This window comes from Spinacia oleracea, chromosome 2 (assembly GCF_020520425.1).
Source record: "Spinacia oleracea cultivar Varoflay chromosome 2, BTI_SOV_V1, whole genome shotgun sequence".
Classification (NCBI taxonomy): Eukaryota; Viridiplantae; Streptophyta; class Magnoliopsida; order Caryophyllales; family Amaranthaceae; genus Spinacia; species Spinacia oleracea.
In genome coordinates, this window is record NC_079488.1 from 75,508,646 (window position 1) to 75,571,462 (window position 62,817).

General features: G+C 38.0%; 3 protein-coding genes and 1 long non-coding RNA gene across 10 annotated transcripts; 1 reads left to right on the plus strand and 3 right to left on the minus strand.

The window, feature by feature from the left end:
* Nucleotides 1-17: 17 nt before the first annotated feature.
* On the minus strand, nucleotides 18-5,401 carry LOC130467006 (uncharacterized). 2 transcript variants are annotated; one of them, XR_008927165.1, is made up of 7 exons: nucleotides 4,656-5,391; nucleotides 1,733-1,794; nucleotides 1,535-1,609; nucleotides 1,147-1,248; nucleotides 971-1,073; nucleotides 763-893; nucleotides 18-278 (listed from the first exon to the last, which is right to left on the minus strand). It is a non-coding gene; the product is annotated as an uncharacterized lncRNA (long non-coding RNA). The 2 variants fall into 2 exon arrangements; XR_008927164.1 differs by having other exon boundaries at nucleotides 763-1,073; nucleotides 4,656-5,401.
* Nucleotides 5,402-25,352: 19,951 nt separating this feature from the next.
* Nucleotides 25,353-33,078, minus strand: LOC110794226 (uncharacterized). Of its 2 annotated transcripts, XM_056837047.1 has the most exons (10): nucleotides 32,687-33,078; nucleotides 32,487-32,561; nucleotides 32,217-32,365; nucleotides 31,116-31,250; nucleotides 30,640-30,699; nucleotides 29,566-29,679; nucleotides 26,344-26,449; nucleotides 26,129-26,218; nucleotides 25,830-25,936; nucleotides 25,353-25,587 (listed from the first exon to the last, which is right to left on the minus strand). In XM_056837047.1, the coding sequence occupies exons 4-9, from the start codon at nucleotides 31,166-31,168 to the stop codon at nucleotides 25,898-25,900; spliced, it is 462 nt and encodes a 153-aa protein (XP_056693025.1). In that variant the 5' UTR covers nucleotides 31,169-31,250; nucleotides 32,217-32,365; nucleotides 32,487-32,561; nucleotides 32,687-33,078; the 3' UTR covers nucleotides 25,353-25,587; nucleotides 25,830-25,897. The 2 variants fall into 2 exon arrangements, with proteins under 2 accessions (XP_056693025.1, XP_056693026.1); XM_056837048.1 differs by lacking the exon at nucleotides 30,640-30,699.
* A 58-nt stretch (nucleotides 33,079-33,136) lies between these two features.
* On the plus strand, nucleotides 33,137-40,504 carry LOC110780696 (uncharacterized). Of its 2 annotated transcripts, XR_008928012.1 has the most exons (3): nucleotides 33,172-33,743; nucleotides 39,945-40,405; nucleotides 40,490-40,504. XR_008928012.1 is itself a non-coding variant. In XM_056837049.1 (2 exons), the coding sequence occupies exon 1, from the start codon at nucleotides 33,262-33,264 to the stop codon at nucleotides 33,715-33,717; it is 456 nt and encodes a 151-aa protein (XP_056693027.1). In that variant the 5' UTR covers nucleotides 33,137-33,261; the 3' UTR covers nucleotides 33,718-33,743; nucleotides 39,945-40,272. The 2 variants fall into 2 exon arrangements, 1 of the variants encoding a protein (XP_056693027.1); XM_056837049.1 differs by lacking the exon at nucleotides 40,490-40,504 and having other exon boundaries at nucleotides 33,137-33,743; nucleotides 39,945-40,272.
* A 10,884-nt stretch (nucleotides 40,505-51,388) lies between these two features.
* LOC110794232 (ribonuclease J) lies at nucleotides 51,389-53,758 on the minus strand. Of its 4 annotated transcripts, none has more exons than XR_002534969.2 (5): nucleotides 53,654-53,758; nucleotides 52,529-53,065; nucleotides 51,892-51,958; nucleotides 51,694-51,796; nucleotides 51,389-51,589 (listed from the first exon to the last, which is right to left on the minus strand). XR_002534969.2 is itself a non-coding variant. In XM_056837050.1 (3 exons), the coding sequence occupies exons 1-3, from the start codon at nucleotides 52,724-52,726 to the stop codon at nucleotides 51,771-51,773; spliced, it is 291 nt and encodes a 96-aa protein (XP_056693028.1). In that variant the 5' UTR covers nucleotides 52,727-53,737; the 3' UTR covers nucleotides 51,389-51,770. The 4 variants fall into 4 exon arrangements, 1 of the variants encoding a protein (XP_056693028.1); XR_008928013.1 differs by having other exon boundaries at nucleotides 52,529-52,883; nucleotides 53,654-53,739; XR_002534968.2 differs by having other exon boundaries at nucleotides 52,529-53,739.
* Between the last annotated feature and the right edge of the window lie 9,059 nt (nucleotides 53,759-62,817).

Sequence of the window (62,817 nt, forward strand, 5' to 3'; positions counted from 1 at the left end):
CATATTTTGGCCTGGAAATTCAGCATTGAACATGCTTGATAATACTATAAATAATTAATACTATTACCGAAATAAAAGTATTTCTTACTTCACATCAACTGTGATCCAAATCCCCACAAAAAAAAATGTGATATCCAAAATACATAAAAACTTGTACACGTTAAGCTGATTCACTAAAAGTAATAATCGGAGTCGCACCATTTAGCTGGTTGTTGCTCCTACTGCCTTCTTCAGAGCAGGGCCACCAATTACACCTTTACCAGGTCCCATACTTGATTCTGAAGCAAAATATATATCATTAAACTGTCAGTAAAAGAAGAGAAACATATAGGGCAAACACATACTTTCATAGTATACTCAACGGATAAAACTAGAACTTTCTGTAACAAGAGTTAACAATAAAAGTAAGCAGCATTTAGAGTTTCATGTTCTATATTTTGACAAGAAGTGGGTTAGAAACCATGGATAATAACTAATCTACACAGTGCAAATTAAGGGACACAGAATACTTGACAACAGTAGCCAGAAAAGGCACAACATTATAGAGAGAAGTATGCATCAGACCATTAATTCAAGAATCTGACATCAATTCTCTTTTACAACAACTTCTAGAGATGAATGGTGCAGTAGGCAAAATATCAGGAAAATATCATATTCACATCAAAATAAGGGTAAAAACTTGTACTTATATAATATGTACTATGGAGTAATTCATCATTAACAAACAAATTCCATCACCATCATACTCCAAATAGAGCTAACCTGATAGCATCTTGACGCTAATACCAAGATCAAAAGCTCTCGCTATCGCGTCTGCACTTTCAGATGTGTGGAATGACACAAATTAATGTCCATGCATCCTCGTAGTTAACCTTCGTCCCATCTCTAACTTCCTAAATGAATTTCTTGGTAATCAACCCAACATGCAGTTGGATTAAGTCTTAATCAAGGAACGAGGCCAGAGTATTACCTGGAATGCTACAGCATGCAAATGCTAAACTCGTTTTGTGAACTTGTCAATGAGAACAAACTCTTATATGTATCTCATTCTTATTATGTGCCAGGTTTAGGATCTACGAACCAATTCAAAGCATTAAGAATATGGGGGAAAAAGGCATTTTAACGCTAGCATTGTGAAACCATTACCTGCTGAGGAACACTATTACAAACTTTGTATATGGGCTTATAAATCGGAGTCAAATCAGATGGCATATTAGTTACGAAGTACTTCCTAAATGCCAGCCAAGCCTGAAATGCAAAATAGATATAACATAAACTGATGTGACACAATATTCCCCAAAAAATAAGCAGAAAACTTTACACATGACATACTAAGGAAATATAGATCAGTCGATATGACAGAGTTGGTCGTCCATTTCGCAATCATATTTGCTACATTTTTCTATGGTATGTACAATAAACCAGCTACATTCATTTCATTCAAACCAAGTATACATGCACATAGAACGAGAGGAGGAAAAGCATGGAAAAAGGACTATAAAATATATTGCCATAACTGTTTAGATATACTTACACAGACAAGGAGCCTTTGTTATGCAAATTGTCTAACTACCTATCGGCCATGGAATCGAAGATAAACTCTTCCCCTCTTCATAAATGACAACCAACATCCAATTATTTATACTTCATAAACAAGGAAAACATTATTTTAAAGGGAAAAATGAGACTGATTCAAAGCATTAAGATAAATAAATAGTATAGATGTACTTACTCTTGACGGATTGGGGCAAGTATATATTTCTTCTTACTTTGCTCGGTAATTGAATGATTCACCTATTTTGTGTGCATGGTGGGACGAAGTTTAACCAGTGTTAGCTTATGAGGACAAAAAATCCAAATTCTTCTTGGACTTTGTTTTTCGTGATCTCGTTTTGCAAAAACCTTAACTAATTCAACAAGTATTAGTTACCTGTATTAATCATATCTAGCTTATGTTAAACAAAGTTTAGAGATCACATTTTTTTTACCTTATCCAGATATCCACACAAGATATATGTATGTATTCCATGTTCAATCATTTCTTAAGATCATCAACAAACACGTAAGCAGTAAAAGAAACATCAATTATTAGAATGGATATCACATACTGCATGATATATTTGGTCCAACTAATTATGTTGTTTACCCTGATGACTTCTCTAATTTCAGGTGATGAACAAAAAGAGTGAAGGTGAAGACAATGTTTCATTTTCAGAAGTTGAGTTGTGGAAAAATAACGAAGAACTTCCCTTGGATTGTCTGAACTAAGCAGTACGAAATTACGAATATCAGAAACTTCAAATTAGTACTTGTCAGAAAATTCAGATTCATCTAGCAATCTGAGTTTCAGATGTTACGGTCATCCTAACTCCTGAGTATCTGATATCCAATTAAATTTCCATGTTCTGCTACTGGAACTACCGCTAATTCTAAAATGGTGATCGCAACCAATTTAATTTCCTGATCCATTCATCTTTGCTAGGTACTTATCATTCTCCTAAAACAACCTCTAACCATTTTTTAACACGTACACACATGTCAAATGAAACTCCGAAAACACACTCATCGCCACAGCCTAATCAAATGGCTTAACCAAACACTCAATTCTTGAGCCGGTTGACCATCAACCTGATGTTTGACAATCTACAACCCACCTGAACACTTGGAGAACTACTTTTTGCTATGCTGAAAGAGTGACAAACCATTGGTGCAATATTGTCATTTTTTTTTATCATATTCCACCATATTTGAAAGCTTTAATCATTCCAACAGGTATCTTGTTTGAGCTAACAAACTACCTAAAAGCTTCTCAGAATTCTGGTTAATTGGGTTGTAAGCTTCTTAGAATTGAAGCTTTAATAGTTAATACAACACGAAAATTGTTGGTGACTGGGTGGAAGACATCTCTGAGATTTTGTAGGAAATGGTTAGAAATTTTTAGCAGTCTAACTTGAGGAGAAATACTCTTAGCCCCACCCCCTCTTTCCCATTGAAAAACAAAGGTCAAGAAATTGAATAGAATATAATAAGCAGCTATTTCATTTGCCTTTTCTGAACCCATCACCCTCCATAAGATTACCGTGAAGCTAAACTTTTTTCCTTACATTTTGTGCTATCTACAGGAAATATCAATACAAACTTATAAAACCGTACAACTTATTTTTTGACATGACTATCTACAGAAAATCTAAAATTACAGTTTAGTCCATGTTTGGTAACAAAACCTCAGGCCTGTTATTTGGTGGCATGAAACAATGATGTGAATTTCAGGACTCTTATTTTGGTGCTTCAACAAGGTGCTCCCAGTTTGGCAAAAGAGTGGCTATGTAAGTCATAGCAGGAGTGATATATTATATTGATTCTTGGAAAGTAAGAAACAATTCTCTATTGCACTTCAGAATCATGCAGATTGATAACATTGTACACCAAATTAAAAAAATCTGTAAAAAGTAGGATAACAATTACACAAAGTAAGAAAATTAGTCACCATGACGAAGCCTGAATTTATAGTTTGTAATGACATACAGTTGGTCTGTTTAAGACCTGGGTGGGCCTGTTTCTGGGTCTCTTAGTCCCTTCTACTGTAAGAGAGTCCTTCCTAGAAGGTTTATCCGAGGGAAAAGGACTTTTAGGTTGTATATCTTGGTTTTTTGATGGAACGAAAAGCTTACTTTCCCAAATTAAAATAAAATAAAAAGAACCAAAGACCCTTATAGTATCATTACCTTTAAGGTTAATGAAGAATGTGTATCCAGCATGTATAATTACGCAATTATGTTACAGAAGATGTCTAATTTTATCTTATTTATGTGGTTTAGACATTTAGTTACTGTATGCTAGATTGCTAGTGTTGCAGTTGTTGGAACCACCTTCAGTATTCTAAATGTTCAGTGATGTTGCATTATTTATGACACATAGGGAAGTGGCCTTCTCTACAGACAGGGAAATTTCTTCCCTTGTGGAAGATTCTTTTCGGCCATACACACAAATGTATACCCCTAGTCTCCTACTTGTACATCTATCCCTATTAAAAAATCAGAATTACAGGTTTTACTCTGTAAATTTCTCAAGCCTTTAATTCCTCAAAGATGATAATTTATTTCATCATTAGTAGAAAAAGATACAGCAGCACTCTAAACAAAATCCTCGAGCACAATAATATTTTCAGATAATGGTCTAGAGTCTTGACTGGTAACTTATCAAAAAACCTAGTAATATAACCCAACAGCAAAGAAAGAAATATAACAGCAACAAATCTCAAACAAAGGATAACATAATAATATTTGCAATGACCCACACCTCTTCTATAACATCTTTTATCAGAGTCTCAACCTTGTTCAAGCTTTCAAACAAGTGTCTCACTCATGCCAAGAAACTCTACAAAAACAGTATTCAACAAACCATGGAGAAACACTTTCACCATGAAACTGGAATTACATGAACATTTAAACACAAAATTGCATCAATTGAAATTTCATAAATTCAAGGGGGAAAAACCCAACTCCATGGTTGAAATTGAAGTTGAAAATTTCAGGAAAAAATCCTAACTTGTAGCATAAATTACAAATTGAATTCAAAAATCGAATAAACCACATGAAATTCAGAAATCCGAAACCAAAAATTAAAGAGAAGAAGAGAGAGATGGGAACAAAAACCTAAATTTGTAGTTCGCTAGAGATTGTGTTGAGGTCGCCGGTGGTAATGAAGTCGTCGACCGTAAAGTATTTCTTCGGTGGTAGATTCGCCGGTGGTGGTGAGTTTGTGATGATTTCGCGAATGATTTCCTTGCCCTACTCGCCTTTATGTCCAGGGAAGAAGAAGAAAAGGGAAAAGACAAAATAGCTAGGGTGAAATTGGGTTATGCGAAAGTTCAGCGCTAGGAAATGAATGAAAATAGAGAGACCTGTTATGTTAATGACAGGTCTTTTGTTATTTTTATATTTAATTTTATATTATTTTATAAAAGAATGGTGGGTCCCTTGATACATAAGAGACCCGTTAACTAACCTAAAGGGTCTGTTGTGTTTTTTTTTAATTTTGTGCCGCAATTAAATGATCTCATTTATGCACTAGAGTCCCGTTAAGTCAGATAACGGGTCTCTTATTTTTTTTCCTCTAATTTAAAGTGGGCCATTTGTCTCATAAGAGAGCCGTTATCTATAATAATAGATCTTTTATATTAAACAGACCTGTTTTGTCGATCAAGGGGTCTTTTCTAAAGGGTCTCTTTGCCCATTTTTGTAGTAGTGATTAAGGAATACTTAGCAGCGGAAACATCCTAATTCGGTCGGGACATTACTGCCGTAACTCCCTCTTGGGAATTACAAGGCAACCATCAATCATAAGCTATTAAACTCCAATATTAACATAATACTCATTTTTAATTCCTTAATAAAAGTACGTAACTTTAATCCAGAATCTTCACTTTACACTTAACATTTACTTAGGTGAACATGGTAATGGTGAAATCCTCGCCACTACTCGTTTCCGTGGTCCCCAGCAGTACCTAAAACGGAAAACAAAACGGTGAGCCGAAGACTCAGTAACGAGTTACCCTAGCATCGTAACATCATTTCAATTCATTTTACTTAATAACACAGGGAGAATAGAATATAGTAAAACATTTAATAAATCATCATTTCAAAAGCATCATTTCGAAACATCATTTCAGTAATATCATTTCAGAAACATCATTTCAGGAACATCATTCATTAGCCTTTTTCCTTTTAATATTATTATTCTGGTCGTCAGGACTTTACAGGAAAACATGGTAGGACGTCTCCTACAAACAGGGGAAGTCAGTGCTTCATAACAGGGGGAGTCAATGCTCCATAACAGGGGAAGTCAGTGCTTCATTTCAGGGGGAACCTTGGTTCCATATCAGGGGAAGCCAGTGCTTCTTATCAGGGGGAACCTTGGTTCCATATTAGGGGAAGCCAGTGCTTCTTATCAGGGGGAGCCTGGGCTCCATATCAGGGGAAGCCAGTGCTTCTTATCAGGGGGAACCTTGGTTCCATATCAGGGGAACTTGACCAGTTCTTAAACTTTCATTTATCATGTTTACATTTCTTTTAGCTGAACATTAGTCAGGAAAATCTCAATCATTCAGGGTGGTTCGATAAAACCATTAAATCTCGTTATTTCATAAAATCATTCTTTCAGGAATAATAATTCGTTAAATCAATACTTTGCATAAAGCTGCATTATCATAAAATAATTCAATCAAATCATGCTTGTAATCCCGCAAATCATAAAACATCATTATAAAACATCAATCATTCATAACATCATTCATAAATACATTTCGAAGGGATTGCGGGTACTAGCAATAACCGTTACCTCAAATGTGGTTTTACCCTTCCTGTTCGATGGATCGTTCTTCCTGAGCCCCGAGTCCAATTTCTTTCAAAATATTAAATTATCGAATTAGTATTAAATCGACATATAATTCTAAAATCAATATTTTATAAATCATAGTTTTATAAGTAACAAATTTATAAATAACGAATTTTAATAAAATATAATTTCGAAATTTAACGAAAATATTTTTATTAATCGGACTTTCAATCAAAACATACTTATTTATTCACAAAACTTTTTTCATGAATATTATTTAAAATTCCATTTTTTTGTAAACTAAAGCTAGTAATTTACTTTAGTAAAATCGATAATCAAACCTGAAAAGTAAAAATGATTTATTAGTGAATAATCATATCATAAAAAGATAATATTAAAACATCAATATGACTAAATTAAAAATCTGAAATCAACCATTAAATTTTAACTCACCCAAAAGCCCAACTAAATGGCCCAACTTTTTAGAATTGGGTTTGAGGAAAGAAAAATCAAGATTTCACTTTGAAATCTGATTTTTGGTTTCCTGAGAATGGAAACACGAAGCAGGGGGGGCGAAACAGAGAAGGGCACGGGGAGGAAGGAGAGGAGGGAGCAGGGCGGCCAAGGGCTCGGCGTCGCCGGGTTGCGCCGTCTAAGGCGACGGTGGTGGTGGTTTGCGGCGGAAGAGCACGAGGGGAGGAGGGAAAGACACGAACGGGGGAGAAAAACAGGGGAGGGGGTGCGAACCGAGGAGGAGATCGGGGAGGGGATCTTGAGGGAGGAAGTGAGGGGTTCTGGGCAGCGGCTCGCCTGGGTTTGGGGCGGATATTAATGAAGGTGGTTGGAGTGTGGTGGTGTGGCGTCGGTGGTGGTGTGCAGCGGAGCAAGAAAGATGGGGGCAGGGGATGTGCGTGGTGGTGGTGTTCTGAAACTGGAACGAAGGTGATGCTGAAGAACACTATGTTCATCAATGGTGAAATTTTGGAATTTGATTTTCCAGACTCTGAACAAAGGAGCTATTATAGAAATGAGATTGAATAATTTATGCAATTGATGTTTTAATTTGCAAGAAATATAGATGACAAATGTAAGAGAATAGGAAAAAGGGAGGTGATGACTAATGAAAGCTAGTAATTTAGGGAAGTGAATCAGCAAAGCTAGAGATCTTAGATATAATACATGGCAAGCACCATGGCTTCCATTTGCCCAAGTTACACGACAGAGAAGAGGAGAAAAGAAGGGTTGACTTGGTTTCAATGGGTCAAAAGGGAATTCGGTAAATATTTATATTGTTGCAAAATTTTCAGAATTTCTATTGCTATTTTTGGATGAAAATAGAATCATTAAAATTAATTTCCAGAATAATTCTTTTATAAAGTTCTAATAAAATAAATTTAGTTTTCGAATAAAATTAGTCGTTGATAAGAACGTTTTTGAAATTATTAAAATCTTTTATATATATTACGAAATATAATTTAAAATTTAAAAGGTAACTTAAGCTCGTAAATATGAAATTAAATTATAAAATCTGACAAATAATAAATCGTGTAACGATATTAAAACTTAATCGCAATAAAACTTCGTTAATTAAAATAAAGTTTGAAATTAGGATTTAAAACGGTTTTAAGCTAAATAAAAATAATTTAGTATAATTAATCAAGCTTTAAAAATTCGGGGTATTACATTCTTACCCCCTTAGAAAAAGTTTCGTCCTCGAAACTTGAAAATTTGATTTATAAAATGTTTGTTGAAAATTGTAGACGCTCGAATAAAAGTATGTTGTTTTATTTTAAAACCAAGATCTCACAATTTCAATTCTGACAATGTCTAGCCTTCATTCCGCCATCATCTTTTAGGAATCCGCTTCAACTCGAGACCTAGAATCGAAGAGTAAAGAATACAAAAGGGGCAAAATTATATATAAATCCTTAATCGTCATTAAGGTCAATTACATTCCGCCATCGTCTTTCGTATCTCTACTTTACTTCATAAAATAGGATCGAGGAGCAAAGACCATAAAAGGGCAAACTTGTTAGCTTAGACTAGGCTCTCATTTTACTTTGTGATATCTTGTTTGAAAATATTTTCTACCGAAAACAGTAACTTTTAATGCAATTTAAATTATAATTCTGAAAATATACGTATATGTAGTGAAAATAAATATTTATCAACCAATTTCAATACTCGAATAATTTGTAAAAGTCATTTATTATATCAATCTTGTACTCTGAGCTCAGGGGAACTTCCATCGGAGACGGCATCCATGTATAACAATTTGATCACCAGTACAATCATGTCATATCAGCATAAACATAACTCATATCATAGAGACATAATTTATGTGAAAATTTCAAATTCAACATGAGCATAACATTCATAATCATTTGATCTAACACACGAGCATGGTTGACCATAACATAATCATTCATAGAAAACATAGTAATTCATACATCATATCGTTTGTGGGAGAATAATTAGAGATATTTCGCTTTCATTCTCTATTGGTCTCTTGTTGCTGGAATCTTGTCGTTGAATTGACTCCCGTCATTCGATTCGTTTCGTTTTCGATTTCTGGTCTTTTCTTCTACGTCACACAACTTTGTTGACTACGTTCGTTGCGGGGGTTCGAGTCCATTCGCATGACAAGAACTACATCATTAGACGTACGACTTCGTTACTTATCCTTTAAGTCGACAAACCTCGGATTTTGCGGATAATGTTAAACCATCAAGCATGCCTTTATCATAAACAATCTAACTTCTTGAAACTTAGTTCAGACTACCTGGTTCTATAGGCTTGTCATTTCGTCGATTTTCTTTTCTTAACTCCATTGCATTCCTCAATCATTCATAATTCTTTTCGGATTTCATAACATTCATTGGTATCATCAACCTGATACACAAATTAATTCTCGATAACTTATTGTGGTAAGATCCTCAAAGCTTTATATGTAAACTCAAATTCATCTTTTCGATCATCATAACATTTTGCAAAACCTTAAATTCTCTCACTTAGCTTTCTTTATGGAGATTATCAAGCATCCTTTCAGATAAATACATAAAAACAATCCTTACAAATGATGCGGAAAAGTAAACTAGGAATCGATTTCAATCATAACTTCAATGCTTTAAACCTCGATTTACTTGTTTGACTCGCCACTTACAAAATAAAAACTCATGCTCTTTCGATACTCTATCATTCAATCCCTTTTTGATAACTAATTCTTGAGAACTCCTTTTTATAAAATCCTCAAGATCTTATTCTTGTTTCAACTCAAACGAGTCTTTTACCATAACTCACAGGGTCCATAACATTCATGTATAACTTCTTAGCTTCCTTAATAGCGGCATATCAATCATCTTTCAGATACTAGACTTTTGTACTTATAAACACCAAAACATCCATCGGAACGGTAACCCAAGAATCACTTTTATTCATAACTTTAACACTTTAAACTTAACTTAATTAGTGATCAACCACTCATGAAATACAACCTTATGCTCGCTTGGTGCTCTTACCATTTATACTATCCTTAAAGATTTCATAACCATAAAAATTCCTCAAAACGATTCATATCCACAAAATCTTGAGTTCGAGCTGTGCTTACCTTAACTTCTTCCAAGAAAACAGTAATGCTTAAACTTTGCCTTGTCTGGCTAGGGTAGAAAACTTATGACATGTGACGAAAAATATGAAATCAAGGGAAGTTCGGTTAAAATAATATAAGCTTTGTCGTCATCTTCGTCTTTCATCATGTAAGCTCTTGCATATGTCGTGATCGTGTCGGATTATGATTAACCCTAGAATTGTTGTTGTTTCGTTCATGATTGGTCAAGGTTGACGAAATGCTCTTTCCCTCCACGTGACATTAGTTTCTTATTCGTCAGGGCATTGCAAAGTCTCCAATAGTTGATCCATCTTGTTGGTCCATTCTTCAAATTCCATCGAATCGGCTTGCCGTCATAGATTGGTGGATTCCAGGGTGAAATTTTCTCAAATAGTGATGCATTTTCGTTCAATTTCGTTTTCGAGAATATTTGACCGATTAGTTGACATTGTACTTGCAGTTCCTAATCGTTTCATCATCTCCTCGTGGTCTTCTATAAATTGTTCGTCACAGGAATCATCATGGAAAACATCATTGTGGGCGACGTCATCGTGAATATTGCGCTTTGTTGTGAGCTTCGTTCGTGGCATCGTTAGTAACCTCGATAATCGATATTTCGCATAACATATTCAATCAGGAAAACATCATAAGAATAAATCCCTTTAATCCCGTTCCTACACTCACACTTATTCCATTTTAACTTGACTTGATTTTAACATATTCTTTTTAACTCATTCCTTAAAATTCTTTGCTTAAAGCCTATTGAATTCTACTACGCGCAAAACCCGTAAGGTTTAGCACTTATGGTCCAGAACCTTTGCTCTGAATACCAAACTGTAACACCCCGACCTCTAATTCACTTATTAAGGAATACTTAGCAGCGGAAACATCCTAATTCGGTCGGGACATTACTGCCGTAACTCCATCTTGGGAATTACAAGGCAACCATCAATCATAAGCTATTAAACTCCAATATTAACATAATATTCATTTTTAATTCCTTAATAAAAGTACGTAACTTTAATCCAGAATCTTCACTTTACACTTAACATTTACTTAGGTGAACATGGTAATGGTGAAATCCTCGCCACTACTCGTTTCCGTGGTACCCAGCAGTACCTAAAACGGAAAACAAAACGGTGAGCCGAAGACTCAGTAACGAGTTACCCTAGCATCGTAACATCATTTCAATTCATTTTATTTAATAACACAGGGAGAATAGAATATAGTAAAACATTTAATAAATCATCATTTCAAAAGCATCATTTCGAAACATCATTTCAGTAATATCATTTCAGAAACATCATTTCAGGAACATCATTCATTAGCCTTTTTCCTTTTAATATTATTATTCTGGTCGTCAGGACTTTACAGGAAAACATGGTAGGACGTCTCCTACAAACAGGGGAAGTCAGTGCTTCATAACAGGGGGAGTCAATGCTCCATAACAGGGGAAGTCAGTGCTTCATTTCAGGGGGAACCTTGGTTCCATATCAGGGGAAGCCAGTGCTTCTTATCAGGGGGAACCTTGGTTCCATATCAGGGGAAGCCAGTGCTTCTTATCAGGGGGAGCCTGGGCTCCATATCAGGGGAAGCCATTGCTTCTTATCAGGGGGAACCTTGGTTCCATATCAGGGGAACTTGACCAGTTCTTAAACTTTCATTTATCATGTTTACATTTCTTTTAGCTGAACATTAGTCAGGAAAATCTCAATCATTCAGGGTGGTTCGATAAAACCATTAAATCTCGTTATTTCATAAAATCATTCTTTCAGGAATAATAATTCGTTAAATCAATACTTTGCATAAAGCTGCATTATCATAAAATAATTCAATCAAATCATGCTTGTAATCCCGCAAATCATAAAACATCATTATAAAACATCAATCATTCATAACATCATTCATAAATACATTTCGAAGGGATTGCGGGTACTAGCAATAACCGTTACCTCAACTGTGGTTTTACCCTTCCTGTTCGATGGATCGTTCTTCCTGAGCCCCGAGTCCAATTTCTTTCAAAATATTAAATTATCGAATTAGTATTAAATCGACATATAATTCTAAAATCAATATTTTATAAATCATAGTTTTATAAGTAACAAATTTATAAATAACGAATTTTAATAAAATATAATTTCGAAATTTAACGAAAATATTTTTATTAATCGGACTTTCAATCAAAACATACTTATTTATTCACAAAACGTTTTTCATGAATATTATTTAAAATTCCATTTTTTTGTAAACTAAAGCTAGTAATTTACTTTAGTAAAATCGATAATCAAACCTGAAAAGTAAAAATGATTTATTAGTGAATAATCATATCATAAAAAGATAATATTAAAACATCAATATGACTAAATTAAAAATCTGAAATCAACCATTAAATTTTAACTCACCCAAAAGCCCAACTAAATGGCCCAACTTTTTAGAATTGGGTTTGAGGAAAGAAAAATCAAGATTTCACTTTGAAATCTGATTTTTGGTTTCCTGAGAATGGAAACACGAAGCAGGGGGGGGCGAAACAGAGAAGGGCACGGGGAGGAAGGAGATGAGGGAGCAGGGCGGCCAAGGGCTCGGCGTCGCCGGGTTGCGCCGTCTAAGGCGACGGTGGTGGTGGTTTACGGCGGAAGAGCACGAGGGGAGGAGGGAAAGACACGAACGGGGGAGAAAAACAGGGGAGGGGGTGCGAACCGAGGAGGAGATCGGGGAGGGGATCTTGAGGGAGGAAGTGAGGGGTTCTGGGCAGCGGCTCGCCTGGGTTTGGGGTAGATATTGATGAAGGTGGTTGGAGTGTGGTGGTGTGGCGTCGGTGGTGGTGTGCAGCGGAGCAAGAAAGATGGGGGCAGGGGATGTGCGTGGTGGTGGTGTTCTGAAACTGGAACGAAGGTGATGCTGAAGAACACTATGTTCATCAATGGTGAAATTTTGGAATTTGATTTTCCAGACTCTGAACAAAGGAGCTATTATAGAAATGAGATTGAATAATTTATGCAATTGATGTTTTGATTTGCAAGAAATATAGATGACAAATGTAAGAGAATAGGAAAAAGGGAGGTGATGACTAATGAAAGCTAGTAATTTAGGGAAGTGAATCAGCAAAGCTAGAGATCTTAGATATAATACATGGCAAGCACCATGGCTTCCATTTGCCCAAGTTACACGACAGAGAAGAGGAGAAAAGAAGGGTTGACTTGGTTTCAATGGGTCAAAAGGGAATTTGGTAAATATTTATATTGTTGCAAAATTTTCAGAATTTCTATTGCTATTTTTGGATGAAAATAGAATCATTAAAATTAATTTCCAGAATAATTCTTTTATAAAGTTCTAATAAAATAAATTTAGTTTTCGAATAAAATTAGTCGTTGATAAGAAAGTTTTTGAAATTATTAAAATCTTTTATATATATTACGAAATATAATTTAAAATTTAAAAGGTAACTTAAGCTCGTAAATATGAAATTAAATTATAAAATCTGACAAATAATAAATCGTGTAACGATATTAAAACTTAATCGCAATAAAACTTCGTTAATTAAAATAAAGTTTGAAATTAGGATTTAAAACGGTTTTAAGCTAAATAAAAATAATTTAGCATAATTAATCAAGCTTTAAAAATTCGGGGTATTACAGCTAGGCACTACTGGGGTCGTCTCTTTCTTTGGCGAGCATGTCTATAACGTTATTGATTGACGCAAGTCAATCAATAGGTATGATTGCCGCTAGACATGCTCGTCAAATGGACTGGACGGCCAAATATTCGTGCCGCCGCCCTTTTGTTTCAAAGTTGTTCATGCCGCTGAGCTTTTGAGCAAACAACCTATGTTTCAAAGTTGTTCATGCCGCTGAGCTTTTGAGCAAACAACCTATGTTTCAAAGTTGTTCATGCCGCTGAGCTTTTGAGCAAACAACCTATGTTTCAAAGTTGTTCATGCCGCTGAGCTTTTGAGCAAACAACCTATGATTTAAGGTTTATTTGTGCCGCTGGCACTTACTATGCCGTACTGGTCGGCCAGCGGCTTGCTATACTGGGAAGGGAGTTGGATAGGTGATCAGCCTACAACTTGGTGCTAATCTGGGCCACTTCTTAGGCTTCAAACAATTAGTCTTGCCGAGAGTTTTTGCTAATCTGGGCCACTTCTCAGGCCGTCATACAATTAGGCTTTGGTTATGCATTGGAGTGTATATTTTTATATTCATTGTTCGAGCAATAAATATTGTGAGACAAAATAGAGTAGTATTATTTATAACTTTGCAAGGTGAATTTAGCCGGTTACAAAAGTAATTACTACCCTACTATGACCATTAGAGGCCGCCCCTTGGGTAATGGATCGTGGTAAGTAAGACAAGGCTTAGCACATATCTAGAAGAAATACTTCTTGAGATTATCGGCATTCCAAGTGCGCAAAATAGGCCGGCCTTGCATGTCTTGAATGCGGAAGGTTCCATCTCTAACCTCATCATAGATCTCGTAAGGTCCCTCCCAAGTGGGCGTCAGCTTACCCTGTTCATTTGCTCGTCCTGTGGACTCCATTTTCCTGAGGACAAAATCTCCCACTTTGAGCAATCTATTAGAGACTCTCTTGTTGTATTCTCTTGCCATCCTTATCTTGTGCAGCTGTTGACTGAGCGCTGCATTTCCTCTAACCTCGGGCAAAAAGTCCAAGGCTGCTTTCATTGTCTCCCAGTTAGCATTTTCGTCGTACAGCATGACTCTCAACGTCGGTTCACACATTTCTATGGGCAGGACAGCCTCGGCGCCATAGGCTAGCAAGAAGGGTGTTTCACCGGTTGAATTCTTAGCCGTAGTGCGGATGGACCATAAGACATTTGGCAGCTCATCAGCCCACAGACCTTTGGCTTCGTCAAGCTTCTTTTTCATTCCTTCGGAGCTAATTTTGTTGAACGCCTCAACCTGACCATTGGCTTGGGGTCGTCCAACTGATGCAAAACAAGTGTGTATACCGTGATCTGCCAGCCACTCTTTCAGCTTAGGCGTCTCAAACTGGGGCCCATTATCAAAGACGATAGCCTGTGGAATCCCAAAGCGAGTCATGATGTTCTTCCAAATGAATGCTCTCACATCAGTAGTTTTTATGTTTTTGAGCGCTTCTGCCTCCACCCATTTGGTGAAGTAATCTACAGCAACGATGACATAACGCCTTCCTCCTGGTGCGGTCGTAAATGGGCCTAGAAGATCCATCCCCCATTTAGCGAATGGAATTGGGCTTGTAATGGGCGTCAGAACTCGTGCTGGTTGGTGTATTAGGTGAGAAAAGCGCTGGCATTTGTCACACTTCTTGACCAGTGAGATTGCGTCCTCCTTAAGAGTCGGCCAGTAATAGCCGGTTCGAAGTGCCTTTTCAGCCAAAGCCCTTCCACCAATATGCGAGCTGCACAACCCCTGATGAAGGTCTTCTAGAATTTCCTGCCCCTTCCCAGGTGTTACACATCTTAACAAAGGACGGGAGTAGGCCTTTTTATAGAGGGTGCCGTTCCACATTTCAAACCAAGAACATTTCTTTTGAAGTTTTGCCGCTTCCCTTGAGTCTTCGGGCAAGACTCCATTCATTTTGAAGTTCACTATTTCATCCATCCATGTGGACGTTCTGTCAAGAGTTTTCACCTCCATTTGCTCAACACTTTTGTGCTCTTTTACCTCCCAAAACACGTGCCGAGGGGTATCACAAGACGCTGAACTTGCCAACTTTGACAGGGCATCAGCTTGGTTATTTTCCGAGCGAGGGACTTGCCTTACTTCAAAACTTTTCAGTGGCTCTACTTCCTGATGGACGGCCTGCATGTATTTGACCATAGTCGGATCCCTAGCTTCGTAGGTCCCATTAACTTGGCTCACAATCAGTTGGGAGTCAGATAGTGCTACAATATCCTCGGCGCCTGCCGCCTTTTAATGCGCCTTTTAATTACACATTTTAATGCCACAAAGCAGAGCTTCATATTCGGCTTCATTATTTGACGCCTGGAAGTTAAATCGCATAGCATACTCAAAAGTATCTCCTTCTGGGGAGTGACAGATTATCCCTGCTCCACATCCATTCTGTGTGGATGAGCCGTCTACATGCACTGTCCACACCGTGTTTGTATTCTTGGCAAAGTCTGGCCTCGTCATTTCAACAATAAAGTCGGCACATGCCTGCCCCTTGACAGCTTTCCTCGGCTCATAGGTGATATCAAAGGCGTTCAGCTCTATTGCCCAATTTAGCATTCGTCCTGACGCCTCCAGCTTTGTGAAGGGCAATTTGAGCGGTTGATCTGTGTAGACCACTATTTTGTGAGCTAAGAAATAAGGACGGAGCTTTTTGCTGGCCATGAATAGAGCTAAGCCAAACTTTTCCACTGTAGGGTATCTAACTTCAGCATTTTGAAGAACATGACTGACAAAATATACCGGCATATGTATTCCCTCCCTTTCTGTCAGTAGAACGGCACTCAACGAGTGCTCGGACACAGCGAGATACATGTACAAAGTCTCTCCTAGCAAGGGGCTAACAAGACGAGGCAAGGTATGCAAGTGCTCCTTTAATCTGACCAATGCCGCCTCGGCCTCGTCCGACCATTCAAACTTGGCCTTCTTTTTGACAGACCTGGAAAAGTAGTGGCACTTGTCTCCAGCCCTGGAAAGGAATCTGCCCAGGGCGGCCAAGCAACCTGTGAGCCGCTGGACCTCCTTCACTGTCTTTGGTGAGCTCATATCAATTACTGCCTGGATTTTGTCTGGGTTGGCTTCAATTCCTCTTTCATCAATCAAGAAACCTAAGAATTTGCCTGCCGTCACCCCGAACACACACTTCTTAGGGTTCAACCTCATGTTGTAAGCTCGAATAGTCTCAAATGTCTCCCTGAGATCAGTTATGTGCGCCGCCCTCAGCTTACTTTTTACGATCATATCGTCAATGTAAGCTTCAATATTTCTGCCGAGCTGCTTGATGAACACAGTGTTAATAAGACGCTGAAAGGTGGCCGGTGCATTCTTTAAACCAAACGGCATCACCTTGTAGCAGTAAAGGCCTTGTTCAGTAACAAATGACGTTTTTTCCTGGTCGTCAGGCCACAACGGAATCTGGTGAAACCCTGAGTAGGCATCCATAAAGCTCATCATAGCATGCCCTGTTGTAGAGTCGACGAGCCGGTCAATCTTGGGCAGTGGGAAGCTGTCCTTTGGACATGCCTTATTGAGGTTGGTGTAGTCAACACACATTCTCCAGGTACCATTAGGTTTTTTGACGAGGACCACGTTAGCAACCCAATCGGGGTACTGACTAGGCCTGACGAACCCAGCCTCCATCAACTTTTGTATTTCCGCGGCTGCCGCCTGATTTCTATCTTCCCCATGGTTCCTTTTCTTCTGACGAACCGGTTTGAAGTTTGGGTCCACATTCAGCTTATGGACGGCTACAGCAGGGTCAATACCCGGCATTTCGTCCACTGTGAAAGCAAAGATATCTTCAAATTCTCTCAAAAGGTGCACCAACTCTGCCGCCAGCGGGTCGTCAGGAGAAATCCCGATGGGCACTACTCTGTCAGGTTTATCTGTGTTTAATACCACATTGAAATGGGCCCCAACAGGCTCTGGACGTCTCTCTTCCATGTGCCCTGCTGAGATAGTTAATGTTTCTTTGACGACCTTGGGTTGCGTGTCGCCACATTTTCGTTTGTTGCTCGATGTCCCTTTCTCTTCACCCGTCCCCCATGCTTCTGGACTCAAGGTGGTTAGGTAGCAATCTCTAGCTTGTTGCTGGTCACCATGTATAGTGCTGACGCTCCCATCGTCACAAATGAACTTAAGAAGCATCAGATGAGTCACAATGACAGCCTTTGCCCTGTTCAACGTGGGACGCCCCAAGATGATGTTATATGCCGTCAGATCTTTCACTATGAGAAAACGGACATCCATTTGCCGAGATTCCTTTTTATTTCCCATCCTCAGAGGAAGGGTAATTATGCCGACTGGGTGGATGACACTACCTCCGAAGCCTATAATGGGATAGTGGATTTTCTCAATCTTTGAGGGATCATGTTGCAGCCGATTCAAGCACTCTAGACTAATTATGTCCGACGAACTTCCTGTATCAACCAAAATACGCCTAACCCTTAGGTTAGCAACTTTTAACTCAATTACCAAAGGATCGTCATGCGGGGTGGAGATTTTCCCACGGTCGGCCTCGCCGATTTCAACTTTTGGAAACGGGTCAACTGTGGCCTTGCCGGACAGCATCACTTGCCCCAATCGCTTGGCATAATCCTTCTGGCCCCGCATGGTCGGCCCGCCGGCGGCCAATCCTCCTGAGATGACTGCCACGCACTCTGGGTTGGTACGATTCCCATCTTCCTCCGAGGGAGGGGATTTGTTTTTCTTGTAGAAGGGTTTGCCAGAACCTCCCGTGTTCCTGCTGATATAACTTTTTAAGAACCCCTTGGTGGCTAGGCCATCCAATGCCCTTTTCAAGCTCTTACATTCATTGGTGTCATGCCCAATGTCACTGTGAAAGTGACAGTACAGTTTAGGGTCCCTACTTTCTGGTGGCGACTTCATGGGAAATGGACGATCAATGTCATATTTGGACCCGACGTCCATCAGAATTGTGTACATGTCTGTGTTATACTCGAATCGCTCCCGATCATAAGTTCTGGGCCGTTTCTGACCTGCCGCTCCGGGGGCCCTGTCTGACTCTTTTGCAATAGCCCACGTCCAGTTAGGCCGGTTCTTCTTTTCGAATTTCTCCTTTTTTGCCGCTAGCTTGGCGGTATCACTTCCTCTGGGGTCTTTCGGGACGCTGCAAATCTCTGTTGCATGAATGAAGGCCTCGGCCTCATCCAGCACTTCTGCCATTGTTCGGACGCTTTTCTTTACCAGATCAAACTTGAAAGAGCCCTTTTTAAGCCCTCGAATGAAGTTATCGAATGCAACACCATCTGGCAAATCCGGAATTTGCCCTGCCTCTAGATTGAATCTCTTCACATAACTCCCCAGGGACTCGTCCTTCCCTTGCTGAATCCTACTCAGATGCATGCTCGTCTTCTTCTCTTCCTTGTGAGCTATGAACCGAGTAGAGAACAATAGCTCGAGCTCCGAAAAAGAGCGAATAGTTCCGGCTGGAAGTCTCTCGAACCACTAGAGGCTACTCCTTTGAGTGTGCCCGGAAAATACTTACACCAGGTTGAGTCAGTTGTTCCTTGGACATACATGTGATGCCGGTAAACCAAGAGGTGCATGTCCGGATCTGTGGTACCATCGTAAGCATCAATGTTGGGCGGCTTGACTTTGGGTTCCCTCGGGGCTCTCATGATGGAGTCTGCAAAAGGAGTGGTGTGCCCTAGGGCCATGTTGGACACCCCCTCCTGAATGTGATATACAGGGTCTTGACGCCTTGAGTAGGGTAGCCGCTGGGAGGACTCGCGTCCGCGAGTTTGACGGGTTGGACGGGTGGCCCCTGGACGCGCCTGGCTCAGATGCGTATAAGTTGGATGAGGGAGAGGTCTATCCGGCATGACGGGGGTTGACCCAGTGTCAGAAAGTTTAGACTCAGAGTCAGGCAACTGCTCTGCGCGTGGCTGCTCACGTCCTCGGGACGTTCTCCGATCAGCCGCCGTGGCATTCGGCGTGGTAGGTAAGACATTGCCTGATTGGGCTGACTTGTTGGCGGCTGTCTCCTTAGGTCCTCGCCTGTCAGCCTGGTCCAGACATTTGGGGGGCGCAAAGAAAGTGTTGGCCTATTGCTTGCCGGCCTCTCATGATTTGCAGCCACAACAGTGGTGTAGATCAGCATACTCTTCTGTACCTCAGCATTAACTGTCTTTCCCACATCAGCTTGGAACTCAGCCAAAATAGCCCGAAGAGCACCCACAGAGACAGGCATATCAGGGTTCTCCTCTATTACCGTATCCACCCGAGGATCCAGGTGTCCTCCAGGAGGGGTGCGATTGGCCTGGTCGTCCTCCTCGCTGAGCACCTCTACCTCGGCAGTGTGACGAGGGGTGTGCCCGGCCGCAAATATACGCGCGGCATCTTCGGTGATTCTTGTGGCCGGCGTATGATGTTCAGTCGGCATTTCTCTTTCGAGGGGTGGTCGCTCTACTCGCGTAGGCCGCCCAACATCGTTGTCCTGTCGTTGATCTTCCATGTTACCGTACCTCCCCACAGACGGCGCCAAATGTTGTGGGGTTTTTCCGGTGAGATACCTTGGAGGTTTCTTGGTAACTTTTAAAGATTAAACAAGATTGTATTTTTATAGAGAGAGAAAGTAGAGAGAAGGCAGAGCAGCAATTGCTCTAGAATGTATTGATTGTGACCCCTTTTTCTAGGGAAGTGGGAATATTTATAGTACTAGGTTTTTGTGGGAATGACCTAATATTCCCCTTACATGATTGGCTGGGGAATGGGAGGAGGACACGTGTCCTTTCTCCTTACAATTCTCTGGTCCCTTTTAGCAATAGTGGGCTATTTGGGCCTATTGTGCTTAGTCATTCACTTGGGATACATACTAATTAAGCCCTTTTCCAGGTATAGGTTTTATACGTACATTTATACACACTTAAATACATACATTGTAGATACCTAGATTAATACTCATGCCCCGGAGTAGACTTCGTATGATTTCTGTTTAGGGGGCGCAATACGTGTCAGGTGTCACATCCTCATTGGTACACGAAGGCACGGTAATTTTGCCCACAACAAATATTACCATGAAAAGTTAACTCTTGAAAAGACAACATACAAAGGCTAATAATCTAATCACGATTAGAACTACTTACTAAATACCCTTTTAAAAGCAAGTACACAAAATGACAAACCCAAAAATTCCTCCACCAAGGAAAATAGGACAATGCAAAAATATTTCACATTAGTCTTTAAAGGAATAAGCATACCTTTAAAAAAAAACTAAGGTCTACTCATGAAATTAAACATGCATGAAACCAAAGTAAACTAGAGAATACAATAACATGTTCATACATCATAAATAATTTAAGTCCTCTAATTTCTAGTAATAATTCCAATAAACATCATTTGAAAATATACAAATCAATTTTAATATTTTCAACTTCACAAAATATAATTTGTTGTAATGGCTATTAGAGTTGAACACGTTAGAATAATAACTTATTAAAATAAGTAGTTTAGAATGAACCTCCCTTGATAATCAAGGATGCGTATTATATGAAGTTCCAAAATCTTCAATCAATCCTCCATCACGATATCATGGCCACCATTCACCAATCATCTTCTCCAATACTTTACTTTTGAATTTTATTATCCAGAAAAATAAGGTTCGTTATTGAAGTTGTAACTAACGATCAATATCATCAATTGATAATCTGACCGTTGAAAATCAAGCCTAAGAGTTCCGGATATTGTGTCAACATTTCAGGATAATCGGACCACAAATGACCCTTGATCGGGATCAATCTTTGAGACTGCTCCCAGAAAAACGTGAATGAAAAACATATTTGGAAACCCTATAGCATTACAAGAAAACGAAAAAAATTCCGACTGTCAAAAGTAGTTGGTAAAAGGGTGATTTTGGTCGGTAAAATGTTTACCGACTACTTTTTGTCGCTAATGGGTAGTCGGTGATCCTTGGTCGGTGTTACGCAAAAATCCGACTGAAAAGTAGTCGGTAAAAAATACCGACTACATTGCCGATTACTTTGGTAGTCGGATTTTACCGACCATTTTAGCAGTCGGTAAAATACCGACCATTTTAGCAGTCGGTAAAATACCGACCAGTTTTGCAGTCGGTAAAATACCGACCAGTTTTGCAGTCGATACTTTACCAACCACTAAGGTAGTCGGTACATTACCAACTGACTGTTAGTCGGTAAAATCAAGATAGACAGTCGGTAATCTTATATAAAGAAATAAAAAAAATTGAAACCGACAACTGGTGTTAACCCATTTCCAATTCCTATATCCAATCTTGGAATTTTCGGATCAACGACAAATTCCAGCCACAACACAAAATAAAAGAACTTGACATTATTATTAATTTATTATAGCAAAATTACATATTTTAAAAATAATATTACCATAAATTACAAATAACCAAGAAAATGCTTGTCTATCAATATCCCATCAACTTAAGTGTAAATTTGAGGCCTAATTTACGGCTTTCATCTTCTAGCCGTAAGTATGTGCAACACTGATTAGAGCATCTACAATGGTAAGCTAATTTCTAAATTAGTTTGTCATGCCACATAATATTTCAAGCTACTTTAGCTAGTTAATACCCTAGTGGTTAGCTACTAGCTTGATATTTAATGTAGTCATATTTATCAATCAATATTTTTAATTTAATTGAATTTAATATTATTTCATTGGCAAAGTTTTCTCAAGCAAATTAGCTTAAATTAGCTAATTTGCTTGGCCAAGCTAATTTATTATTTCAACTCCAATGGTCAAGCTAGTAGCTTGGAATTTCTAAAAATTGCAAGCAAGTCCCTAGCTACAACCATTGGAGATGCTCTTAGTAGTTGCATCCCGCTATACACAGTCTCACTTGAAGCACCCACAACCTATTACAATAAAGAGAAAAGGCAGATTTCAGAGGCTTATGGTGAAGGAATATGTCCTTTAATCAAGATGGCAATCACTAAATATAGATTGGGATTAATAATGGAGATTAATAATCCGGTTATTTAGGTGGTCATAATGTTTTGCTAGAAACCAATTATAATATGTGGGCTAATTATTATTGGGCTACTACTAATATAAACGGGTCCTATAAGGTCACACAAAATAGAGTATTGGATATGATAAATATGATCCAAGGCCCATGATGGTCTTTGGTGTTGGATAGGATTTTGGAGTAGTTAAGGTTTATTAGGATTACTAGGTTTTCCAGGTCTACTAGGATTGGTTATCAAGCTATTATAAACGTTATAAATAGACGTGATTACCATATGATTAAACACAAGTTGAATAAATCATTAACCTTATTCAATACTCCAAATCCGTCCCTTCCTTGTGAAAGTGAGAGAGAGATTTCCATCTTCTCCATCTGTTCTAGCAAACGAAGCAAGGAGATCTTGATCCGTGCTCGTGTGGACTAAGTAGAGGAATCAAGCTTGGGATTCTGTCTCCGAATTGGTCCTTGTTCGTATACTCGGGAATCACGCATCAAAGGTATATTTAACTCCTATATTATGATTCATATTAATGTATGCTTGCGATCCTATTAGATGTGAGAAAAGTGTTTTATGCAATTCCGCTATTAGCATCTAATCCTACATATGGTTGGGTATAAAATTAAGATCCAAATTTCACCAACATAAAAGTTAAACTTATCTAAATTAAAATTCTTACTTCGTTCTTCTTCAGATAGGTTTTCCTTGAGTTATTCACCCACATCCACAAATAAAATCATTGATAAATATCAAACAAAAACAAGAAAAAAAAACAAGAACAAAAACAAAATTACTTGACGACATTAAAAAACAAAAATAGAGACGAAATTACAGTAAGAAAATGACGATAAAATAAAATAAAAGACATACCCCAATGATGAATTTAGTGAGATGATCCAAGAAATGAGAGATCTACGAGAGTTATACGAGAGAGAGGGGGAAATGAAGGAGGGATGGAGATGAAGATCAATGGAAGGTTGTGAGAGGGACGGATATGAAGATCGATGGAGATTGATGATGGAGGGAGGTGAGAGAAAGAGGGTGGATAAGAGATTGAAAGAGAGTGGGAGGCAGATGACAGAGAGAAAGAGATGGGGAGCTTGAGTTGTATCTTATGGGCTTTTAGGGTTATGGCTTATGTGGGATAGCGGGTGAGTTAAGTACTCCGTACATTTTTTACTCAAAAAAAAATACCGACTAAAGATCATGTAGTCGGTAAACTTATTTTTTTTTATCAAAATAAAAGAATTTTTTTGGGGTAGGTGTAACAAGAATGTTGCCGACCATCTGGTTGGTCGGAAAATTTCCGTAACATTTTTTTATGAATTGGTCGAATTTTTATCGTTTGCTTAGCGGTCGGTATTTTTTAAAAAACGGACGTTAAAATACCGACTAACTTAAAGTAGTTGTTAATTTTATTTTATACCGACTGCTTAAAAAGTAGTCGGTAAATTGAGTTTTACCGTCGAATTTATGTGTGGTCGGTAAAATTAGTCGGAAATAACCCGTTTTTCTTGTAGTGTAGATGTCCTTTTTCTTTCACTCAAACTCACTAATAAATTTCCTCACAAATCATAAGAAGTATTCATCCATTGAAATATATCTCGTTTTCAAATTGTTGTATTTTAAGTGTTTTCAAGGCTAAATGTAGAACGAGAGAATCTTACGGAAAGCCGTGGTAACCAAATCACTGCCTTGAAAACGAGATTCGGTGCAACCGAGGTGCACATTTGTATTCACCGATTCGTTTCCTAAGGTTTACACAACTCTCAACACACAAATGCACTTTAGGGTGATGAGATGGAGCCACGTAAACTTATGCCCAAAAAGAATAAGACGGGAAAAGCTTGAAGAGATATGAATAATCATGACTTAATCATGAACTAAAAGTCTTCCATCCAAAACAAGAGGAAAGGAGAAGGAGAAGGAGAGGAAGATATCAATATTGTGTACCCACAAATAAGAAAAGTGAGGAGTATTTATAGGATTAGTGGAGGAGATAAAACAACCAAAGAAATCAAAAGACTCAAAGGAATCCAATGATCTTAATCATCCAATTAAACTCATGATAATGAAGAGATTATAACCTTCAAATTCAATAGAAATAATGGACTACATTCAATCATAATAATTAGAATTACAACCATCCTTAAATCACATTAACAAGGTTGTTTAAGAGAAGGAATCCAAAGAGGAACTCAAAAGCCGGACAAACACAAGCCTTTGGCCTTCGCCCGATCTGGCACGAGTGCACATCCCAAATGCTTCTCAAATTCCCGTGGTCGGGCGAGAGTGCATCGCTGAATCCATAATTTCCATTTGCACTCGCGCCCGGTGGCACCGGGCGAATCCTTTTTCGAGCTTTAATTCCAACAAGAACTATAATTTTGTGACGGAGGTAGTATAACTTGAGATAAAATAAGTTCAAGAAAAATTAAGAAAAATAAAGTTATCCAAGTTATAACTAAAATATATTTTAATAAGTTTAGATAAGTTTTGATAAGTTCTATTAAATTCAGAAAAATAAGTGAAAATCAGGTGAATAGAACTCTGAAATTAAGTGAATTTATCAAAACTTATTTTAGTTATAATTATACTTATTTAACCCATATTTTTTTCCAAAATAAGTGAAAATAAGATGAACATAACAACTTTCTAATCGGATTTTGACCAACACACATAATTTTTTATTTAAACTAGTTGTTGGAACGTGCGCTAGCGCGCACGTTCCCCCAAGATATAAAACACTGTCTCACGGAACACTATACAAATCACAAGCCTAATTACCATAGAAATAGTTAAAAGTATGAATATAGTACTCCATACATAATAAGAAACACGACTAATTACTTGATGTGGGTTACATATATAGAATTCATGGCTAAGAAATAAAAATTTACATGGCTAAGTTCAGGAAAATTAAACACGACCGGACTAACAGCCACAAGAGAAAGATCAGTCGTGATAGTTCCTCGCCCAACTTTGTGGCAACATACGACTCTGCAAAAAAAGATCCATGTGACGAAGCAAGAAACATGTAAGGACTAATGTCGTACTCAATCACCTGGTATATAAGGCCATAATATTATAATCAATTCTGTAGTAAACCATATCCCATCCCTAACTTTCCACCTACATATAATCGACGCGAATTTTCCATTTGTCAGCAGCTCATGGAAATAAAAATGAAGTTGTATAAATATATATTACAGAGCGTCAAATTGTAGTATATAGTATATTACCTGAAAATGAAGGAGCAATTATGCTCCTTATATGCACGGACAAAAGAGACAAAGGATTTTTGTCCTTTCTACATAACATCACGGTCCTTTTTTGCGATAGATCTTATCTGAAATAAGATTTGACAACAGAGAACGGAGGAGAAATTAGTTTAGTAACAACAGTTTTCTGTTTAACAAGACCACACATACAAGTATGCAACTAACTATGTCTTCAATTCCAGAGCATTTTATGTTGAATAATCATCCCAAAAAAAATGAAAGTTCATCAAAACAATACTTCAAACTGCCGAATCACCCACCTGGGGAATAATATCAGGAGCATTATTTGAGCACTCCCGTTCCTGGAGAGGAACCCTCCTAATCTGCAGAAATTTTACATACGCTTCCTCCTGTACATTTTACAACGGTATAACAATAAGTATATCACAAGAATCAACAACATTTGAACACTAAAATTCTAACTCCAAAGTCTCAAGTCTTAATCATTATGTGAAAACTCAAGTCAAGAAACTACCTTGGATAAATGAAAGACAACTGCAGTTCCTGACTCCCCTTGCGAGCACTCGAGCAGTTCGTCCAACTCTGTGAATAAATAAATTTGGATCTTGTGGAGGATCATACTGTAATAACAGAACAAAAGAATTGGTATTTTACATGATCTAATTCTATGATACGGAGTAGAAAGTATTAGCGCCTGAAACTAATTTTAGCCTTACTTTCCCCTCACTACTTCCAGTAGAACTGTAGCAGACATTACAAGATAAAACTTTTATCCAATGCCCAACTGGCAGTTATAGGAATTTCAGCACAAATTGTAATATCCAAACTCAAAACAGGGAAAGAAAATTCAGCACAAAATCGATCTATCGAAATTTCGACGCAGTGAAAGTAAGTCCAGAACATAATAGTATTATCAGAGAGTGAATACAAGATGCTTAAGTGATTATTCAAGTATATGCATCTAAATATAACCAATGGTCAATGCTGTAATGTTTTGATTGATTTCTAAACTCACTATTTTTCATAAATGTAAATCTGAACTTCTCAGACCATATAAATACTTGTAGCCTCTAATTAGATCGTCTATGCACATTAGAGTTTGAGGATATCTTGATGTGACACGGGTTCTTAATTGAGTTAAAATGAATACTCTAACACAGACAAGGACAGTAATTGTTAAATTCAGGAAGGGTATCAAGTGGTAACAGGAAGCCTACCCAATCTCCGATTACAAAAGGCTAACCATGATTCAATTGTGGAGCACTCTTTTCTTCGCCAGTGCATAGGCATCCATCAAAGTGAAGTTTAAGCTCCAGACTACTTGCAAACCCATGGCAACTATTAGATAGCTGCAAAGGCAATACGTTTTTCAGTCATTCGTCTTAAATCCCTCCAAATACAAGGATGAAACTTTATTTACACTAATTTACTTCCCAAAGACACTTTCTAATATATCAATTTTTAAACAATCTTGAAGGGTTCTAAGATCATACTGTATAGTTTTTCGGTAAGTGATGATAACTGAAGTAGTATATGATCTATCTGACGAACTCCTAGAAGGGTCCCAAACCAAACAACAAACGAAATTCATACAAGCTCTATATTAGGTGATCGGTCTAAACAAAGCTCTAACGATGGTCTGTAGAAAAACATACATGTACCAACCCGAAAAAGAGAAAATAAGAGCAGGTCCAGACAACCAATAAACGTCATCCACCTAATTGGCATCAAGGATCTAAGCCAATTTCAGGACCACCCTTCGCGAATTTATGTAAAGATTTCAACTATTTATATCATGAACGAGTTGAATGATTCTCGAAATAGCTTACACCTAAAAAGGTGGATAAAGAACCTTGAACAATTCCACAACCAGTCAACCACCATAAAATAGGTTGATTCAAGCGAGCAAATCACCACCCATGACATCAATTTACCAAAAGATAAAGCTCGTTTGCGAACCCATGACATCAACCCATAAGAGACGAAAAAACAGCAAAATTGTGTTCAATTCCGGTTAAATATATTGTGATTCCGTTTACTGAAAATATTTTCAAGGAAAGATGCAATTAAAAGTAGTTTTCATGTCTTCTTAACAGAAAATTATAGAGAAGGGTGATGGAGGTGGAAAAGGACAATGGATGAGAGGAGAGGAAAATGGACCGTCCATTCTTTATAAAAGAAAAATGTTACCATGCTTAAACAAACATAAGAAAATGATTTTCTTATAAAATATATTCTGTCAAAAAAGCATGAAGTACTAAGATACTAAATGGATGAAAGGTTATTTGCTCAGCCTGTCTAGTCAATTAAATTTATCACGATCAATTGAAGATTAGTTAGATTTAAGGCTTCATAATTTTGCCCGAAAAATAAGATATCAAATAGGCTTTCAACCACAAGGGTCGTCATAATAGGCTTTATCTCACTAATGTATCAACTCCTCTTGCTGTTTTTCTTGTTCATTTTCGATCTTCAAATCTCACTTAACCAAGAAGCACATTAATCTAATTTCAAATTCTCCATACTGACGCACAAGATGTAACTGTGAAAGCATTTATTAGAACCCTACTATTGTCTCAGACACACACACAGTTTCAAATCTGCATTCACCCAAGAACTGGAATTAGGCTCATCTTAGGAAAATATTAGATCAAGCAAGAGGTTTTTCAAACTCATGCTTAGTCAACCGAATTTCCCAGGCAACAAGAGGACATGCAAGACTGGGGAGGTAAACTCTTCCTCCGTAACAAATGATAATCCCTTCCTCAACATTCTCTACAGTCTACACAAAGTACCCCTGAATACCTGGTGACAACATTTATACTCAAAATAACACTCTTATTTAACATGTTAGGGTGCCAGACTTGGAACTTACCATACACAACCACAAGGTCATAAAACAAACTCCTTACATCTAGAAGTTTTGGATCATCTAACTATTGTGAATTAAGACCCTTTCATTCAACACAAGTGGATTTGCACAGAGATAGATAAGAATTCATCATTATAGCAAGTGGATTTACAGTCAATATATGAATTTGTTCTCAATGTTGACATATAGTAAGGTTTAAATGTAATCAATGGACAAATATGTTAACTATTGGCCGTTGCTAGAAATGTTACAGGCATCAAGCATCAGTATCAGATTATTTTTTCTCCATATATCAATTTATCTTTTTTCCCTTTCTAAACATAAAGCAAATATGTTCAGAAATTATCTTTAGAAGGCTTGCTAAGGCAGCTTTTTGGTTCCATTTAATTAGAAAATATTGTAGTCTGAGTCTAGATATAGGCATCCAAATTACTAAACAACATCCAAATTATTAAACATAAAATATACCAGAATGGTCTGATCGGTTGACATCCCAAACTTAAAGTCATCCGGCATAGGTAAATGAGCAGGGCGCTTTCTGACATAGTTCTCTTGCAGAGGCTTTGGAATTTGAAATGAAAACATGGACATAGTCACCCCTTCCATAATGAATTATGAATGCTCCAGTAGGTATATGCATATAGACAAAACAAAGGAGTTATGGAAATTGCACCATAACAACCATATTCACTCCTCTCCAAGCTCCTTTAACGTCTAGTTTATGCACAAACCGTAAAACATCAGCATAGGAAAGCACCCTCATAACTTTTTGTTATGCAAACCTTTAATTTGAACAAGTTAAAGAAAAGGAATGTTGATCGATCATTCCACACATACAATAGTTACAAGCTATCTACAACTTACCATAGCTTTCTGCCTACTGCATAAGATGATTCTCGGTGCCTCATGCTTCTTTTACCATCCTCGTTTTGATAATTGCATCTCACAAGAGAAGCATTATTCTCACCGGTGTTCTCACTGCAAAGAACAAAGGTAGGATAGATGTGAGAACCTCTACCTCATACTCCACTTCCATAGAACCAAAATAAAGCTCAATCTACACAAAGAAATTCAGATTCTCATCATAATTAACAAATTAAATTCTAGACTATTTAAGCATTCTAATGAGCTTATCATCTTGTACAGGAGAAAACACCTACATCAAGTTTCCAAAACTATTTGAACTCAACCGTATATAACATGCAAAAATTTATCTCAGTGAATCAAATCTTAGTATTTCGTTCATAAAGTCGAACTAATAATAGTTAGTAAGGTAATGGATCAAATTACTTAAACACTCAAAAGATATGACAACTCCTGCATACTACCAGTTCTACTAAACAATTTAACAACCGGATAATCACATAAAATTAACAAAAGTCAGAAGATAATTCAAATATCCAAAATTCAAAGATTGAAGAGGAGAAAATCTGCATGCATAGTGTATAATAAATATTCATTTACATAATTCAACTATACAAAATCCAGGTGCACATTATAGTATAAACTCCGAAGTTGTTAAAATTTGAAGCAAAATTTCAACCATAAAACTCAAAAGAAATGTAACAAAATTTAACGTGACATTGCCGATAAGATTCGTCAATACCTGCACCCCAAACAAAAATAACAAAGGAAACAAATGTTACAAGTTTAAACTCACAGAGCCATAAAATTACAGCACCATAAAAAATATTAATGAAATTGAATTAGAAAAGGTATAAAAATAATAACCCTAAATCAAAATCACTGGAATCAGCCAAATAAACAGAAAAAGATTTTATTAATTCGACATATTAGTTGTTCTTGAAGCAGCACCAAGATACAAGACCTTGGCACCATATTGTTGTGATTAAACAGAAAATGAGATCCTCCCAATCAGGAATAAAAAATAGCCACATAAAAAGATTTGTGAACATTACTCTTGCAATAAATACTTACAGTCCAAATGTTATCAACATCACCAGGAATTGCAGCTTCCAACTTTGATTGTTAATGTTGCTGTATAATGTAAAAATACAATTTAATTTAAAATCAAGATATGATAACCCATCTTTAATAGAAAGACAACGTAAAATCACAATAACTAAGAATCTCTCGGCAACTAATGATAGTAGCTTCTCCTATGAAACTTCACTTACACCAGCAATCAAATTCAGTTGATTCCTCAACAGAAAGACATTACTTGCATAAACCCCAGACACCTTATCTAAAAATTCAGAACCTCATTCATATTACAATTTACGGTACAATGCAAATTGTAGTCCTATATTTCTCTCAATAGCTTGGTGTACGACCAAATTTCACAAACATTGAAACACAAATGAATTACCCAGCTCAAATTACATTACTAAAACAGTAAATCGTCAACAACATTAAAAATGAAATGAGATTATAAACAAAAGAAGAAAACTTACAATTCTTCTAATGAGTTAGAACCTAAAAAAAAGAAAAGTGTAATCCCCCTCATCTCTCTGTCTCTCGCCTTATGCAGTACTCCGTAGAATTTTAGAGGAGCGGTTGAATGATTCGGTCATGATATTTTGAATTAACTGTGCAATAAACAAATAATAATTAGCAAATAAATTGTATATGCTTAATTGGAAATATGCAACTAAATGTTCATACGTAGACCACAGAGTAGAGTGAGTTGGTGGGCGTAGTTCAACAGCATATCGCCACAAGAAGGTGCTGAAAGAAGATCAGCACCTGTGACCAGCGTGATAGGGACAGAAATCAAAGAATTCGAAAGAAATTAGAGGCTTGGATCAGCTCAGATATACTATGGGAGTTCATTACTCCTTAGTGACACAGATGACTCTGCCTAATTTGGCTACACGCTTAATTAAGCTTGGGTGCAAATTAAGTTCTAGCTTAAAAATAGAACTTGATACACATATAAGTCATCATCGTGTTGTATAGATCAAGTTTTCAAGTTGATGCAATTCCAGGAAAATATATAAAGCAGACAGAACAACCATTATCTATACTCTATAGCTAGCATACCTGAACTGAATCAAAAAAGTTAAACAATTGGGGGTTTACTAATTTAAGAAAACAAACATAAGGTTAAAGCATACATGAACAATATGGGATGCAACATCTATATGATAATTGAGCTTATCAAATCAACAAGTCCAGAAAACAGAAAAAAAAAAACCACAAGGCATAAGAAAGAAAATAAATTGAGCCGAAATTAATAACTGCATCAAATCAGGTACAAAAACAATACCAAGAGCAATCAAACACTAACTTTCAAACTGCATCCAATCAGATTCGGAAACAATCCTAAGACCATGAAAATACATTACCAAAACTGGAACTGAATCATCTATATCAAACTATATCAATTGATTACATATGCTAGGCTTGTCTAAGAGAGGGAAAGGCAAGAACATTCATCCTCTTTGGCTGATTTTTGACAAATTTAAGGAAGTTTAGAAATCCCTAACTTGATTTTTGAGTAAAGATCCCTAGAAAGTATAAATATGCAATCCTCGATGAGAATAAAAACATACCTTAATGTCACCATTCATTGAATCATTACTGTCTTCAATTCGCACAAAATCTCCATAACTTGTATTCAAGAAGGAAGCTGTGATAATAAATTGAGTATTTCTGCAAATTTTCGGCATTTAATGCTACAACAGATGCCTCATTTATCTTTCTGGATATATTTTCCCCAAATCAGCAACAAAAAGCAGAATAAATCAACAAATACATCAATCTAATAAATTAATATCGAAAAAATTAACTACCATATAGAAAAGGTCGAATAAGAGAGATACCTATCTTTGATACCTTTCACGGGGGTGAAGAGCTCGCCATGGAATTACTTCTCAGGTTCCATTCCTTTCGTACTTCTATTAAATTTCAAAAAATCTACATAAATCCTAAATCCGACCATTAAACCTATTCTTTCAATAATGAAACTAAGAAAACTTGGCATAAATGGTTGATGGAGATTACAATATTTAAGAGATCTCACCATTCTTGCCGCGACGAGAGAGCGCGCATCAGAGAGGAGTAGGGCAGAGCAATGAAGGAGAGAGGAAGAAGAACGGAGAGGAGAGAGAAAACGGTGGCGGTGGAGATTGGAGTGAGAAGGTAGGGTTTGCCGAAAAATCATCCAAGAATCAGGGGTGAAAGAAAGAAGAACTGAAGAAGGGAAGCAGGGAGGACTGGAGGAGGGAGCGTGGGATGATCCGTAGAGAAGGGTGTACGTGGCACAATCTAGCAAGAATGGCAAATGAGTAATAAAGAGATATATGTGGGGGTAAATTTGGCAGCACACTATTGCTGCAATAGTAACTTGAAGTTTGTATGTTTTAAAGTGTTAGGATAAACAAAAGAATATCCTCAAGATACTACAGGAAGGACGCCGTTTAAGGTCAAAAGCCCCATACGGTGCCGTTTCAACGCCAAACTTTCGTGTTATGATCTTGCAACACCCAGAAAATTCAACAATAAGTTCACCAAACACATTGGCGTTCCACACTTCCACGTTGAAGAAGAAGAACTAGATAAACCTCTAGTTTTTAAAACCTCCGTCATCAATCAACAATGGCGAAACTTCTCTCTCTTCTCCCGTTCTCTATCCTCCTTCTATTTTCTCTCTGCTCTGCAAAACCTAACCCTAATTCTCTAAAAGCAGCACACACAGAACTCACTGCCTTCGGCTTTCCCGTCGGACTCCTCCCCTCAAACGTCGCCGACTACTCAATCAACCATACTTCCGGCGACTTTTCCATCAAACTCAGCGATCAATGCATGCTAACACTTCCTCCAGACAACTACCTCGCGACGTATTCGAAGATCGTCAGGGGTAAAATCGTCAAGAATAAGATTGCTCAACTTGATGGAATTAGGGTTAGGGCTTTGTTTCAGTGGTGGTCTATTACTGGGATTCGATCCAGTGGTGATGATTTGGTTTTCGAGGTTGGTATGTTAAGTGCTAAGTATCCGGCTAAGAATTTCAAGGAGAGTCCACCGTGTGAAGGCCTCAAGGCCGATTCTTGAGCTCCCGATAAAATTTGGGATTCGAGGTTTGATTTTGAGAGCTTAATTTGTTAATTTTTTTGAGCTTGTTGTGTGTTGTTAATATTTTATATTGCTTTGCTTTTGGGAAGATATAATGTTGTTTTATTAGCCAAATTAGTAGATTGTTCGAATTATTTATTTTTTCTACTGTGCAAATTAGTTGAGCTGTGGTTTTCTGCTAATTGATGTTGCTTTACGTTTCAACTGAAAATCTGTTAATCAAAGTGACATGACTATTGTGACTGTGTGAGGTTTTATGGTCATAACTGCCTGTTGGAGGGATGATCAGCTTATCTTGGATACGGAGTATAGTGCTTAACAACACCTCCCCCCTCCCACACACACACACACACGAAAATCCGGGCTTTGCCTCTGCTGATGTTATAACTAGGGAGTTGAATTCTGGGTGGTGAAACTTCAGTTATGATGAAGATATCAACTAAGAGATGAAAATGTTGATCACTTTGGAAATTAGGAGATTTGTGTGGTCATAGGAGCATGGAATTTTCTAACCGGAAAATTAGAGAATGCAATGCTCAATATTGGCAATTTTCAGAAACTATTTAGGGGGCGTTTGATCCGCATAGTGGTATGAGGTTGGAATCAAGAATGATAGCAAGATGTATGAGTTTTGAATTTGATTCTTATGCCATGTGTTTGGTTGAAGTTGGAAATGAGTTATGTTTCCTTTTATTTGATACCTTTAGTAAAGGTATGAGCCAAAACCGCTTCCTCTAGGTTTCTAAACCCCATATCTTGGAGGTTTGAGGTATGGGTTTAAAACTCTTTAAAATGATCAACCAAATACATGGTCTATTCTAAACCCATACCCTATACCTCATACCTAGAATTCACGAACGAAAAACCCCCTTAGGATTCTGATGCATTCGTGATTGACTTCAAGTTTGGATGGGTACCCACCTTTGACATAATGGAGGGAGAGGGGACAGAGAGGATTAGATGGTGAGGGCTGGTTGGTGTTCTTTGCTACCTTGTGTTGATTATTAGTAGTATGAAGAAAGGAGTTTTTACTAGCTGATATTGCAATATGAAATAACTTTTCAGAATATTTTTTCTACAATGATAAGGAGGATCTCCTAATTGGTTGTTGAGGAAGTTAGAGCTTTTTTAAGGGGATAAAACTATTTAGAATGGAACAATGGAGTATGCAAGGATTTAGAGAATGGAGTTGAGTGTTGATAGTCGGCACATCTAACAAGTGATTCTTGATTTAGCACGTTGGGAGCTCGGCGAGTCGGCTAACTGTTATGGAAATTAGTTTACATAACACCCGCAAATAAACAAAATAGAGAAAAGGACAAGAGGGAAAGGACAAAAACAATAAAAGAAAGAGGTGAAATTGTGAAAAGGACAATCAGAACATAAATATAAGAGAGAGAAGTAGAGAAAAAAAGTAGATAGAAAAGGAGACAACAGTAGAGAGAGAAAGTAACAACATTAGAGAGAGAAAGTACCATTGAAGATAAAAAAAAAAATTCATTTTTTATACATTTTTTTTTGTTATACCATTGTTTCAATGTTTTGTACCATTGTTTCATTTTTTGGTATCATAATCAGTCCAAATTAATCATAAAAATATTATTAAATTAACAAAAGTAGACCATAAAAGTTCTATCATATTTACAAAATGCCATGTTATGTATTGGCAATACATAACTGTTATGCACAAATACATAACATGGCAATACATACTCCCTCCGTATTTTTTTAAGAGATATACTTGCCTTTTCCGGCCGTATTTTTTTAAGAGATACACTTGCCATTTTTGGTAACTTATCAACCCCACCACCTAATTAAATAATATATCTACTACACTTTATGACCCACCATCCAATTAAAAAATAATTTTACAACTACACCCACCCCACCCCCACCTCCACTTGTTCAAAAGGACATGGTCCCCAATGTACTTATTTATTAAAATATCTACCCCAACCCCACTTCTTTTATTCTTCTTAAGACCCGTGCCCAACCAAGTGTATCTCTTAAAAAAATACGGAGGGAGTAACAGTTATGCAAAAAAACTTTCTCCAGTTTCGGCAATTTTGCAAATATGATGAACTTTTATGGTCTACTTTTTTGTTTTAATAATAATTTTTTGATGATTATTTGTTGGACTGATTATTTATACAAAAAAAATGAAACAATGGTACAAAAAGTGAAACAATGGTACAACAAAATTGAAACAATGGTATGAAAAAATGGTATTTTTTAAATCTTCAATGGTACTTTCTCTCTATTGTTGTCACTTACTCTACTTTTTACTCCTCTCTCTACTTTTTTTCTCCTTCTCTCTCTTCTATTTCTGTTCTGATTGTCCGTTTCACCTCTTTCTTTTATTGTTGTCCTTTTCCTCTTGTCTTTTTCTCTATTTTGTTTGCTTGCTGGGGTTATTGAAACTAATTTCCATAACTGTTATCCTAACCGACGTGCTCAACACGTTGGTGTATGTGATAAAAGATAATCTGTATAATTTCTGTCCTACTGTCTAGCTGACTCTTTAGCTGTGCTGGGTGTGCAAATAGTCTTATGCAGCTAGGTACATGGATCAGTTAGAATTTTTCAGATAGTGAGTGCTGAAGGAAATTAAATATATGGTACAAAACATTCCTGGTTTTTGCCAAGGCTCAAACAGGTTTTGGGAACAAAACTTGTTTATACTAATCCAATTAGGGATGATACTTTTTGTGGTGCCCTCAAATTTAACTAAGCTGTGATTCTACAGTTTAAGTGACTGAAAGGGTGCACGGTCTATGGAAGATTAGTGCGTCAGTAATGATCCACTAATTAGCTAGCTTAACTTCCGCTTAGAGCCTGATTAGGCCTTAATAAACAGTTGATTACGTTAGCGGTTACAGTTGGTATCAAGATCCATTATTTTATTATTGAAAGTATTTCCGAGAAATTACTTAGTTTGCACTTCCGAAAATTAATTCCTAAAATATACGTTTTACTTTTAAATAAACGTATATTTAGATAGGTAATATGTGAATCAGTAATGTGTTATTTGAATTATTTTGTGAATGCATGTTTCATTGTAGATGGTCGCAAGCTGGAGTTAGAGCATCAGTGAAAACTCTATGTATACGAGGGAACCGAATACTTATAAGGCCACTGGAAAGTGGGTGGAGGGTGCTATAGATCATGCGGAAGAAGTACTCGAGCACATTAGGACCTATAACTTGACCAATGGGTATGGTGATCATACCCCTACTCCCGACCAACCATTCAAATAAAATAAATAACTTGAATGGAAATTAACGCACTTCAATAGACGTTTGTTAGCTTAGTATGAGTTCACTCTTTAGTGATAAAGAGAAATATTTGTATAGATCGTAGAGAATCGAAGACGTCGAGGCTTGCACTTCAATAGAGAGATTTGGTGGCTTCCGTATTTCACAAATAAAATTTAGAGAAGAAAAATCTTGGAAGTCCTGAAAGAGAGTCTTTTGGAGGTTAGAACCTGGAGGAAATATGAAAGAAAAGAGCGAGAAAAAAGGGAAGTGCGTGATGTGAGTGTTGGAACTTGGAAGAGAGTTATTTTGTATTCCATGGATTGGGGAAAAGTTTGATGAAATGGCTTGAAACTGCGATGTTAAAGGAATAGCAGGTAGTGGGTAGTAAAACTTGTCTGTTAATGAAGATATTGACTGAGAGATGAAAAAGGTTGGTCTTGTTGGAAATTAAGAGGTCCATGTTGTCATAAGGGGACGCGAAAAATTAGAAAATACCTTGCAAGCAGTTCTTGGCTACTTATTACGATTCCGATGCATTAGCAAGCGTCCAATACCCCAATTACTAGATCAGCTTTCAGGAACGGGTTTGCCCCCCTTTGTGAGATAAAGGAGGCTAGGGAGAGTTTTGGACTTCTAATTTTTCTTTGTTAACGGTCGGTTGGTGTGCTTTGTTGTGTTGTCTTGATTATTAGTAGTCTAGTGAAATAAAACTTCTAGCTGAACTTGTTGTCATCCACCGTTGTTTTAACTTTTAAGAATATATGTTCTGCAACACTATTTTGCATTTCCTAATCAGTGGTTTAGGGAAAACGGAAAAGGGAGAATGATTTTTAGGGGAGGCAGGGAGAAGCTGGGAAACTATTTAATATGGAAGTACGCAACAATATTTGAGAAGACTTTTTGGGTAAAAGTCAGTACACGGACAACCGAGTCTGCACGTGGGTGCATGTGAAAAACGAGTCTATTCATACAACCTAGTATGCAAGTTGTGCATAGTGCAATAGTTCTATGTAGTAGTCATGGAGATGTCCTATTCTGCTAGGGAAACCGATAATTTAGCAATTTTCTGAAAGTTAGTGACTAAGGAAGTGGAGAATATGGGAGTATGGGACAAAGCAGTCCTGGTTTTGGGGATGACTCAAGTAGGTTTTGGTATCCGATCCGGTAACATGCGTATCCCAGTAGTGGTAATATTTATATTGGTGTCCACAAAATTCACTCTAGCGAGCTTTTACAGTTTGTGATTGAAAGGATATACAATATGCTAATGTCTATTCCGATGATGATAAGAAAGTACATATTAGCTTAGTATAAGTTATTTCTGCAGTGATTAGGAAAAAAATTAAGTATAACTGGAGCTGCGATGATGTAACTGAGAACTGAATATGTCAGAGCTTGCAATTTAATGGAGAAAAAGTTTATGGAACTATGGAAGTCATCATAGAGAGTCTTTTAGAAGACAATATTGTATCAACCTAGGAGGAGGAAACAAGGAAGAAAACAGAGAGAAAGAAGGGAAATGCGTGACATGAGTTTTGGAAGAGAGAGTATTACAACTTTTTCAGATATTAAGCCAAATTATTTTGCGATTTGTGTTAAATGGATTTGGGGAAAGCTTTGATAAGACTGGCTTGATAGTTGGGACATTTCAGGAAGAGCAGGCAGTAAATGTAAGCAGTAACTAGAGAGTGACTTTGCCAAAGATGTTATATTGCTTTGATAACAAAATTAGATGGCTCATATTTTCTTGACTGTATATGATTTTTGAAATGAATTTTAGAGATGGATGTAGTGTCCTGTATTAGAGTTTAGAGAGATTGAACCATGGTCCATAGCCAAAGCCTGGCCTTGCATTAGGGTGGGATTGGGAACCCTGATCACTTGTGGTTTTGACTTGTGGAACAACATGCAAGCTATCATCAAATAACTTATTTTAGTTTTGAATTGGCCAACCTTTTTGGTAAATGTATTTTACAGATATTATTACTATTGTGGCTTGATTAGCTCATTAGCCAAACGACTGAACGAGGTTATATTTTTGGGGAATAAACTAGTTTTCTGACCTGCGCATGAAGGTTGTATACTTGTATATTGATATTTGGTGGGTGGCTGTGGTGGAAAGTGATCGCGAGGAGTTCAGGATTATGGTGGCAAAAGAGGGCTTGAAGTAGTGGTAAATGGGTTGTGATATTGTATCATAAGGGGTTTTGTCTAAGTCAGCTTTTTTTGAGGAGGGAGTGTCATACTGCCACGTGTCTGTGCAGTGTCTTCTCATATTAGTATTTCGAGGAGGGTGTGCCGTACTGCCACGTCTCTGTACAGTGTCTTCTCATATTAGTATAGACATGCAACGTGTTTTTCTTTACAAGATGCTTTTATTGTGTAAACCTTCCAATGGGAAAAAACCCAAAGAAGGGGTATCCTTTGGTGAATGTTGGCATAAGGATATTAAACCGTTTGTAGGAATTGGAATGTTCTTGGCCAAATGTCATGTTTCGCCATTTTACTTGAAATTTAACTTGGCAATAAGGCTCTTCTAGTGTTCTAGTACTGTTCTGAATGCCAAAAGTTATACAAAATAAGCTTAGATGAGTTTTAATGAGGATAGTAAGCATACTTATAACTTCATAAGTAATAGGGCCCTTAAAGGATCAAAAGAAAGGTCAAAAACATAATTACCTTTTAACAGACTCCGCGTCCAATATGGGAAATTGATTGGAGTGAAGACTTGAATTTAGAGACCACAAACAATACTGATCCAACTCATCAATCATCGTATGCATTTTTCTGCAGTGTTTTAGTAACTCTGCTACCTAGATGGCTAGATCATTTATCCTTTTACATTGAAAAGGCCAAAAAGGTGCTATTAATGGTTATATTTATCGTTCTTTAAAGCTAAAATGATTTCAGACCATAATCTAGATGCACTAACTCTGTTCTTGAATGCAGAGCTTCACTCATGTTCGTTTCAGTTCCACAAGTGTATATGCATGCCCTAAAGTTTGGCTCTCTGGGAGCAGCTGGTAGTGCTGAATTGAGTAATTTAGTTATTCAATTAGAGTTTCCCACTAAAGTACGAGTAGTAAACTTCATTTTACTGCTTTCCTTGATGTAATGTGTATATAAATATAAATGCTGTTGTACGTACTATCTTATCGACTCTCTGTGCAGTAAAATGCAGCAGGTAGTATCTAAGCTTTGTTTGTATTTGCATGAACTTCTGATGTTGTCTATACTTGTAAACTAAACTTATTATTACTATCATTATTATCGCCGAGTTCATCGCATTAAATATGTCATGCTGCAGAGAGCTGCAAATTCTGTCCATATCTGTTAGTGCCACAGGGAAAAATTGAAATAAACTGCATGTTCATGACTGTCTTTGATCAGAACAGTAGTTCATCACGAAGGTAGTACTTCGTACTTGCCATTTCATTCAACTCCGTATAGCTCATCGCTCATTCGCTCAAGTCTACTGGGTGATTTTGTGATAGGGTTGGATGGTTGCTTCGAGATGTGTCATTCGACAACAGTGAGAAGCTTGAGAGTAAACTTGTGCCTAAAAGTATGCTTACGGTTCCTGGTAGGCTTAAAATATAAAAATTAATTATGTACCTTGTGATTTGTATCTAAGGGCCTAATCGAAATCATCAGTTTTCAGTTTGTGGTTTTGCAATTTTGAAAGGTGTATGACTTAGGTTAAACATTGTTTTGTACCACCTAAAAGTTCGAAAAATTGTTTTTTACCACCTAAAATTATTTGTATTTTACCACTTATTAAAATAATAAAAGTTGGTTTTTACCACCTAAAAACGGAAAAATTAAAGAAATAATTATGTGGGGGTAACTACTGAGTTGCTTCGACTTATTTGCTATTGCTACTCGTATGGTTGTATCTTCCACCACCACCAGTGTTACCATTAAACCTCATGATTTGTTGCTATTGTTGTTCCAGTTCCTCATCATCTCCTGTCCATCTCTGACCGCCAATGCCGCCAGCTGTTGAGCCTCAAACAAATGTTGGTGTTGCTGGGTTTATCTGATAACTAAATAACCACTACTGCAATATCAGATAAGTCGAAGCAACTCACCATTTGGGCTAGTATCTATTACTCCCTCCGTTCCTATTTGTTGTTCACCTACAGAATGTTGAGTGGGAATTAAGAAAACTGGAATCTTGGTTTGTATTGGGATATAAGTAATAATTGGGGTGTAAGAATAATAATTGAGTGTAAAAGATTGAATATTTAGAATAAAGTAATGAGAGAGAAAATATTAAAGAAATAAGGAAAATGAGAGAAATACCTGGTCTCCGCCTCTAACAGAGACTTACTTATGTGAGTTGAAGAACATGTTCCAAGATCTGGATAGAGTCGAAAGATTCGAAACCCATAGAGAAATTCTTGAGACCAAGCTCAAGAAAGGCGAGCCTGTAAGCCCACATATTCTTAAGATGATTGGACTCATTGAGAATATGAGTAGTCTGGATCAACAATTCTCCCAAGAAATGGTTGTAGACACCATCTTCCACTCTCTTCATAGCGGGTATAATCATTTCAAACTGAACTACAACATGGATAGTTTGGACAAGTCGCTAACTGAGCTTCACGGTATGCTGAAAGTCGCTGAAAAGACGCTAAAAAATGATAAGCAAGATGTGCTTATGGTGCGAGGGGGAAAATTCAAGAAATTCGGTAGAAAGAAGAATGCTAAGAAGGGTAGCAAGAAAGCTAGCCCACGTAAGCAAAATGGGACAAATTCTGCAAAGAAGAAGGTGAGTCAACCCACTTCTAAGTCTGAAGGCTTCTACTATAAGAAGAAGGGCATTGGAAGAGAGATTGCTTGAAACTAAAGGAAGATCAGAATAATGGAACAATCATTCTACCTTCAAGTATTTTCGTTATAGACTGTAATCTTACTAATTCAACTTCTTGGATATTAGATACTGGTTGAGGCTCACACTTATGTTTCAATCCACAGGGGCTAAGAAGAAGTAGAAGGATTAGCAAGGGAGAAGTCGACCTACGAGTGGGAAATGGAGCAAGGATTGCTGCATTAGCTGTAGGCACTTATCAGTTATCATTTGTCGTTGCCCTCTAGGCTAGTTTTGGAACTGGAAGAGTGTTTCCATGTTCCAAATATTACTAAAAACATTATTTTTGTTTCTTGCATGGATGCTAAGGGCTTTAATTTTGAAATAAAAGACAATAGTTGCTCATTTTATTTTGAAGAAATATTTTATGGATCTGTAAAGTTAATCAATGGACTTTATGTGCTAGATCACGACAAAGAAGTTTATAACATAAATACTAAAAGGGCCAAAACAAATGATTCAGATCTTACCTATCTATGGTATTGTCGATTATGCCATATTAACATGAAACGCATGAAAAACTTCAGAAAAAGGAATTCTAGAACCATTTGACTTAGAGGATTATGGTGAATGCGAATCATGCTTACTTGACAAAATGACAAAGCAACCTTTCTCTAAAGTTGGACCAATGAGTTCAAATGCTAGAGGTGGTTTCAGCTACTTTATCACTTTTACTAACGACTTCAGTAGATATGGCTATATCTACATAATGAAGCACAAGTCTGAATCCTTTGACAAATTCAAGAAATTTCATAGTGAAGTAGAGAATCAACTAGGCAAGAAGATTAAAGCATTGCGGTCTGGTAGAGGCGATGAATATCTGAGCTTCAAATTTGATGACCATCTGAAAGATTGTGGAATCTTGTCAGAATTGACTCCTCCTAGAACACCTTAATGGAATGGTGTGTCGGAACGGAGGAATAGACCTTGCTAGACATGGTTCGTTCAATGATGGGTCAGGCCGAACTTCCAATAGAATTCTGGGTACATGCACTAAACACAACTACACTCACACTTAATACAGCTTTGTCAAAAGCTGTCGAAAAGACTCCATATGAACTATGGTATGGAAAGCCTCAAAAGTGTCTTTTCTTAAGATTTGGGGTTGTGAAGTATACGTCAAACGATTAATTTCAGACAAACTTCAACCGAAATCTGACAAATGTATCCTTGTGGGCTACCCAAAGGAAACAAAGGGGTATTACTTCTACAATACATCTGAGAACAAGGTGTTTGTTGCTCGAGATGGTATCTTTTTGGAAAGACAACACATTTCCAAAATGACAAGTGGGAGAAAAGTAGACCTCGAAGAACTTCGAGTCGGACAACAAACTCTAGAGAATAATCAAGATGATATTCAGGTTGAAACTCAGAGATCTTTAGAAGTATCTGGTGAGGTTCAAAGACCAACTGGAATTATTGCCCTTCGTAGATCGCAAAAGTATAGATCTCTGCTAGAAAGATATGTTGGTATTTTAATGTCTGAGTGCCATGAAACTCTATTGCTGGAAAGCGATGAGCCTGCGACTTACAAACAAGCTATGATGAGCCCTAGCTCCAAGCAATGTCTAGAAGCCATGGAATTTGAATTAGACTCCATGTCTGAAAACCAAGTTTGGGATTTGGTCGATTTGCCAGATGACTACCAAGCCATAGGAAGCAAATGGGTTTTTGAGTTGAAAAAGGACAAGGACGGAAAACTAGAAGTTTTCAAAGCTAGATTGATTGCAAAAGGATACAAGCAAGTCCACGGTGTGGATTATGATGAAACCTTTTCACCAGTTGCAATGCTAAAGTCTATTCGGATAATGTTAGCAATCGCTGCATATTACGATTACGAAATATGGTAGATGGATGTCAAAACCGCTTTCTTAAATGACGTTTTAACAGAAACTGTGTTTATGACACAGCTTGAGGGTTTTAAGGATCCAAAGAATGCTAAAAAGGTATGCAAGCTTAAGAAATCCATTCATGGATTAAAGCAAGCATCAAGGAGCTGGAATATACGTTTTGATGAAGCGCGCAGTCAGTGACTTTGGCTTCATCAAGAACGTAGACGAATCTTGCGTATACAAGAAGGTCAATGGGAGCAAGATTTCTTTCCTAGTATTATATGCTGATGACATATTACTTATCGGAAATGACATACCTATGAAGAATTGGCTTGGGAAATGTTTTTCGATGAAGGATCTAGGAGAAGCACAGTACACACTGGACATCAAGATCTACATAGATAGATCTAGGAAGATTGTTGGACTTAGTCAAAGTACTTATATCAATAAGGTACTTGATATGTTCAATATGGCTGACTCCAAAAGAGGTCACCTACCCATGTCTCATGAAATGACTCTTAGGAAGACTTAGTGTCCAAAAACACCAAATGAGAGAAGACGAATGAGTGGGATACCATATGCATCATTAATTGGTTCAATAATGTATGATATGATATGTACATGCCCGAATGTTTTGTATGCGCTCAATGCTATGAGTAGATACCAGTCAGACCCATGAGAGGCACATTGGACTGCTGCCAAGAACATTCAAAAGTACCTGAGAAGGCACAAAGATGAATTCCTGGTCTATGGTGGAGATGATGAATTGATTTTTAAAGGCTATACGGACACAAGCTTCCAAACCGACAAAGATGATTTCAGATCACAGTCTGGGTTTGTCTTCTGCCTCAACGGAGGAGCAGTAAGCTGGAAAAGTGCCAAGCAAAGCACTATTGCGGATTCTACAACTAAAGTGGAGTACATTGATGCACATGAAGTAGCAAAGGAAGCAATTTGGCTAAGGAAGTTCATTGGTGAGCTTGTTGTAGTCTTCTCCATTAAAGGACCAATAGCTCTATATTGTGACAATAATGGAGCTATTGCACAGGCAAACTAGCCTAGACATCACCAAAGAGTCAAACATGTACTTTGTATATTTCACATTTAGGTATGTCAGTGGGGCGGGTTTTGTGGGAGACCCGCTCCGCATCCGCCCCAAGTAGGCGGGGATGGAGGTAGGTTTGGCGGGTGATGGGGCGGGGATGGGTATAGAAATCGTACCCGCCATGGGTGATGGGGCGGGTGTGGATTCTGTGTTGAACCCGCCCTATCCCCGCCCGCCCCGCCCCATCCCCACTCGCCCCGCTTCATACCCGCTATGGGTGATGGGGTGATCGAGTTTGGTTTTATGTGCATGTTTAGGTGATAATGTGAATTTAGGTGAGAATTTTAAGTTTTTTGTTTAGATTTTTTTTGTTATGACGAGTAGTTTTTCGACTATATGTGTCTCTTTAGTCGTAAGGAATTTTTTTTTTCTAAAGTTAACTTTCATTACTTCGTACATATGGAAAATGTTTGCTTAATAAGAAAAATTAGGCGGATATTGGCGTGGGTATGGGGCGGGTATAAGACGGGGATGGATACCCAGTTGGGTGGTGGGGCGGGGATGGATTTTAGTTTATACCCATTGGGGCGGGGATGGGGATGAAATTTGTACCCGCCATGGGTGATGGGGCGGGGATGGGGATGAAAATTTTAGGTGGGGATGGGGATGGAGGGACATACATCCGCATCCGCCCCGCCCCATTGACATCCCTATTCACATTCTACTAGAGTTCGTTGAAAGAAAAGAAGTCGAGATAAGCAAGATTGGAACTGATGACAACATCTCAGATCCATTGAAAAAACCCCTGCCACAAGCGAAGCACAACTTGTAGGAGAATACAGTTAAACATAATAACATGTGCGGAACAATCCCCAAAGCCAGGAAACATGTATAAAGCACAGATTAAGCAAACTTACATTCGATGCGTGTTTTCCACAATAATATGTCAACGAACACGAACAAAGAACTCCACTTGTCGTTCCTCTACTTGGTTCACCGACACGTTCAGATCCGTCTTGATTATCGTAGCTTAGACAATCGATCAAGATACTTTGCTTTTGGGAAGAACTCACTTTGGAGGCACAGAGAGAATTAGGGTTCTCTGTGTCTCTAGGGTTTTGAGTAATATGAATTGTGTGTTGGAATAATACAATTAACCTATTGTATTAATGATGTAACCGGCCAAGAACCAAAGGCCTTGACCGGCCACATCACGCAAGCACTCGGACCGCACGCCCCGCCCAACGACACACACTGCAGGCCGAAGCCCACAGCGCACGCGCGCCGAGCAGCTGGGCCGTGGGCCTTGCTCACTCGCGCTGCATTGCTTGTTGTGCGTGCTGTTGCGTGCTCGCGCCCAATGGGCTGGCCTTGCTCGCCTTTGCTCGCGAGCTTGCTGGCTCGTTGGGCCTTGCACGCTTACGTGCTTGGCTCGACAGGCCGGCAACTCCGATGCCCTTCGTATTCGCGATTTAATATATTTCCGATATATTATTTATCGTTTCGTATTCGGCGAATCACCGTCGTACTATACGATTTATTCGTGTCGCCCAGCTTACGAATATTCGCGATACGATATACGATTCCAACAAAGGTCGTATCGTATAATACGTTTCCAACTAGTTCCCGAAAAGCTATTAAATGAATTTCCGATTCATTTAATCCGGTGATCTGTTACGTGTCATTGGTGTGACCTTGTAGGTTCAGTCAAGAGTAAGTTGTGGGTTCAATATCCATTAGAACTCACTGATCGGAAGCATTGCTCCAGCTAGCTGTTCCAATCACTTGATCTCACTGAATTAATTGTTCGCAATTAATCTGAACCTTGGTATTAGACTTAATGCACCTTGGGTGAAGGACATATTTCCTTCACAACTCGCACAAAGCAGCTATGGAAATCAAGCATGTTGGAAAATGGCTTTGATGTCCTCTAATGTTTTAAAGTTTTAAGTTTTTAATATTTAAAACAGATCAAACTTTTTATTCTCAAAATGATTTGAACTGTTTCAAAGACCCAACATGCATTTTTTTTTTTGCATTGGGCTCTTTCATTAATTGATATAAATATCAGCTAGTCCACCATATTTTTTCTTGATAGAAAGAAAATGTTTGTAAAACATTATGGTTAACTATGAGGGGGTCGAAAAACACGACGAGGCGCCTCTAAAAGAGTATACGACCCGCACGATTTTTCCCCTCTAGATGTGGCAAGCATATTAAGTAAATAGGAACTAGCTGTGGGTGTTAGCCTCTTTTAACTAGTCTATAGGAGTCGTCATTCAGTTTAAGAAAACTGACAAAACCTGGTTATCATGATATGCCTGGAGTGCAAACATATTTGACTCACAACGGCCATAGGTTCCCTTGTGATCCCTGGTGTGGAGATCCCTCAACCTACATCCAGTGGAGCAGAGATTGAGAATTCGGGGGACGTTTACTAAGACTTAACTCAGATGAACGCCGAATTATTTATTTTTTAGCTTGAATGATGTCATGCCATTCATAAGTGTCATTGGTGAGCCAACAATTACTTTTGCGAATCGTTTTTTTAGTCTAGGCCAGAGTTCGCGAAAATGTCGACTGAAGCCAGCTGTGGTAGAATATTTCAGCGCTTGGATTTGCAGCATTAGAAATTTCTAGCGCTCGCCTGTTGTGCGCTGGAAATTTCCAGAGCCTACAGGAATTTGTGCAGTTTTTTCTTTTAAGTCAATTTTGTTCTGCGGCTTGAATTTTACCAAACTGGAACCTACGTTATAGCGTTCATACACTCAAACGTTTAGCATTCCCACGCAAATGATGAGTATTTTGCACATACTGGCCTTTGGGTTGGATTGGTAAAGGCTAATACAGATTTTCGTTAATTTTGACTTAAGGAGACTTCAATTCCGCGAAAATACCTTCGGCGCAATTTTGAATATGCGTTTCGGAATGGGTATTTTCAGCCAGACCTACGTAATGCTCAAGGCAGATGCATTTTTTGGTCTTTCGAATTGGTTGCACGATGGAATGCGTTTTGAATTTTCAAATTCTGGTTAGTGATTCATATGCGAGGAAAAGTAAGCGTGCGCTGGAATTTTTCCAGCGCACAAGAGGGCAGCGCTAGGAATTTTTTAGCGCCGACCTAGACAGCGTGTGAATTTGATGCGCTGGCCATTGTGACTTTTTTCTTTTTCCTTGTCGCGTGCGCTAGAATTTTCTTGTGCTTAGATTCTGTGCGCTGGAATATTCTAGCACATGTCGGGGCGGCGCTGTTTATTCTGGCGTTGGGCTCCTGACTGCGGAACTTTTTGTTTCTGATTCGTAGCTTTAACATTATTTCGACGTTTAGAGTATATTTTTGGAATTCGATAAGCATTTTTTACCTTAAACTAAGCGTCTGGTTGATTAGTTTCACATAGCACATAAAAATCTACATCAAACTAACAACGAGCATGATTTCAAGTATAATGCGCATTTAGTTTATGCTATTCTCTGAGGTTCAAAAAGGCTTGGGTGTCAAAGTGTACCAAACCTATCGCTAATCCCCCAACGGGCCCTTGTCGGAGTAGCCAGGTTCATGACAAAGTTTATCAAGGCCTATCCGGTACGTGTTGGAGTGGCATATATTGTGAATGGACCTAGGAGACAAGCGGTTCGGTTTTGGTGGATGTGCTACATTGCGAATGCATCGAGTAGATAACATCTGAAGCGCATGCACCACCGGGCTGATAGGTGTCCTTAGTCTGGACTTCCGAGATGTAACATGCCAAGGAAGTCGAGATTCGTTTATGCAGCTCTGTCACGATCATTCGTCACATTGAATATTCAGGTCGTCACAACTTAATAAGGAAACAATTGTAGTGTAGCGTTCAATTTCTTCTATACGGCTTCCTCACCGACGCACTTCTTGCACAGATTATTTCAATATTGTCCCCAGCGGAGTCGCCACTATGAGGGGGTTGAAAAACACGACGGGGTGCCTCTAAAAGAGTATACGACCCGTACGATTTTTCCCCTCTGGATGTGGCAAGCATATTAAGTAAATAGGAACTAACTGTGGGCGTTAGCCTTTTTTTACTAGTCTATAGGAGTCTCCATTTAGTTTAAGAAAACTAACAAAACCTGGTTATCGTAATATGCCTGGAGTGCAAACATATTTGACTCATAACGGCCATAGGTTCCCTTGTGATCCCTGGTGTGGAGATCCCTTAACGTACATCCAGTGGAGCAGAGATTGAGAATTCGGGGGACGTTTACTGATACGGGGAGTGCCCAACATTAGCCTACGCGGCGCGGTCCTTACTAGTTAAATTGTGATGATGATGGGACTGTTAGGTTATGATACATATAACTGAATATAAATCATGCGGAAAAACCATAAAGCCAGGAATCCAAATTGATTGCCACATAACATTTAGCATAATTTAGGATGCATACTCTTTGTAGCGTGCCCTCCCTAGCTGCGCCCGAACCGAACAAGAACAAGTCTAAGACTCCAAATGTCCTCCCCCCGTAGATAGTCCACAGCACGCTCGGGTCCGCCTTAGATTTAATTAACTAGAATTGCACTAAGGTACTATGTGATTTTCGGATTTTATGACAAATAAAAATCTGAGTTTTAAGCCTAAAACTTGAATGAATACTTGAATTACTCGTTATAAATTGTGAACTATGATCACCTATTTATAGGGTAGGAATATGGTATTGGAATTCTACTAGGACTTTAAAAATCATAATTCTTTTAGAATTAGAGTTCCATTAAAACTAGTAAATCAGAAAATTAATCTAATCCTAATCACTTAAGGATTCGAAGTATGCACAAATTCCAACACGCACACGAGCATGACCCACATGCGAGCAGGCCATGCCCGCGCGCACACAAAGCCCGCAGCAGGCCTCGCAGCCCATACGAGCTCGCTGCCATGTGCTCGCAGCCTTGGCGCGCTGGGCCTGACCTTGCCCTGGGCCTGGCGTTGCCTTGGGCTGCTGTGACGCGCGCTGGGCTTGTTGGACGTGGGCCTGGCTTCGCGCTGGGCCTTCGTCTAGCAAGCTCGTCCGATGCTTATTCGTACGACGCGCTTCCGATTAATTTTCCGATTTCGGAATTCATTTCCGATACGAACAATATTTAACATTTCCGATTCCGGAATTAATTTCCGTTTCGAACAAATATTTAATATTTTCGTTTCGGAATTATTTTCCGATTCCGATAATATTTCTGATTCTGACAATATTTCCGTTTCCGGCAATATTTCCGATTCCGGCAATATTTCCATTTCCGATAATATTTTCCGATACGTACCATGTTTCCGTTTCCGGCAACATCTACGACTTGGATAATACTTATGTTTCCGATACGATCCATATTTCTGTTTCCGGTAATATCATCGTTTCCGGAGTATTCATAATTTTCCTTTGACGATCTCAGCTCCCACTGGAACCAAGATCCGTCGATTCCGAATATCCATAGATGGAGTATTTAATACCATTAAATACTTGATCCGTTTACGTACTATTTGTGTGACCTTACGGGTTCAGTCAAGAGTAAGCTGTGGATTAATATCATTAATTTCACTTGAACTGAAACGACCTCTAGCTAGGCATACAGTTCACTTGATCTCATTGAATTATTAACTTGTATAATTAACACTGAACCGCATTTATTAGACTTAACATTAAATGCATACTTGGACCAAGGGAATTATTTCCTTCAGGGACATGCGTTATGCTACATTACTACTCTTGATTGATTTTAATGCACAAATATTACTAAACAGATGTCAAAACGCTGATTTAGATTGATTTAAGGTGCTTAACAATAAACCGGTTTGTCCAAGAGTTATCTGATTTAGGCGTGAGCAATATAACAAATTAAAGTTATACTACTACAAAAACACCTTTGCGGGTCGCCTCTAAATTGCTTTTAGTGTCGCCTATGGGGCGACTCTGAAGCTAGGGACTCGAAAAGTATTTGGTATTTTAGAGTCACTCTTTGAGTCGACACGAATACTATTATACAAGTCGTCTATTAAGGAAGAGGCGACACTAAAAATATTTTTTTCAAAAAAAAAAATTAATTTATTAATCATTTCGAGTCGCCTATTATACTAAGAGGCGACGCGAAAGATACTTTTTAATTATTTTAAAATAATTGATTAACCTTTAATGTCGCCTCTAATCTCTATAGGCGACACGAAAATTATTTTTCGGAACTATTTTTATAAACTTCTTAGTTATAGGAGTCGCCTCTAAAGTTTATAGGCGACACGAAAAAGTAATTTCGGAAATTTTTATTAAATTTATTAATAATCGAGTCGACTAACATACGAAGAGGCGACACGAAAGATGTTTTGCAAAATTATTTTTATTAAATTCATTACCTTTAGAGTCACCTCTTAAGTTTACAGTCGACACAAAAAATATTTCCGAATTACTTTTTAAACCATTTTACCCATTTTGAGTCGCCTATTATACACCAATGGCGACACGAAAAGTATTCTTTTACTTTAAAAAAAATATTAATTAACCATTAGGAGTCGCAGAGGCGACACCAAAAGTGTGTTTTATGTTTTTAGTTTTTTTTAGTTCTCGCTAATTTTGATTATTCTACGTACGTAATAATAAATAATAAATTCACAAAATACATAAATAGAGAGTTGCAGAATTGCAAAAAGATTTTTTATTAATTCAAACAAGAAAGTTGGTTCAACAAATATGTATTCCAAAAACTTAACCACAATTTCTTATAGTTTTCTATCTCTGAAAACTAGAAAATGACTACAAACAACTACTAATAAAATATCTGCTCTTTTCCCGAACTTCATCGATCTCTTCTTGAGTGTACGGGTTTGGAGAAAAATTTGTACTTCAACACAACAATGTATATATATAATTAGTAAAGTTTGGATAAAAGCTATCGCATAGTTAAAACTGAGATAAAATTAACTAAAATAACAAAAATGCACGTACCTCTTCCAGATTACCAATACTTTGTAATCCCAAGTAAAACTATTTGATCCATGTACTTCACGACGTAATAGCCACATTCAAGCATTTTCAGTTCCCGGGAACACTAAAACACAAATATAATACATATTAAATTAAATATTAACATATATATGAATAAAATTACGATAAAAATAATAATCAAACTAATTAAATTCTTACTGTAATTTATTTCCATCTTAGAGACTTTCAAGATCCTTTGTTGTTGGCTTTCCAAGTCCGATAAGTTCTAAACACGAGAACAATTCATTTGTCACCAACAATAGGTAATTTAAAATATAAGAACAATTTGACACCAAAAGGAGGTACAGTTACAGACAGGCTAAGAGCTTCAGGGAAAAGTAAGCATCTATCACTAAAGAAAGGGTCCTTAACTCCTTGTTTCCACAATAACACACTCATGGTAATGTTTGTCTACACCTACTCATTTCCTTAATGAAATAGTCTTGAATGAGACCATTGTTACCTGATTCACTAGTATAAGATTGGGTACGGGTTCGTAATTCGCTAACTAATTTGCTAAATTAGACAAAAATGTAACATTTTCATGTTATAATCCGCCTTTTCAGTTTGTGGTTCGTGGGATGATTAGGGAACTATGTAACATTAAATGAGACTATCTAACGGTAACTAATAGTGAGACTATGATCACTTCTGAATTTATTTGAGTTAACTTTTAATTCTCACAATAAAATTAGTCTAACACAGTTTCACCCGAAGGCATACTTTTCTTTAATATGCTACTGCAGAAAAGACGGAGAACACTGAACATAATGTTGTCGAAGAAGTAAGAACTGACCTCGTATTTTTGGACCAGAGAAGCCCACAAGGATTTGCATTGTCCAGGTGTCCGATTGAAGCCATCAGCTACAAGGCTTGATGATATCTCTTCCCAGAGTGCCATACATCTTCTTACAACCTGGAATCTCTCATGCAAATCTCCATGAAGCATAATCAACTTCTTAACCTCTTCAGGCTTCCATTTATTCAGTATCATTGACTCTGAACGCTTTGAGGAACGATTCAGTGTCTCGTCAGATTCCTCTTCGTTAATTTCCACAGGTCCTCTTTTGTCTATAGATTCCTCCAGCAAACTAGAAACTTCACCATTTTTTCTAGCAAACCATCTGAATCTTCAGAATCTGTAGTAGACTCTGCTTCCACATTAGAAGTAGAAGTAGCATCATCAACCTTTCTAAGGAGTCTATCGAGTTCACTACTTGCTATTATGTTCATCAACCTCAAAATTGCTGTTATGTTCTATGTTCATGGCCATCTCATATTCTATGTTCATGGCCATCTCATATTCTATGTTCATGGCCTTTCTCTTGATAGCCTGCATACGTTGAGCACAATAGCCAACAAAAGACAATGCACACAATTGGAGTACAAGCTAAAAAAAGAATCGAAAGTAGAAATTCAGTTTCAACAGTAATGCTTTTCACCCCCTCCTTACTCCCCTTTTGGGTACTCTAGAATCTTATTGCTATATTTTGCTACCCATCTCAGTAATGGCAGTATTTTCTATAGCACTGTATTTTCTGTAGCATTATTCGTTAGTTGATTTAATTAGAAATTAAAACAAATAAAGATCAGGAGTGAAAAAATAATGCACCTATCCCTACGAACAGATAATTGGGGGAAAATTATAAAACCAAACTTACAATTTCTCAAATTTGAAGAATCAGAATTTATGACAAAAATTCATACAACAAAGATGAATAGACAATTGAAAAAAAAATAACTAACCCAAATTTATCAACAGAGATGAATAGACAATTGAAAATTTCGACAGATAAATTGAATACATAATAACCTAATTTATCAACGAAATTTTCAGTTCAAATCAAAAAAAATATACATAAAATCCCAGAAGAAAGGGGTGATTTCAAGGTAAATAGAAAAGGTGAAGAAACCTCCATACTTGTACATGGCGAGTCGGAGATGGAGATGGAGATAGAGATGCGCATATAGAACTAAAACGAAAACTATGAAAATACCTTGTGTGGTTTTAGGTTTGACCCAAAAAGCCCAGTTATATTTTTCATGAAATGCCCCTGAGGTTTAACGAAATGCACCAAATACACTCGCGTGTTTCAAATTACATAATATACCCATATTTAAACTTATTTGAACCAAATGCCCTTAGACTTAACGAAAGTCTAACACCGTTAGTCATTAGTTTGAATTATCCCTTAATCAATCTAATTGATTAATAATTAACCCCTAATTAATAATTTACTCCATTATGCATTTTCTTTAATTTAACTTTTTTCTCTTTTTTCTCTTTTTTCTTTATTTTCACTCACCCCCTTCCTTCTCTTCTGGTTCAACAAGCTCAACAACAATCCATCCCCTTCCCTCCTGGTTCCACCACCACCGACCACCGACTTCCGTCCACCGACCACCGACTTCCGCCCCACCGACCTCTGCCCACACCACCACCGAGCTCCGCTTCAATCTAACTCCCGTACAAAAAATCTTCAATCTAAATTCTCATTTTTTTTCCCCAAATTGTCTCAATTCGATTTCTAGAAATGCGAATTATAGGTTGGTGGAAGTATAGGACAGCAGCACATAGAATTAGAGAAGAGAAGAGGAAAAAGTTAATTTTGTAGCTAGAATTTTAGTTTTTCGTTCTTCAGTTTTCTTCTTCTTCTTCGTTTTTCCTTGCCTTCTTTCTGGATTTTTTATTTGTTTTGATTCTGTTCGCACATAGCAGCAGCAAAATCGTAATTATGAGATATAGCAACAGCGATTAGTAGAGATTAGAGAACCTAGTAATTCTATTTTGGTTTTTAGATTTTCGATTATAGGATTAGAATTCAGAAATTTCGAATTCATTTTCTATTGTTCTTGAGTCTGTTCTTCAATTTCCATAAATTGTGTTACGAATGGGATTTTAGCCACGGCTTTACCATCGAACTATGAATTGAGCAATCCAAAAACCATGAAGAGAACGAGCACAACGACAACACTGGATTTGAACTTGAAGAGTGAGAGATCTTGGCTTGCGTCTTTAAGGCTGGTTTCGACTTCTTCTTGGTTTTTGTTCTTGAAGATTGAATCTGGGTTTTCAAGGTTTCAATTTTTTGAGGATTTGTCAATGGATGAGGATTTAAGGGATTTTCAAATTCAGTTTCTAATGGTGTTGAGATTCTCGAACCAGAAGAGAAGGAATAGGTGATTGAAAAGAGGAAAAAAAAAATTAAAGAAAATGAAAAATGGAGTTAATTAATTAATTATTAATTAATTAAGTTAATTAAGGGCTAATTCGAACTAATGACTAACGGTGTTAGACTTCCGTTAAGTCTAGGGGCATTTGGTGCAAATAAGTTTAAATAGGGGTATATTATGTAATTTGAAACACGCGGGTGTATTTGGTGCATTTCGTTAAACCTCGTGGGCATTTCATGAAAAAACCGTTGTTTAATTAAACATTGTAGCTGAACCGCTATATTTCCACTTTTTTTTATTAGATAATCGAAAAACGCGAAACAACCTCAGTTACCGAACAACCCCTTAATTAGTTTTCCGGGTTTTAGTCTCGTGATTTTACTTTTTAATTTTTTTTGATATAATGTATGCTATTATTTCTAATATAGTGTCGCTTATTCTTTCGTAAAATAATTAACATGCGCTGGCAAAAAAAATTGTATGATTTTTAAGAAAAAAATAAAATAAAATTGAGGGATAGGTGTCGCCGATTTTTATGTGCGACACCAACGCTTTTAGAGTCTCATTTTATATCACAGGGGACAATAAAAGTATTTCATTTGATTTAAAAAAATATATATATAGGTGTCGCCTGTTATCAATGTGCGACACGTACCAAAACTTTTAGAGTCTCATTTTTTAACAAAGGCGACACTGGAAGTATTTATTTGATTTTTAAAAAAATATTGAAAAAAATATATATAGAAGAAATAGGTGTCTCCTGGCACTATTGTGCGACACCAAAACTTTTAGTGTCCCATCTTATAACAAAGACGACGCACTAGTCTCTTTGAAATATCTGCTAGCAACTTTATGTGTCACCTGTTTTATAAAATGGGACTCTTAATGTTTTGGTGTCACGCATTAATTTGAAGCGACTCTAAAAGGGCGACTTATAAAGGTGTTTTTGTAGTAGTGTGTACTAATTCAATTAGCAGATTTATATGGTGGGGAAAGCAATAAAAATATAGATTCACGTTACAGCAAAGCGTAGGCTTTACTGCGGTTCTTAGGAACACCTACCACTTGACTTTACTAGCTTTCCGTTTGGCTTTAGAACTTTCCGATGACTGACTAACTGTGGGACGGGATTCTTCCAGAGTTTTGAGTATTTTAGGCTTAGGGATTGTGTTTAGGTTTCACCAGCACTTCAACAGAATTCAGGCAATCAGGCGGTAGTGTGGGCAGGGTCTGCTTAACAGTGTGTTAAATGAGGCAGACACACGAATACGGGACAGAGAGAAGCTTCGGTCAATACTCAAGCTTAAGGGTTTAGATTTGGGAATGTGTGTTATTTTCCGATTTTCAGAGACACTACTTATAGTAAAATAGGCCAGAATAAGATAAATCTTCGAAATGAGAATTTTCCAACTGAGATCTGTGCAGCGCTAGAAAATTCAAGCGCTTGGATCAGGAGCGCTGTTTATTTCTAGCGCTTGCAATTTGAGCGTCAGATTTGTTCTGGTGACAGCTGGATCAATTCTATCTTGTATGATTCGTGTAAGGAACAAACTGCAGCCCTGGATTATAACAACGCTTGGGTCTTGAGCGCTGGAAAATAATGAAGCTTGGGCTGCCAACGCTGGAATTTTCCAGCGCTGGTGTTTTACTTCACTTTTCCAGTCTTATCGGTTTTCTACCGAACCTTACTCACGTTTTCTATCCTTAGGAATATGAGTTGGGATGCAACTCTTAGTCCTTACCCAATGATAAATCGTAATGCGACTTAAACACTTAGATATTTTATCTTATACGGTTGTTATTCTGGGCAGCGTTCAGGCATAGCAGTTACTACAAATTGTGGTTTCTAAAAATGGAAATATGGTTTAAGGGATATCAGTCAATCATAGATGTTTGCGGCATGTTTAGGAATTCTTAGTCAAGCGGTGTTTGGTTTCATCATCGAACACACCGCGCGTGTCGGGCTTAGGGACAAATGTAGGCGTCTACATAAACCATTCATAGAAATGAATTAAGCTTCATTCTTCCATTAAATTTTGATGGTTTTATTAAATGATGAGTCCTTTCAATTTGGAAAAAAAATTCAAGATAGACTGTCAGGACCAGTCCTGTGACTAAGAAATGTCTATCAAGTGAACTTAAATGTCAAAAGTTGAAAATGGTCCCTGGTCGGAAGTTTTCTATAAAGGTGGACGCATAGAAACCGCTAGACGACTAGAATGCAAGATGACTAGTAGTTATGTTTGTTGAACTATGTGGACATGGCAATAACATAATCATTTGCATAGATACTTACTTGACAAGACTACTATTGGACAAGACCTATGAAACTTTACTCTAAGAGATGAAAATCTGTCATAAGTAAATTTCATTATCTTATTAGACACTAATCCTTAATACCTGAGTGATTTGAGCTTACTTGTTTGAGAACTGGTTGCTTTGACGCTTTCATCCATCGCACCGTAAAAGGAGACCATAACGACAACGCTCGGGTAATCACCTATCAAACGAAGTCTAAACTCAATATTATAAGTTTGGGATTGTCCTCCCATAAATCGGGAAGAGATGCAAAAAGTCGTATAAGGCCACTCGGAGAGCTAGAAACTGTAAAATGCATGGCCGTGCTCAGATGAATCACAGGCTATGATTATCTATTTGTTTGACCAGTTGAACTCTGACACCGAGAAATACCTCTTAAACGTAATAAGGATGACCAGTCTTACCTTATGTTCATGAGCTGGCATCGAGCGACAAAGGAATTAGGAAATGCACACTTGTCCCAGACAAGTGGGAGACTGAAGGAAATAATTCCCTTAGTCCAAGTTTGCATTTAATGCTATGTCTAATAAAAGCGATTCAGTATTAATTAAGCAAGTTAATTATTCAGTGAGATCAAGTGATCTGAATGCCTAGCTAGAGGCTGCTTCAGTTCAAGTGGAATTAATATCATTATTGCCACAACTTACTCTTGACTGAACCCGCAGGGTCACACAAATAGTACGTGAACGGATCAAGTATTTAGTTGAATATTATATTCAATAAATACTCTAATTATGGATATTCGGAAATGACGGCTGTTGGTTTCAGTGGGAGCTAAACAAACTGTCAAAAGGCAAAGAAAGAATATTTTCCGGAAATGAAGATATTACCGGAAACAGAAATATGGTTCATAACGGAAATATAAATATTATCGAAGTCGAAGATATTGCAGGAAACGGAAAAATGGTTCGTATCGGAAATATTAATCGGAAATAGAAATATTGCCGGAATCGGAAATATTACCGGAAACAGAAATATTACCGGAATCGAAAATATTGTCGGAATCGGAAATATTATCGAAATCGGAAATATTATCGGAAACGTAAATATTTTTCGAATCGAAAATAAATTTCGGAATCGGAAAAACAAATCGGAAGCACGAAACAAGCGACATACCGTTGCACGAAGCAATGGCCACTCGTTCGATGAGCCAAGCGCAACGCCAAGCACCAAGGCCCAGCGCCAACACAAGCACGCTAGGCACAAAGACCCAGCGCGCCAGCGCCCAGCGCGAAGCAGTGCTGGCCTTGTGCGGGCTGTTCGTTGCTTGGCCCATGGCGCCAAGCTTGCTTGCTCCGCAAGCTTTCTTGGGCCACAAGGCTGTTGGTCGGTTGGCTTGCCTTGCAAGAAGTCGGCCAGCCTAACATTTCAGGAATATTGGTTCTTGGTATATTTCCAAGACTTTCCTAAAATTGTTCTAGGGTTTTGGCTCCTAGGGTTTTTCCTATTTCCTATAAATACATGGCCTATGGACATGTACAAAACACATCAATTGAAACACAATTCAATACACTTTGCCTATCACCTAAAAGTGAGATCTCGAAATCATAAACCTTATATTATATCCTAGTTGGTACGATCTAAGGCGGATCCTAACGTGTTGTGGACTTTCTACGGAGGGACGACGTTTGGCGTTCTAACTTGTTCTTGTTCGGTTCGGGAGCAGCTAGGGAAGACACACATCACAAAGTGTGTTCACTAAATTATGCTAAATGATTATGTGCATTTAATTTGGATTCTGGCATTTATGGTTTTTTCGCATGACATTGGATTGTTCATAACCTAACACACCAGGTCCTACATCCTTTCGGATCGAGCGAGGTCGAAAACAAGGAAAATGCTCATATATCCAAGCCTGAAGAAGCGTCAGCCATCCTCCGATACCTCGTGACTCTGACCGTGAAGATACACCCAGCTGGCGATAAGGAAAATCTAAGCAAGCAGATCCCCGAGAATATTCAGGCACATCATCCAGTTTATCGAGATCAAGCAAGACCTTTGCAGATAGCCGACTCTTACTCTTATCAGTAAACATACAACATCCAATAGTAGACATCAACCACCTTATCACTTGGCACGTTGTATTCCTATCAGATGCTGAACACAAGTCAATAATAGAGGAAGTATTCAAACCACCTTTATTCCAATGGACCGGTTTCAGCATATCCTCTCTAGGGATGGCAAACGGGCGGGGCAGGTGCGAGTACCCCCTCCCCCGCACCGTACCCGCCAAAAAAAAGTGTACCCGTCACCTACCCGCTACCCGCGACGGTTATAAATTTAATATCCATGCCCGCCTAAGCGGGTATAAACGTATATCCACACCCGCTCCACCACCCACGTGGATATACACTAGTCACTTCTACCCGTCTGTACTCGACTAAATACCCGCCTAAATACCTGCCTAAATTTCTGTACTAATCCGCCAATTTAAGTTTTTAAATCCACAAATTTAATGAAATATAAGAACCATTTGAAAAGGAAAAAAATTTCCATCACCACGCTTCCACTGGAAGCTAAAATTAGACAATTGAGAATTTCAAGGCTTGGAAAGAAAACTATTGAATTTACAAAGGCGGAAAAAATTAGACAAGAATTCTAGAAACAAGTAAACTACATCCGCTGTTAATTAGATTAAGTGGGATTTATGAAGCAATGCTTCTAATTCTCCTTTCACTCTTCTTTGAAATTTCAGTCAACTAGCTAGAATAAAGTATCATCAATTTGAGAGAGTATTGAGAAAGCAGTGGAGGGCGAGAACTATGATGGGGTTGTAATGGCCGGTGGAAACCCGAAAGATACAGTTTTGATTACTAAGATTTGAGAGAGAGGATGGGAGTGGAAAAACTGGAAGTGTGAGATTGTATTAGAGTTTCCCTAAGACCCTAAAAGATGGGTATATATTACAGTTGGGCTTATGTTTTATGGGCCGCCAAGACCTATGTTGTATTTACTTGAGCGAGTTCTCTTATTCAGGCAGGCAGATAGATATGGTGCGGGTAGGCGGGTCTTAGGCGGGTATGACATAAAATCCACCACCTACCCGCTACCCATTGCGGGTATGACGTTTTGTACCCATACCCGCCTACTACCTGAAGGAAATAATGCCCTTGGTCCAAGTATGCATTCTATGTTAAGTCTAATAAATGCGGTTCAGTATTAATTAACAAGTTAATAATTCAGTGAGATCAAGTGAGCTGAATGCCTAGCTAGAGGCCGCTTCAGTTCAAGTGGAATTAATGATATTAATCCACAGCTTACTCTTGACTGAACCCGTAGGGTCACACAAATAGTACGTAAACGGATCAAGTATTTAATGGCATTAAATGCTCCATCTATGAATATTCGGAATCGACGGATCTTGGTTTCAGTGGGAGCTGAGATCGTCACAGGCAAGAAATGAATACTCCGGAAACGATGATATTACCGGAAATGGAAATATGGATCGTATCGGAAATATAAATATTATCCAAGTCGTAGATGTTGCCGGAAACGGAAACATGGTACGTATCGGAAAATATTATCGGAAATGGAAATATTACCAGAATCGGAAATATTGCCGGAAACGGAAATATGGTCAGAATCGGAAATATTATCGGAATCGGAAAATAATTCCGGAAACGGAAATATTAAATATTTGTTCGAAACGGAAATTAATTCCGGAATCGGAAATGTTAAATATTGTTCGTATCGGAAATGAATTCCGGAATCGGAAATTTAATCGGAAGCGTATCGTACGAATAAGCATCGGACGAGGCCTGCCGGACGAGGGCCCAGCACGAAGCCAGGCCATCGCCCAGCAAGCCAAGCGCGCCACACGAACAGCCAAGGCCACGCCAGGCCCAGCGCAAGGCCAGGCCCAGCAGGCCGTGGCAGCGCGCACAGCGCGCGCAGCGCGCGAAGGAGCTACGTGGGCTTGTAGCTCGCGTAGGCCTCGCTGCGTGGGCTGCTCGCACGCACGCGCATGGGCGGCCCATCGTGGCTGCCGTGTGTGTGTGCGTAAGTGTTTGTGTTCATGCACGATTCCTAAAACGTGCAGAGTTCGGTTAATGATTAAATTCCTAATTCTATTTGATAAATTAATTAATTAGAGTTCTTGTAGGATTCTAGGTTTAATTAATTTGTATCTGAATAGGATTCCAATTCCCTTTCCATACCCCTATAAATATGTGGCTTGGGCTCACAATTTATAACGAGTTTCAAAGTATTCAAAGTGAGTTTTTGAGAGAAAAATTCAGTCACACATCTTGCTCAAAAGTGCCGAAAATTCTAGTACCTTAAGGGCGATTCTAGTTGGTCAATCTTAAGGCGGATCCGGACGTGCTGTGGACTATCTACGGAGGGACGACACTTGGAGTCCTAAAGACTTGTTCTTGTTCGGTTCGGGCGCAGCTAGGGAGGGCACGCAACAAAGAGTATGCATCTAAATTATGCTATATGATTATGTGTAAATAATATGTAATCCTGGGTTAATGGTTGTTTCCGCATGATTTATGTAATATCATATGTATCATAACCTAACAGTGGTATCACGAGCCCCTTATTATTTTCATAATCTAATTTGCATAAACATGGTTAAATATTACAAATTTGCAAGAATTAAAAGGGGTGATTAATTTTCGTAATTGTTAATTAATTGCAAATTGCGTTTATTTAATTATACGTACGCAGTTTTTCGGCAGTTTCTTCGTTACTCATCCAAATCGAGTGATTTTTGTGTCAATTCCGCATGTAAAAGGCATTCTAAAATTTTGACAAAAATAGTAATTTTCTGCCGAACCCAGAATTCTCAAATTCGAAGCCTAACTATGACTTTTCGAAGGTTTTAGTTTTTCGAATGCAAAATTTCGTAAATTTAAGATGTTAAATTAAATATTTGCGATTCTTGTTGATAAATCTTGAATTTTTGATTGACCTACTGTATATATTTAACAAGTTTGAATGCCTAGCCTTGTTAATTATGCAATCTAATTTGTAATTATGATTAATTTGTTGAAAATTAGAATAATTTAGAATTAATTTGATTTTCATAATTAATTATAATTTAATTAGAAACCTATGATTAAAAACCACCATAAAAATTGTAAATTTATGATAAATTTTAAATTTTTATGACCTAGACTTGAATCCATGTAAATCGGAAATCAATTGAATAATAAATTTTCGATTTTTTCGCCCTAAAATTATGAAATTAATATTATTTATTAATTTGTCATTAATTTTAAATATAAATTTTAAATTTTTATGCGATTCGTTCATAAAACTTGCACGCACAAAGCAATGGACGCTTCGTGTTACCCTTAAGGGGTGTTGTATAGTGCGGGCATGCGACGACGAGCAAGGGAGCTCGTCGCCCGTGCGGCACGAATGCAATGAGCAAGGGCGTGGTACACGAGCACAAGGCAGCAGCCCTGCCTTGTGTCGTGGGCCACGAGCTATGAACAAATGGGCATGGGCGAAAGGCAAGCCAAGGCAGTCGCGTGTGGGCAGCAAGCGAGCTGCGCAACAACGCGCGTTGCCTCGCGCAAGAGAGCGCAGCCTCGCGCAAGAGAGCGCAGCCTCGCGCGCAGCGAGCGCAAGCTCGCGTGCCAC

What these genes read in the sequence shown, in the direction of transcription:
- LOC110794232 (XM_056837050.1), bottom strand. Translation starts at nt 52,726, where the DNA reads ATGATACTGAATAAATGGAAGCCTGAAGAGGTTAAGAAGTTGATTATG. An exon ending in CTCTGGTCCAAAAATACGAG is followed by an intron (nt 51,959 to 52,528) that starts GTCAGTTCTTAC and finishes TCTCGTGTTTAG; the next exon opens with AACTTATCGGACTTGGAAAG. An exon ending in TAAGATGGAAATAAATTACA is followed by an intron (nt 51,797 to 51,891) that starts GTAAGAATTTAA and finishes TTTGTGTTTTAG; the next exon opens with TGTTCCCGGGAACTGAAAAT.
- LOC110794226 (XM_056837047.1), bottom strand. Translation starts at nt 31,168, where the DNA reads ATGAGGGGGATTACACTTTTCTTTTTTTTAGGTTCTAACTCATTAGAA. An exon ending in TCTAACTCATTAGAAGAATT is followed by an intron (nt 30,700 to 31,115) that starts GTAAGTTTTCTT and finishes TACATTATACAG; the next exon opens with CAACATTAACAATCAAAGTT. An exon ending in CTCCTGATATTATTCCCCAG is followed by an intron (nt 25,937 to 26,128) that starts GTGGGTGATTCG and finishes ATCTTATTTCAG; the next exon opens with ATAAGATCTATCGCAAAAAA.
- LOC110780696 (XM_056837049.1), top strand. Translation starts at nt 33,262, where the DNA reads ATGGCGAAACTTCTCTCTCTTCTCCCGTTCTCTATCCTCCTTCTATTT.